The 72089-nt window shown below is 38.0% G+C and overlaps 1 protein-coding gene across 7 annotated transcripts; it reads right to left on the reverse strand.

Moving 5' to 3' along the window:
- Positions 1–8700: 8700 nt before the first annotated feature.
- On the reverse strand, positions 8701–38888 carry LOC107784267 (structural maintenance of chromosomes flexible hinge domain-containing protein GMI1). Of its 7 annotated transcripts, none has more exons than XR_012707058.1 (39): positions 38310–38614; positions 37586–37891; positions 36733–37123; positions 36254–36283; positions 36085–36171; positions 35948–36003; positions 35038–35121; positions 34027–34099; positions 32870–32925; positions 32684–32789; positions 32500–32568; positions 31876–31962; positions 31102–31152; positions 29390–29525; positions 29229–29290; positions 28947–29075; positions 28581–28671; positions 28449–28483; positions 26951–27026; positions 26677–26859; positions 26369–26527; positions 26147–26168; positions 25925–26039; positions 25700–25819; positions 24973–25290; positions 24775–24878; positions 17928–18108; positions 17725–17833; positions 17548–17642; positions 15481–15579; positions 14415–14481; positions 13882–13967; positions 13263–13544; positions 12980–13195; positions 12541–12655; positions 10291–10488; positions 10009–10200; positions 9517–9831; positions 8701–9307 (listed from the first exon to the last, which is right to left on the reverse strand). XR_012707058.1 is itself a non-coding variant. In XM_016605366.2 (39 exons), exons 2-39 carry the CDS (start codon positions 37828–37830, stop codon positions 9043–9045), a joined length of 5115 nt encoding a protein of 1704 aa, XP_016460852.1. In that variant the 5' UTR covers positions 37831–37891; positions 38751–38888; the 3' UTR covers positions 8701–9042. The 7 variants fall into 7 exon arrangements, 5 of the variants coding, with proteins under 5 accessions (XP_016460852.1, XP_016460853.1, XP_075104706.1 ...); XM_016605366.2 differs by lacking the exon at positions 38310–38614 and adding an exon at positions 38751–38888 and having other exon boundaries at positions 10291–10498; XM_016605367.2 differs by lacking the exon at positions 38310–38614 and adding an exon at positions 38751–38888 and having other exon boundaries at positions 10291–10498; positions 37586–37894.
- Between the last annotated feature and the right edge of the window lie 33201 nt (positions 38889–72089).

A 72089-nucleotide genomic window follows, 5' to 3' on the forward strand; every position in this document is an offset into this window, starting at 1 on the left:
TGATTTTGGGAACTTTATCAGTTCGGAGATTCTCGAGGTAGCTACTTTGGTATCTGCAGACCTTGACTCTCCTCCTTTATCTTTTAGTATTTCAGACCATGTTTTTATATAGATGCTCATGTACTCAGTGAAAACCGGATTTTTGGGAATGTTGCATTTAGTCACGGTATTTTGTATCAGTCATTATGGGATTTTTCTTTTAAAACTTATTTTATTATGTTTTCAAATTTAAAGAATTGCGTGATTTATTGTGGTTGTCGGCTTGCCTAGTATTGAGATAGGCGCCATCACGACATGTGAAATTTTGGGTTGTGACAGTTTTTTGCTGAGATGTTATCTTTCTTATTATTGAAAATGTTGTGGTTTCTTGCTAGCTAGATGTGCTAGAAGCAAAAAGGAAGGATGTTTTCCCAGGGGATAATATTGTTAAAGGATATCTTCCTTAGCTTGTTCCAGGTTGTTGGCCAAAGCTGTGCTGAGAAGATGGGATCAATTGCTGGATTTAAGTAGTTCCCGTGGCTAATATTTCATGCCAGAATTGAGTTGCATTGGGGCGTTCAAAGAAGATGTGGTCACTTGTTTTCAGGCATTGTTGAGCAAAAAAAATATTGAAGGTTGCAATTAACCCCAATTTTGTGCAAGAAAGCTCTAGTGGGCAGCCTATCTTGAGCAAGCAGCCAGATGAAGTTTTTTATTTTGTTAGGAACTTTTAACTTCCAAATCCAATTGAAGTTACCTTCCTCCTCTTTCAACAGATTCTCATTATTGTTGCTAAGGAAGGTATATGATGATTTGGTGGTGAAAGACCCGTTTGGAGTCAACCCCCATATTAGCCCGTCTTCCTTGGCAGAGTTAGTGGGGATGAAGGTTGATTTGATCAAGTTAGTAATGTTCTCAGGGATGTCTATGAAGATGGATGAGGTATCCAGTTCCCAAAATTGTAGATAGTGTCCACTTTGGTAGCCATATCATTTGGGGTTAATGGACCCCATGTCCCTAATTGATGGCTGGTTTGGAATCCAGGCATCATTGATGCAGCTCGCCATGTTTCTCTTGTGGACAACCCATCTACTGGCCTTGTTACATGTATCCTAACCTTTGAGAATACATTGCCAGGTTGGAGATTTGAGCTTCCTGGGGGTATGGTTCCAGTTACAGTTCTGAGAGATTAGGACTCTAGCCCATAAATTGGAAGTGTTATGGAAAATACTCCAGGCCAGCCCAGCATGGGAGGTTTTATTCTTGTACTCAACTTTCTGAAAACCCAGCCCCCCATGTGACTCATGCCTAGTGTCTTTGTCCTAGCTAACTAGGTGCGCTTTTTTCTTGCTTGGAGTGGTGCCCCAGATAAAATTCCTCTGAATTCTATAAATTTGGTTTGTAGTCTTAGTGGGCAATTTAATGTATTACATAACATGACTTGGGATACTGCTGAGGGAGGCTTTGACAAGGATGATTCTTCTAGTCATATTTAGATAATTTATTTTTCAGCCAGCTAGTTTGGATTGCATATTGTCTAGTATGAATCGGAAGTCACTACTGGTGGGTCTCCTATGAAACATGGGGAATCCTAGGTACTTCCCAAAGGATGTAGTAGCTTAGATTGAAAGGGTATTTGTGAGGCATTCCATTGTGTCAAGCTTTGTGTTAGAGGAGAAGAGAACCCTGAACTTGGTGAGATTGATTTTTTTACCAGAATTCTTATTGAAAGACTGCATGATAGAGTAGATTGTGTTGCAGTTTCTAATGTTTGCTTTTGCAAACAATGTAAAGTCATCTGCAAAGAAGAAATGAGAAATTTTTGGGCCAGACCTATTGATACTTATAGGGAGCCATTGTTTTTCCTGGACAACTTTATCAATTGACTTGGAGAGCCTCTCCATGCACAGAATGTACAGGTAATGGGAGATTGGGCCCCCCTGCCTGATACCCCTAGAAGGCTTGAAGGTGTCAGTTTTGCCACCATTCACTAGGATGAAGATGTTTGATGAGCTAATGCATGATAAGATTAACTTAGTTAGCCCAGGAGGTAAGTTAAAGGCATGCAGTGTGTCCCTAATGAAGGACCATTCCAGCCTGTCAAAAGGCTTTCTCTAAGTCAATTTTGAGAATCATATGAGCCTGGTTCCCTTTTATTTTCCCAAAATGGGTGATGTATCCTTGGATAATTATGGCATTGTCTGAGGCCATTCTATTAGATGGAAAATAGCCTGGCTAGGGCCAATTATAGCAGGGAGAAGGGGCTTGATCCTATTGACAATGATCTTAGTGATGGTCTTGTAGATAGTGTCACAAAGCCCTGTAGGTCTAAAATTTTTGAGCATAGTGGCTTGGGGACACTTGGGGATGAGACAAAGGAGAGTTTGGTTCATAGTCTCATCCATAAAGTGTGTGTCAAAACATAACTTGCAGAAGTCAACTACTGAATTCCCCACAATGCTCCAGTACCTTTGGTAAAATAATGAGTGAAGCCCATCAAGGCCAGGAGCCTTAAAATGTTTAAAGGAGAAGATGACTATTTTGATTTCTCTATCCTCTAGGGGCATATCCACGTTGTTTCTTTGATAGTATAAGAGCATATGGGTCATATCCAGATGACTGGTAGTGAAAATGGGTGCTTGGGTGTGGGAGGAAGTGTAGAGGCTCCTAAAGAAGTGAATTATAGAGGCCTTAATGTCCCCTTAGTCATAGAGCCAGTTTTCACTATCCTCTTTGAGGGACATGATCATGTTCCTTATTCTTCTATTGAGGGTGGAGGTGTGGAAAAATCTAGTGTTGCTATCACCGTCAGTTAACCAACTGACCCTTGACTTGAGTTTTCCAAAGTATTCCTCAATCTTGAGAATAGAGTCAAGTTCTCTGGTCAGGTCACTTTCCAGATTCAGCAGGTAATTATTGAACTGGTAATTAGGTGATTTTTGGATCCCAGTAATCCTGGCCAGGATCCTTCTCATTTTGTGGAAGATGTTACCAAATGTATGTCTGTTCCACTAGGTCACAAGGTTTTGAAGGTGTTTGTTGATTGGATTAAGGGGAGTTATTGGTGAAGGCCTCATTGATGATACTAGGGAAGGAGGGGTGGCTAGTCCACATTGATTCAAACTTGAAGGGCCAGTAAGAATTATTGAAAGAATTCCCCTTTTAGCATTATTTGAATAGGGCAGTGATCTGAGTGGGTCCTAGGGAGATGGTTATCACTAGCCTCAAGGTACTAAGAAATCCATCAGTCGCTAGAAAAGCACCTATCTATCCTTTCTAAGATTAGACTACTCCTATTTTTGTATCTTTTATTAGTCCAGGTGTACTTACTGCCTCTGTAGCCTAAGTCAACTAGTTTGCATTCATTGAGGCAGTTCCAAAAGAGGTTGCTACGACTTGAGTTAATAGGGTTACCCCCAAACTTATCCCTAGATGTTAAGGCTTCATTGAAGTCTCCACCTACAAACCAATTCCTAATATTGCTTTTAGAGATAGTAACATGACTATTTCATAGCAATTTCCTATCAGCTAATATGTTGTTAGCATAAATGGATAAAAATAACCAATGAGTATGGATGTGAGTACCTTCACCATGGCATGGATGCCATGGGGGGGGGGGGGTTAGTAGATACCTCATCAATAGTGACACAATCCTCTTTCCACATCGTAGCAATTCTACCAGACAACCATACTTCCAGAGACTGGATAAGCAATCGAAGTGCAGCTCCTCCATCAGTTTCTTATGGTCAGCCATCTTAGTTTCTAACAGGACCAGCAGTGCTGGCTTGTGAAGCTGCACCATGTCAAGGAAGTATCTCCTGAACTCTGCATTGTTTCCACTCCTATCGTTCCATATGATGTAGTTCATCAGGGGTGGTTGACGGTTGGGGGACTGATTTCTGTGAGACTTCTCTATCCCCTGAGGAGACCTCACTGATTTCTTTTGGTTAATTTCCTTCATGCTTAGTACTGGGGTCAGATTGAGGAGTGGTTTGGTCATACCTTGGCTGTGGTGAGAGACCAAGCTCAGACCACACTTGGTCAAAGCCCTGGGACACAACAGCACAAGCACCTCACTGCTCTCCACACTGAACTCGATTTCTCTGACTGAGTCTAGTATGAGAGAGTTTGTGCATAGAGGGCCATAGGTTGTTCCCTCCATTTCTGGCGGGCTTTTCCTTTTTAGAATCTCTAGGGCTTTGTTGATCTCCCTTGTAATGTTTTCCAGTGGTGGCAACTGGTTCTTCTCTATTGGAGCAGAAGGTGATGGAGTTTGATGGGATTGGGGCTCGATAGTCACAAACACTGGAGACATTGATGGGTCCTCCGTTCCCGAGTCTGGGAAGAAGGGGATTAATTGGAATGATTGGGAGATGAGGATGTTGATCATTGGTGAAAGTAGATTGGATTGCATGTTGTCGTTTCTTGTCATTGCCTGCCACATGTTTGGGCCAAAGGCTGCCAAGGCCCTGTTTAGGGCCTCCGCCGTTACCCTTTCCAGATGCGTAGGGTTTTGAACAATCAAAGTTACTGGTTGATTTCCCAGGGTGAAATTGTAGGCTAGTCCTTGTCCTTGAAGCGCCACTTCTAGCCACGATGCTGGTGAGTGGTCCGGTGACAGTGGAAGAGACGTCACAATGGTGGGTGGCTAATGGTTTTTTTTTTTGTTTTTCCTCTTTGGGTAAGGGTGTGGGTTATGTTAACGGCCGGCACATAATGGCGTCGTTTGGTGTCAAATCTTGATCAGTGAAAAGGTCATCGGTTATTACATCTAGAAAATTGGATTTGGAATTAATGTGGTATGTGTTGGAGTGGACGGAAGATGTCATGTCACCTGAGGTTGGGTGGATTCTCAGGTGAGGCACTTGAGTGTTCATGGAGTGTGGTGAGTTTTCCCCATTATAGTACTCTGCTAGGAGGGGAGTAAGGGGCACATAAGTATTTGGGCAGGGATAATTATTTGGGTTGGGTGGTTCCAATTGGGTTTGGACCCCATTGGTTGATTGGGTAGTATCGTGGTGGCCCAAGGCCACATCCCTAGCTGGGTATAGGTTTGTGGTTGGGCTATTGATAGGGGCCTCTTGATAGGCATCATTAATGGACCCAACTGATTTTTCGATATCAGCTCCATCACGCCCCGTTCCCGCCTTACGTTTGGCATTATGCTTGGACTAGGGCCTCGTGTGTTGGGTTACTAGGGAGTGGGGGTGTGTGAGTTTGTTTATTCATAGGGGAAATGGCGTGTTGTAATTTTTGGACTGCATATTACTGGACTTTGAATTATATTGAAAAGCTTTGGTTTCCAGAAACTTACTAGAGTTTGCATCGAACATCTTTACCTGGATCTTTTATGTTTATTGTGCATGATGTTGATCACTTTCATTTCCGTTATTCCTTCCCTTCATAGGTTGTTGGCTTGATTTCTTTCGTCTAGGGAAAGTGAATGTCTTCCATCCATCGTCCTCGCCCTCTTTGGTGTGTATTCCCGAATTTTCAGGGGCTTCTTGTGATAGTGAATGTTGAAATTTTTTGAATTTATAATTTTTTATTGTGTGGCTAATTCTTCCACACGTTGTACATAACGTACCTTCACGTTCATAAATCACTACTTGCTTGTGATCACCTATGATTACTGATATTTCCACTGGAGTTTCAAGCGGTACTTGGATACACATTCGTGCATACCTTCCTCTCAATAAGGAAGATGTGCATGAGTTGATTTTGAGTAGTTTACCAAGTTTTCTATCAACTATTCCCAGTATTTTTTTATCATAGAATTTTGTTGGTAGTTGGGTTAGGCGAATCCATATGGATGTGGAAGATAGTGTAGCTTCTTGTGGGACGAATTTTGGTTCCCATTTGCGTACTGATAGAAAATTCTTAGAGACGAACCATGGCCCTAGGTGTTGTGTAAGCCATATTTTCCTCTAGACCAAATTTGACAATGAAGAAGTCCCATCTTAATTCAATCAAGATTAACTGTTCAGATAATTTTCATAGGTCAATCAGTTTAGATCGAAGGTAATGGTAATGCATTCTACGACCAAAGACCTTTATGATTACTGATAAGCACCATGGTTGATATAGGCGTTTCTTGTCTTCTTACGAGAGGGCGATTGAGCCTTCAATACTTTTTTCTTTACCATTTTTGATGATTTGGGGGGAATCCTCATCGTAATACTCTGTTAGGATTACTGCCTGCTTGTGGAGTAACGTTTCCTTGTAGGAATGTGTTATTATTTCTTCCACATCCATTTGGTTATTCTTGTCCGGTGGTATAATTGGCGGGGTAGTGATTGTGTCCATGTAAGTATTCTTAGAGAGAGGGGAGAGTTTCTGTTTCTAAAAGTAGGTATCCTACTTTAAAGCGACGGGTTACACGTGTACATTTTCAAATACATGCTTATATATATAGAGAAAAAATATTGAATTTTTTAGGAGTAGCGCTCTAAAGTAAGATATAGTGTTGGCTCACAATAATTTAAGGTAAAAATTTACTCACAATCACAAATAAGTATTACTAAATTGAGTTGAAAAATATGATATAGCGGTGGTGATATATTGTGCATTCATTTGATTGATGTAAACATTGAATTTAGATAAAAATAAAAAAATTATATTAATTATTATTAGTGAGTAACGTTACAAATTATATATTTAGGTAATGAAGATTATTTCAGGGGTAAATCTAAATTATGGCGTAATTTTCATAAATTATAATATTGCATATTAATTCATTAAATTGATCATGCATTAATCATTGATTCAAATTCATATTTCTACATATTCAACTTTCAATGTTGCCCCCTTCCCCCAACACCCCAACACACACACTAGAACGAGATGTAACTTTACAATCCTAATAAGCGTAAAACAAATGTAGTAACTATTAATCATATGGGCATCCAAATAAGGATAGAAATAATAGTGGAATAAATTAAATATTGCTAGACACTCTCTTCTGTAATAACTTAGTTATAATAACTCTAGAAGGTCTTATTTGTCCGTAAACTATGCAAAATAGTTCAAAAGCAAGATATATGTGAGAGGTTAGGAAGACAATTGAATCGTCTCAAGATGACATCACGAGCAAGAAATGTAATTGAAAAATTAAAGATAGAAAAGAATATCATCAATCGTCACACAGCCATGATAAGATGATTGTGTAACAAAGCCCTTCCTCTATTAAGGCTCGCGAGCGAGTTAAGTGATACATCTGGCGAGCGCCGATAAAGGACGCAAGCAATGCTGGAGCTAGGGTATTGATATATATTCCATCAAGTGAAAAGGAGGCAGAGGCAGACTAGTAAGAAGGGTAAGAACCTTCCGTTGGTTACGTCCTTATTGTGTCAGTTCTTCCATAGTTAGATATGGAGATAAATGTATATAAAGATCTAGTATATCTTTCTATCGATAAATAGATCTATTGAGAAATGGATATTGATCTGGTTTCAAAATGTATGAACAAAGATCCCTAGATATCCATTTGTAAAAATAGATGAATAGATAGGGCGAAACAAGCTGAAGGAAGATCGCATTAGCGTCTCTTATTTCACTAAAGCAAGAAGAGAGAAAGTACTTTGAAGACCAGCATTAAGGTTTCAACAAAAACCGGACAAAAAAAAATTATTATGCTCACGCAGCCATGACTCTTTATTAGGTTTGAGTTGTAAGGATGTTTATTAGGTGGGTTTTGAGAAAGAAAAGGAAGAGGCTTTATAGGAAAGGAAAGTTGTGGAGAATTTTTTTTTTTTTTTCAAAACAAGGGGTACCATTGTTTGACCATTGAAATAAGGGTGGGGGAGACTAAGGTGTAAAAAAATTAAAAAGGAGGTAAGTTTAATTTTCAATTTAACACATTGTTATTACTAGTGCTAAACAGTAAGACTAGAGACTAACCATTTATCGTATATAAGGGCAAATATAAATATATCTTAGATCATTTCACATAATTTAGGACAAATTTGATAATTTTAGTAATACGTTTTACCATTGTTTTGATAATAGATAATAGTAGTACATAAATAACAAATACTCCCTATTTTCCTAAAAACATTAATTTTTCATCGACCATCATATTCTAACATTATATCTATTGAATGTACAATATTAGCACTAAACAAGGATTTATGGTGAAATGTAAGTACTCTTTCATCATTAATCAGAGGTCTCGTGTTTGAGCTTTGGGTATGTATTCGCCTCCGACATCGAATTCGAATTTAATCAGACCCCAATGTAAAAACCAAACGCCGCAAGGAAAACAAAAGAAAATGTACCATCCGGTGGAAAACCAGAAAAGAAAAAAAGATAAAGTACAATACTTGCCAAACCTTGCAAAATTCACCAGTTAAGTTGACTAAAAACTGCACAAGAACGATCAAAGAAAAACATCTTGACAAAGTTGGGCTAACAATTCATCCCAGATTATATCATCTGGCCAATTTCCTTTATTTATTCATCCCTCTTTCTCAAGTGTCTCGAAAACTTCTTTGGTAAAGAAAAATAAGCAACATAGGCCTTAATCAGTCCGCTAAACCAAAAAAATATGCACATTTTAAATATTTCCATTCTCTTTAGCTCTAGAGCTTTCACCAACCCTTTGGAACAAGTTCAGTAAGAAAGCTCTTTTCACACGAAAGAAAAACCACACTAGAGCGTTGAGAGGCTTAATACCTGAATGTCAATACTTTTCTCAACACTCATGATTGACAAGGTACGATATTTTATCTTTTTCCCGAATTAGTAATATATAACTGTATATTAAATGTTTTACAAGGCTAAAAGGGTAAACAGTTATTCGTACATAAAAGCAAATCCGAAAAAGGAACCAGAACTATACTGGGGCTATACAATAAGAGATGCTGCATTGCACACTGCTGTAATTCACTTGTGAAATTCCTATGTACAATAAACTACCCTGTATTTCTCACTAAAAGATGCCATGGAAGCAAACCAAAAATATTATCCAGAAAGGGAAGTCTCCAACATAAATAAACATAAGAGGCTGTGTTTCAAGTAATTACATCTATAGGCCTCAGAACTCGGAAGAAGCAAAACCCAGCATCAAGGAGTAGCACTGCTGATAAACATGTCAGAGCTGTACATTCCAGGTGGAGATCCCAACACTTCTATCTGCTTTTTATACTCGAGCTTTTTGGCCAACTTCCTCGTGTACTTTTCTCTACGCCTATTCTCTTCCTTTATCTGATCTTGCATTTGACTTAGCTCCAGCTTCTTTTCTTCAAGTTGCTTCAATATCTCCACTCTGTCAGAAGAGAGGGGCAACTGGTTTTCCGGAAAGATGACTGGAAATAGAATGTATGGTTCCCTGAACAAAATAAAGGCAGACATTAATCAATAAGGCCAATGATGTCATAATCAACATGGCCCATGATGTCATGCAGATTCACTTCACCATTACAAGAAACAAATAAATGACAGAGAAGTAGGAAAAGGCAAGTCATTGGTTATAAAGAGAAAAATAGCATGACTAGAATGAAGCAACTATTCAAACACTGATAGAATAGTCTAACATACCCGAATCCAACAGATACAACTCCATTCCCTCTCATCATTCCACCATCCAAGGAAACCGCACCATCTTCTATGCAGGAGCTTGCCATGTAAAGGTGCTCCCTAGACTCGTATACCTGAAGCTCACCAAGCAGGCGATAAAATAATGTCTCACGAAGACCATGACCTGAAGCAGTTCTCAACTGCAAATGCTCTGCAGGAGGGAATATCATATTAACCGCATACCCCAAAAAGCCTGGGGGAGTTTCTCCGTTGGATAAAGTAGGGAGCGGAAGAGCAAGTTCTCCTAGGAGATCACTGCTGACTCGTGTATATGGTCTGAAAAGAATCAAGAAATTTACACATTCTATGTTCAGATAGAATTTTTTACTGAAGCGAGAAACCTACAACCAGAACTATCAAAAACAGATGAGTATAAGGTAAACCAGAGAAAGAAAGGTTTTTACCTTATATCCTCAAGGCATATAACCAAATATCGACAAGAAAAGTTTTTACCTTATATCCTCAAGGCATATAACCAAATATCGACCGTTGATGGAAATTCCAAGCTTAGCTGCTAATATGTCAAGAGGACTGGCGCAATTCACATTTCCATCCATTTGATACTTTTCAAGAGCTCTGGCAGCTGCACGGGATTTGCATACTACAGCAAGCATTTGATCTTCTCCTAGATATGCTGAAAACATACTAAGACAAGAAAACGCACTCAGTTACATCCACACGTCCAAGAATGTTTTATACTGCAATCATATAAAAGAAAAGCACGCCAATACCAACCTGCTAAGCTTATGGGTCTGAACCTCTCCAATCAGTGCAACCACACCAAGTATGTCATTAGCATATTGAAGATATAGCTGTTCCGATATTGGTGATCTGAGGAGCTTGTGGACAACAGCAGCTGCAGTGTCAGCCTTTCCTTCAATCCTCTCAACAACCATGTTTCTATTGTAGCCCAAGTCGTGAAAAGAATCAGGACTGATGTTTGCTGCATCCATAAGCATTTCATGTCACAATTTCTAAGATGCATTTAATATGTCTAAAAAGAAGGCAAGGCACTCCGTTTCTAATTAGGTGATCACTCTACTACAAATAAGCACCAATCTTTTCCTATTTAACAGACTGTTAAATGTAGGATTATTTATGGCACCACGACCTAAGTTGCTCGGACACGGGTGCGGATCTAAGGTCGGATCCTTTGAAATGTAAATTCTAAGATTCGGGGATACGGATCCTAGTACGGATCCGGGTGCGGGGATTCGGCTAAAACTAATTCAAAATAAAAAAAATTAAAAAAAATATCTCTAAATTATGAAAAATTTTATGGGATACTTACGTATAGCAGTGTGGATTTCTCTTTTATTCTCAAGTTGTAAACAAGTAAAGGATTGATTTCCTAAATAAGTTATGTTATTTTTTTCAAATTTACGCTTGTTTTGGTTCTGATTTCGAGAATCAAATTGTATTTTGTCTCGAATTTTTCTGTCCGTCGTGGTCAAAGTACCCAAAATTGTTTGACCAGATCCGGTACGGATCCCATACCCACACCCATACTAGTGTCGTGTCGACACGGGTGCGGCACCTAAACTGCCGTGTCGGAGCAACTTAGACCACAACAAGAAAGATGAGGAGAAGTTCTGGGAGAAAGCACAGGACTAGGAACAGAAAAAGAATTACAGGGACCAACTTTTAACCGTCCAACACGCACACTGAAGTAGTAAAAACTTCTAAGAGTTTCTCTTTTACCAATTTGTCTTTGTTCTTTCTATGATCTTCCTAAAACAACTAGCTTTTCTCCTTTAATCATAGAGTTGAAACTGAGACGGCAACATGGACGTGGTACCACGACTCTATATTCCTACTCTTTGGTTCACTTCCTCCACACGCTCAATATTGTCTAGTCTTACCATCTTTAAGCACATAAGACATTCACACTATGGAATTTTATAGCCAGAGAATTGAGTAGGCACACCAGCCTCCCCATTTGACCACCTCAAGATTTACCTCATAATGTTTTACATTTCCTTTCAGGTATTTATAGTCCCCTAACAATTATGGAGAGTCAGTGTTTAGTCCAGAAGATAGTTTAAAAACAAAATGCATTCTCCGTAAAATCGAAAAAGTATGTACTAGGAATTCACATGTTGCTCTTCTATTTAATAGCAAAAACGTACACAGGATCACAGAGAGAGCCTACAAATGACAATCAAACCAGGAGGATTCAGCAATCTCGTCTATCATATTATCCTTTTGCCGCAGTCGGCTTGTAAAAAATTTCTATGAAATTATTTCACAATGTTGCATAATCATAAATTAATTTGTAGAGACAGTGAGATCAAGAAAATATAGTAGAATATATATCGCATATGGAATCAAAACACTACAAATATTAGTCTTTAGACTTGAACCCACTAGGTTCAGAATCAGGATTTATCATTAACCAAAAGTATGAAATAATTCAAAGAAGATGTTACCGTTGCCTATTGCATGTGTCCTGTTACTTGCAAAATATTAAACAGAAAAGCATACATAACAAGTTAAGAGATAGTTATATGTTACAAGATATCCCTAATGTAACATGATTTGGTTCCATGGCGTGGAAAGCGGAATATACATGGTTAATGATGCACACATAACATAATATTGCCTTTGATTTCTTGTTCCAGTTTACAATTTTCTAGACTACATGGAGCCAAAGCATATGCAACACACTAGCATGAAAGAAACATGATAACATTTTGCCTACTTATATTGAAAACCACGAGATTCCTTTTTGATTTTGCACCGGGTGTCCGAGTCTCTTTGAGCCCCGACTAATCCCGGAGGTGCACAGGCCCTCGGCAAGGAGTTTCCCGCAAGTGCACCACGGTTAATTCAGGTTTTACCCAGTCCGATGGCCCTCAGAAATTGTTTGCACCCAGTGGGTTTCGAACTTGAGACCTTGAAAGGGAGCAAACCCCAAGGCTCAAGTCAATTGCCACCAGGCCAACCCCTAGGACAGTAGTATATAAGCATCAGTGGAATTTATACCTCCCAAGTTGGACATCTCAAGCACAATATTTGATTCCTTACTGTGAAGTATTTCCAGATTTGCGTCACACTTGTTGATGCTTAGACCACACTTGCAAATATCATCCACAAGTTTCTGTCGAGAAACACAGCTCAAGTTTAGTGACAGTCATGCAACAATAAAGTGAATATACCAAAAGAAAAAGATGGTAAACATTTCATCGGTCATTCACGCAGAACCTGCTGCTGCTTCTAACCCTTCTATGACTACTACTACTACTGCGTGGAAGAATACTCAAGACAATTATAGCACTTGGAGACATACATTAAATGAGAAGAGAACCACATCCTCTAAAAGATGTGGTTCAAACTTCAAAAAGGTCATCCTCCATCACCAAAGGAAAGAATAATTTGACTGATTCATGAGACTATCATTCGTAATTGTGAAACACATACTCACCTTTTCAAGTTGGTTTTGTAGTCTGCCTTCCAGTTCTGCGGAAGCACATGGATCCTTCAAGAGCAATATACTTCCATCAGAAAAATCATCGTAGGTGTGATCATACACAATTTCTGGGGCTTTTGAATAATATGAATCCTCAAGCATAAGCTTTTTCTTCGGATTTCTAGGTTGGGGAATTTCATGCTCACTGTTTACCGCCTTCTCAACATGCACCTGCACATAAAAGTATGAGGCTGCGGTACTGGCAAGATAGAAATTAGTAAATCACCTAGGATAAAACCTCTATGCTTGTCTGCAGCTCGTGGAAACGAGAGTGACTGGCTACAAAACAGAAAAGCCCTTCATTCTTTGAAAGAGGAATGGAGTGGACAATGCAGCGTCCATGATTGAAGCTGTATTTCACATTGTCTTCTCCCCTCAATGAGTCCTGCCTTATCAGAAGGGTATGAGAGTGACCATTTTCCTCTTCATCATGGATATCTTCATCCACTTCACCAGTAGAATTTATGACCTCAAAGACAATATCTTCCAAATGAGAACCAGCAGCACAAACTTTAGGTACCTGATGTAAAGGAAACACCAGAAGAACCTTTTCAGGTGCACTTTAATATTCAAATCATCTTTTCATTTACATAACAAACAAATATTTCTCTATCCCATCATTTTGCCCATCTTTAAGAGGATGTCAAGAAATTGAAAACCAAGTAATTTCCAATTTTAAAGATCTGTGAATCAAAATAATATTGGCCACACTCTTCTATGTCAAGGCCAATGTTAGAAACTAAAAAGCACAAAAAAAGAAGAAGCCATGCATTCATTATTTAATATGGACAATGGTTTGTGACACGGAAATATTGAACTATTGGCAACAATTAAAGGATTGAGGAGCGTTGACAAACCTTGGATGCAACTCGCAACCATCTCTCTTCAGTTTGGAACTCTTTCTTGAGAACTACATCATCGCCAGAAAAAATAGAAAGGAAAACTGTGGGCAGAATAAATAACTGGTTAAAGGACTGGGGACCACTGATCTTGTAATTCTTCAAACACCTTTATCCCACACATTCATTGCCACCAAATAAATGGAGTCTTAATGCAACTATGAAAAAGATATTTACGCAAAAACATCATATTGGATCTGCAAATTACTTAATCCAAGAGGATGAAAAAGTTTTCCTTTTTACTACTAAAGCCCAAACCACATTGGTGAGACTCTTTCATAAGGACATCTCGATCGATGAAGTCAAATGAGTTACCGTGGAAGCAAGATTACCAGCATTCAGCACACTGCTAAGCAATAATACTGGTAGTCTGACATCACTCCCAGAAAAGACGTTTACGCAGGTTATGAATTTTGGATCATGACGTTAGATCAAAAAATACAAAAATCTTCATTACTGCAACAACTTTGATGATGTGTTAAAGCACATACCAGGTTTACCATATCCTGATGTAACCTTCAAGGTTCCATTAAGGTTTACACACCCATGAACGTCAACCTATATCACGAGATACGAAGCTTAGAATATCCAATTGACTGTGGATCAAAAAGCGTAAAAAGAAACAAGAAACTTGATGAACTTACACCATTTGAACTAGAAAAAAGCAAAGGAAATTGGAAACAAGCAAGTTTAAAAGAACAAGACATAAAACACCAAGAGGCACGCACCAAGCCATCATTGCAGATAGAGATGCTTTAGCTAATTTATCTGTCTGAAAGTGTAATGTATAAAACCACTTATGCGTCTATGCATATATGAACATGTATACAAGTTACAGAGCATACAAGTGCTAAAACTAAGACAACTCCTGACTGGCTCACATGACCTTGAAAACACCTACTATCTTAATATAACTAAGCCCAAATATAAATGGATCAAGGAACCATACCAACAAGTAATAGAAGAAACATGATTGATCTAAACCAGTTATTGAGATAGGTTAAACAGAATAAGGTAATTTGAGATTTTTGGGCTGTTTCAAGACAAAAATTCAATACATTGGTCATCTGCAGACCTTAGACAATTTCTCCCAGAGTCAGAACCATATAAAGAATCCCTGCTATCTGTAGCATTTGACCATTGATAACGTACTAAATGACATAAGTTCCCAGATACACGGTCACCAACAGGATTTGACTTGCATAGGAACTAAATAGTTAGCTAAACTTGCATATTGCAGTCGTGGCAAAGACTAAATTAATTAAAAATTGTGCAAGATAGGAGGTTCATGTTTGCGTCTGCATCTGATTCCTTGAAGCTTCTTGTCAGCTGAGAAGTATGTGACACTTTGAGACATCCCTAAATACAAATCTTGTCGTAAATAATCTGATAGAGCAAGTTAAAAAGGAAAGGAAATAATTCTCACACTTCAAATTGCTATAAAGCTAATAAATCAAGAAAAAACTACAAACTATCTTCTTCAATGTGCTTTCCCCTCTTACCAACTGGACTATTAGATGTACAAAAAACAGAAAGAGAAAAAAGGAAAGCAACCACCTTCAGAAAGCAATCTCCTTTTTCTAGTAAACATAATCCTTCCAGCATCAGCTTGATGTGCTCATCTTTTCTCATATGATTACGATACTTGTCAAATGTCTGTATCAATGACAAAGTAAAAAAAAATATATACAACCACACGAACTGCAGGTAACAAAAGGACAACAAGGAAAAACAACTGGAGCTACATGCACTAAGAAACCATAAAACAAGAATAGACAAGTGAGACACGAAAGTAAGTTTTTTCTCTACATCAACAAAGTGAAGAAGATTTCGTTATCTATCAAGCAGTTTCTAAGTTTGCGATTTTCAGAAACAACAGGCATATGCTCTTCCTCATGTCGTAAACGTAGTACAAAATTGATTCTTCTGATGCATGGTTACAATTGCTTTTCACCAACATTGATGAATTGTAAGTAAAAATAGAGTCGTGGTATGACAAAGAAAAATTATTATAAATGGTTGATTGTACAGATTTGATATCGGAAACAACTTTGAAAACTCTGTCAAGGAGGGTAAAGAGGCAAGTAATACAGCAAGATAAACAAGACAGCCACCATGATTCCTGAGAGCTGAAGACTAAGTTGGAAGCTGAGCAATCATAGGTTTCAGTTTTTATCAATCATGTAGTATTATTGAAAGCAGATATAAAGAATGCTCATTGACAAGCATACAGGGACCATATATCATGTAAAATAAACGCAAGGACTACTGCATTTACCTTTTCAGAAAATAGAAAAAAATCCAAGAATGACTGTGTTTACATTTAAGAAAAAGACAAAGGATGTAGATACCACACTATCTTGCAATACTCTACCAATCGCAAAAGGATTTATGTCAAACTGGTCATATACTGGGAAGCAAAAAGCAGACTCATTAGAGCTTGCTTTGGAACTATGGCTCTCCTGTGGTTGCTTTTGTTGTAAAGAAGAAGCAACATATCTCACATCCTTCAAAGCAGGATATAGGAATTTGAACACTTCCACTTAAACTCAACACACACGCAAAAGTTGCCGGTCATAATTTATTTTTTCTCATCAATACCTAGACCAGGTACCCAGAAGCTAAAAGTAGCTGAGATGAGGATGTTGAGGTGGAAGTGTGGGCATACCCGGATTTGATAAGATTAGGAATTAAGTTATTCGGGAAAAGGTGGGAGTGGCCCCTGCGGAGGATAAGATGCGGGAGGCGAGGTTGAGATGGTTTGGGCATGTTAAGAGGAGAAGTATAGAAGCGCCAGTTAGAAGGTGCGAGCGGTTAGCCTCGGTGGGCAGCAGGAGGGGTAGAGGTAGGCATAAGAAGTCTTCAGGAGAGGTTATTAGGCGAGACATGGTGCAGTTGGAGCTGACTGAGGACATGGCCCTAGACAAGAAGGTGTGGAGGTCAAAGATTAGTGTAGAAGGTTCGTAGGTAGTCGAGCGTTTCTCTGTGTCTTACTCAGTTCACTAACATTAGTGTTAGTATGATATCTTTTATTCATAGATGGCTATTACTACCTAGAGTTTGACTGCATTCTTGGATTCGATCTTATTTCATCTTGTTATTATTCCTACTTGTTGCAATTACTTTTTCTTTTTCAGTCGCTCTCTAGCCGAGGATCTATGTGAAACAGCCTCTCTGCCCTCCCAGGGGTAGGGGTAAGGCTGCGTACATCTTACCCACCCCAGACCCCACTTGTGGGAAACTACTGAATTTGTTGTTGTTGTTGTAATACCTAGAACAGGCACTTGCTTTATTCCACATAAGCTTTTTTGCAATTTCCAACACTCTCCAAGATGAATGAACCATCTAAGATGTCAGATGATCCCATCTGCTAGTACTAGTAGTGCCTTCTCTTGCTTCCTGAAATAAGGAGCCTATATACACCTATATTTTTCTAATAAATTGCACATTGGACACCTTTTTTCTAATAAATTGCCTATTGTACATATTTATTTCTTTTTTATATTAATTTCCTATTGTACATGTCTTAAAAGAAATGCTGAATTTTACTTCTACATGACACTCAATACATCTTATGGTGATAGTAGGGTGTTGAACTAAAATTCCATTACACGTACGGCGTACCTCCAAAGCAAGCTCCTCAATGATCATTCCTGGAACCAATTTCTTGCCAAAATCTACAGGATGCAGACGGACGTGTTGCAAAGGTCCAGGAATAACTATGAACAGAGGAAAACAACTAAGGAACAACATATATCATATATTCTCAGTCAACGGAAAACAAAATAATATAACAGTTACCTGTACAAGGAATTGCTGCTGAAACTGGATCATCCTTTGAACATATATGTAATGTAGCTTCATAACTTGGTCGAATCTTATCCAAGTCACTAGTTTTAATAATTACATTCTGAAGAGTGGAAAATTTTGATATAGTTCCTTATTTAAAGAAGATTTGACAAGTGTATTGTAAAGGACTTGAAGCTGGGATCATATAATGTCACCTTAAACTTCATCGTATATCTGTCACGTGAAATGAATTGATCATAACTGCACTTGGACTCAACAGCATTGCAACTAGAACTTAACTTCATCTTTATCTTTGTGTGCAACTTGAATGGAATACGATTGGAAAATCTATCATAACATGCAACGCTCAAAACCTCTGGAAAAAAAGAACCAACCCTGCCAAAGAACATTTAGACGCCATCAAACTTTGTCACGAAGTGAAAGAGTTGCTTATAAGCAGGTGAAACAAATAGTCAACAACAACAGCATACCCAGTATTATCCCACACTGTGGGGTCTGGGGAGGGTAGTGTGTACGGCGCAGACCTTACCCCTACCTTGTGAGGATAGAGAGGCTGTTTCCAATAGACCCTCGGCTCAGGAAAGCATAAGGACCACATTAATAAAAATATAGACAAGAACGGACAGTACCAAAAAGCCATATAAAAGCAGAATAAAAACAACAAGATATTAAGGTGATCAACAATGAAAGAAAACAACGGTTAGTCATAAAAACCTACCACCAACAGAAAGCAAGATTGCGTGCCAATACTACTGTAATGAACACTCTAGACTACCTACTCTACTACCCTAATCCTCGACCTCCATACCTTCCTATCAAGGGTCATGTCCTCGATTAGCTGAAGCTGCGCCATGTCTTGCCTAATCACCTCTTCCCACCTCTTCTTTGGCCTACCTCTAGATAGGAAAATAGACTGTAAAGTAAAATATGCTACGATGCAACAACTGTAAGGTTTTACTATGAAGTTTACTACCACGTGCATCTTAGACTAGATGCTGATTCTTAATCGCTGATAAGTGAGATACTTAAGGCAAATGGAGAAAGAAATAAAATGTTGCATGACGCTCTTAATTGAAGGGAAAATAATTGCTCCATAGGTTTAATAATAACTCACCTGAGAAATATTGAAAACAAGGCATTATTAAGGAAACAACTCAAGCATTATACTGCTGAATATGAAACTCATTCGACTATTATAAGAAAAAGATTATTTTCTATTTCCTATCCATGCATAATTTGATAAGGTCCTCAACAGATTAAATCAAACTCCATTCATTCATAGACTGCAAAAGCAAAAGAATTAAGAGAAAATGGGCATTTAAATTTGTTGAAGACCCAAATAAAGATAAGTGTCTTTCTCTAATAATTAAAACATTAGATGAGGCGATTCACACAATCAGTGTAGGCAGAGTCTAGAGTTTGAGTGTCACCACCACCCTCCAAGAAAAATATTTCAACGTGCTTGGCAAATGGCTAAGAATCAGCCAGAAGCATGTTGAAGAGCTAAAATATAAATGAATAGAAGTGTCCCCTCATTAATAGTTCAAGCTTTAAGACAAGGAAGTTCACATAAATTTATATCTAATCTTGTAATGGCTCTTACCTTTATTACCACTCATATTAAAATGCATACAGTGTAAGTGGCTAATGGGGAGTTTCAGAAAATGGACCAATAAAAAAGAACATATTTTCTTTATCGAATCATACATGAGGATCATATTCTTATCCTAATTCTCCTCTATATCATATGTTTATTGATACAATGCGGTAATTAATTATTTTCTCCGTTCTTTTGACTGTATGAATGATGTAAGTGTATTTCACTTCATACATAAAATGATAGATTACATCGAGAATATATACACAAAAGCTAGACACATAAGTCAACAATGCATCCCTGAGATCACGCCTACTACCTACAATCTTTGACTATCTATCCGACATACAATCTTAATATTTGAAATCCTCTTTGACAATATCTAACACTCCCCCTCAAGCTGGAGCGTACATGATATAAGCTCCAAGCTTGCTACAAATGCGTTCAATCCGAGATCCTCTAAGGGACTTAGTAAGCACATCTGCCAAATGGTCATTTGAACTGACAAAGCTGTTGGCAATGCATATCTGAGATCATGCCTTCTAACTACAATCTTTGACTATCTATCCGACATACAATCTTAATATTTGAAATACTCTCTGACAATATCTAGCACTCCCCCTCAAGCTGGAGCGTACATGTTATAAGCTCCAAGCTTGCTACAAATGTGTTCAATCCGAGCTCCTCTAAGGGACTTAGTACGCATATCTGCCAATTGGTCATTTGAACCGACGAAGCTGGTAGCAATGCATCCAGACTCTATCTTTTGCCGAATAAAATGACAATCCACCTCTATATGTTTCGTTCTTTCATGAAAAACGGGATTAGAGGCAATATGAAGGGCAGCCTGATTGTCACATATAAGCTTCATCTGTTTGAATTCGACACATTTTTAACTCTCGGAGGAGTTGTTTCAACCAAATAAGCTCACATGTGGCCATAGCTCGGTATTGTACTTCTGCACTAGATCTAGCAACGTCTTGCTTTTTACTTTTCCAAGAGATTAGATTCCCTCCAATCATGACACAGTACCCAGAAGTAGAACGTCGATCTGACGGAGAACCTGCCCAATCTGCATCAGAATATCCAACAATGTTTTTGTGACCTTTGTCTTCATATATCAGTCCTTGTCCTGGAGCTCTTTTTATGTATCTGAGAATACGAATTACTTCACCCAATGATCTCTGCAAGGAGCTTGGAGAAACTAACCACTCTTACTGCAAATGAAATATATGGTCGTGTGATAGTGAGATAATTTAATTTACCAACCAGTCTTCGGTATCTGCAAGGGTCTTCCAATGGCTCCCCGTCCAGGAACGAGTTTCAAATTTGGATCCATAGGAATATCAGCATGTTTAGAGATTAACATGCATGTCTCTTCAAGTATGTCCAAGCGTATTCTCTTTGAGATAGCAATGCCTGTCTTAGATTGTGCTACCTCGATTCCCAAAAAATACTTTAACTTCCCCAAGTCTTTGGTCTGAAAATATTTGAATAGATGTTGTTTTAACTGAGATATTCCTTCTTGATCATTTCCAGTTATGACAATGTCATCAACATAAACGACATTGACATCCCAAATTGTTGGACAAAAACATGATCTTTTCTGGACCATTATGTCGATAGAAAACAGAGTGATCTACTTCACTCCGTGACATCCCAAATTGTTGGACAACAAATCTAAATCTACCAAACCATGCTTTCGGAGATTGCTTGAGGCCATATAACGAACGATTTAGACGACATACTAAGTCTGACTCACCCTGAGCAACAAACCCAGGAGGTTGCTCTGTATAAACCTCCTCAGCGAACTCGCCATGCAAAAAAGCATTTTTAATATCCAGTTGATGAAGTGGCCATTGATGCATTGCTGCTAAGGAGATAAGCAGTCGAACAGATGCAATCTTGGCAACTGGAGAGAATGTATCATCGTAGTCAAGGCCATAGATTTGGGTGTATCCTTTGGCAACAAGGCAAGCCTTCAATCGATCGATTTTTCCATCTGATCCCATTTTTACCGTATAGACCCATCCAGTAGATTTTTCCTCTGGTAACTTGACCAAATCCCAAGTGTTACTGGTCTCTAGAGTAGTCATTTCTTTGATCATAGCATCTCTATATCCTGGATATTCCAATACTTCACTAATAGTCTTTGGTATAGGTACATTAGATAGGGTAGATACAAAGGTATAGTATAATGGGGATAACCAACGATAACTTAAACAATTATATCTTTCTGGTTGTCGAGTAGTACGCATACCTTTGCGTATGGCAATTGGTGGAGTCGATGCATCTGATGAAGGAATGACTGGAGTACGTGACGGAGGAGCAATATATGAGTCATGGAGTATACTTGAAGAGGATGGGGAACAACTTGAGGGGTGTCTGGAAGACTAACCTGTGGCATAAGAAATATAGGCACTGGCAAAACTTGAGGAGCCAAATTCTTGTCTGTAGTGTCTACTGGAAAATAGGGAGATGTTTCAAAAAAGGTTACATCCGCAGTGATAAAGATATTTATGTGCTTTCAGATCATAGCACTTGTAACTTTTCTGGTAACGAGAGTATCCAAGAAAGACACACTTAATAAATTTTGGTTGGAGTTTGTCATTACCAGGACCGTGATCATGAACAAAACAGGTACATCCAAATACTCTCAAAGGTAGATGATAGGGATTGACCAAGAAAGAGAATTGAGTGAGGACTTTGATACTGCAACACGGTAGAGAGCATTCTATTGATCAGATAATAAGCAGTGAGAACAACATTTGCCCAAAAGTGAAGAGGAACATGATGGTGTATAAGTAAGGTACGAGCAGTTTCAATAAGATGCCGATTTTTACGTTCAGCGACTTCATTCTGTTGAGTAGTATACGCACAAGAAGTCTGATGAGTGATCTCTTGAGATGACATGACTCATGGTAAATACTCCTTGGCATTATCACTACGTAATACCTTTATTGAAAGTGCAAAATTTTTGAAAGATAGAGAATAATTCAGAGCGATTTTTCATTAAAAATACCTATGTGCAGCGAGAAAAATCATCAATTAAGGTAACAAAATATTGAAATCCTAAACTTGAAACAACACGACTAGGACCTCATACATCTGAGTGAACAATGTCAAACATAGACAAGACCCTATTATTGACTCTTTTGGCAAACGAAGTGCGAGCGTGTTTCCTAAGTTGACAAGACTCACATTCAAAAGAAAATAACGTGGACAGACTAGGAATTATTTTCTGAAGCTTTGCAAGACTTGGGTGGCAGCAATTCCAATGCTACGCCTTAAACCACTTGGCCATCTCTTCTACATAATGATTATGACCCAAAAACTGAGTGAATAGCGAGTCAGTCGTAAACAATTATTGATTGGATAGGTACGACCAATCCATTCTAACGAGAAAAATAGAAAATTTTTCATTCCCTTGCCTTGAGTGAAATGGTGGAAATCCTTGTTTGATTTTTTTGAATATCTTCCTTCCTTGGATTAGTACTGGGACATGCATATCAAAAGCTCAGCGTGAAATTTGAATGAGATATATCTTTCTTTTTTAAACGGCTGTGGAGAAGATCAACTGAGGCAGCGGAAGTGAAGGCAACTAGGGGTTGTGACAATATCTATAAACTAACAGTTGCAATAGTTGCAGTAGGGTCTAGAGCTTTTACCGTTCCCCTTGTGTGATTTTGTTCCTGTGAGTTTTCATTTTGCACAACTAACATAGATGTCTCGAGTTTAGTAGTATCAAGTGTTTCTGAACCAACACGCAATAATCGGGCAAACACTTCAACTAAGGAAGGAACTGTAGAACTTGCCAAGATTTGATCCCTTAAATGACTAAGATCAGATCGAAGTCCTTTCAGTGCCAAAACCATAAAGAACTTATCCCTTTGTTGCTATTGCGTGGTGACACTTGCAGATAGTGGCATGAGAGAGAAATTGATCTTTTAAGGTATCTGTTTGTCCTATATAACTCGCCATATCTTGATTATTTTGCTGTAGTTGGACTAAATCTGATACAACTTTGTATATACGTTGTATATCATTCCTATACAAAGTCTTAGCTTTAGTCCAAACTTTATAGCAAGTTTTACAAGAATGAAATAGGTTGAGTAATTTAGGATCTAAAGAATTCCATAAAAGACTGCACAATTGTGCATCAATTCTATTCCACTTAGTCCTTTCAGTAGCAACAATATCACTAGCATTTTTGATTAAATGTTCTTCATATCCCTGACCCATAAACCACATTTTAACTGAAGAAGATTATGATATGTAACTATTACTGCCTTGTAATCTAACAGTTGTAATAGTGGGAGAATTCGAAATTGAAGAAAAGAATGGTTTGATGTCACCTATATGTGAAGAACCATCTTGCTCCGACATTTTGAGATTCTAATTCCGAAAAGGTCAAATATGTAAAAACCTGTTGCAAATAACTTCCACTAGAATCCAGAATAAGCCAAAATAATAGCTTGATGTAGAGGAAAAAGAGATATCAATAGTTAACTCTTTGAAAAAACAATAAAAAGGTACTTGGGGACAAAATAACCCAATACGTGTAAAAGAAAGGCAAATAAAGTGGGACTTGAAATAGCTTCAAGGAAAAGCTTATCAGAAACCCAATTACTCTGTTCTCTCTCTAAATACAAGACCCAACAACTCTTCTTCCTTTCACCAAAGCCACAACTTAACGGAAAGTTTCAAGAGAGATTGATTTTTTTTTCTTCTTTTTTCTTGAGAGATGAAATTTTGGTGGCAGATAAATGTGATTACAGTGCCTATTCTTTCTGAACTCAAGTGTTTTCTTGTGGAAACAAGATCTGGCCGGGAAAGGAGACTACTAATGGAGTCTGGTCAGAGGGTAACGAGATCTGACTGGAAACTTCGTCGGAGATTTTAGAGAATGTGATGGGTAAGACTAGAATAAATGGTCGACCCTCACGTATCTCAAATGAAAGTAGAGATGGCCAGAAAAATCCTCTGGAGAAGTGGATGCCAGAAAAAGCAATCGGAAAAGGTGGTCGGAAAAAATTGGCCAGAGCAGTGACTGCCGGAAAAAGCAACCGGAAAAAGTATTTGAGTCTCTACCGAGATCGTAGAGGTTATGATACCATGTGAATGATGTAAGTGTATTTCATTTCATACTTAAAATGATAAATTACATCGAGAATATATACACAAAAGCTAGACACATAAGTCAACAATGCATCCATAAGATCACGCCTTCTACCTACAATCTTTGACTATCTATCCGACATACAATCTAATATTTGAAATATTCTCAGACAATATCTAACAGACTTAAAAATGCCACGAGAATTAAGAACATCAATGATATCAGATTTGTATGGCAATCTTAAGACTCGGTGCTGGAACAATTCTCTTTTTGCATAACTGTATGTAAGAAGTTAAGAAGTCAGTTTAGAATAGAGATGCCCCACCTTACACTGAGTGTAGTCTTCCCATCACTTATAAGTTTCCAACTAGCAGCCGCAGACAATGCTTTAACATGCACTTCCTTTTCAAATTTTGTACAACTGTCTTCCTGAAAAAAGATATCAATAGCAAGGAAAATCAAGGATAATAAACACGTTATTCAGTATATCATAAAATGGAGATATAAAGAACATATCACTTACAAGAGAAAATCGAAATAGGTAAATGCCTGCTTTCTGAAATATATCTGGTAACCTCTCCTTCAGGGGGAATATATATAGACCAGTAAACCCTTTATGCGACGAAGGATTCATTCGGCCAGAGTAAATATGACCAAGTTCTTTCCCGTCCGCTTCAGCTTCAAATTTGACCTCTAGAGTCATCTGAAAATTTTCTTTCATGATGTATTTCTGATCCAAACTTACAGATGCAGTACTAGAGCTAAAAGAAGCTGGACGAACAACTGCAACAATCTCCTCAGGAGGCTCATGTCCAGCATCAACAACATCCTGAGGTAGTGCCTGCATTTGCAACCAAATTCAGCAATTCAATGAACAAGTATAAATGTGACGTACCATCAAGATCAAGCACAGCTGAAATCTGATCAATTCCAAAGATATTCAAAGGAATAGATGCTCAATAAGCCTTGCAGGAAATTCTGAAGAAAATACAGAAACATGTTCCACTAGACACAAGTGCAGTAACTTATTTACCATGCTGAATAAGTTAAGAACCCTACACAGCTGTTCAGCTTCATCTTCGTTAACAAAAAGACTGTCATCTGACTTGGACCCCAAGTAGATGAAGTAGATGAATTTAGGGAATACTAGATAAAAAAATGCAAAAAACGAGCAAAATACTGGAGAAAATCATGGTAAACGCAAAAATAAATCAGTAATTAAAAGAAGCAAGCTGCTTCTATAAACTAACCCCCTCAATGCCCAAGTCTTCACATTGCTTGGCATCTAATATGTCAATTGACGATGGAGTTTTTTTCTCTTGGTGTTTCAAGATTTGGTTCTCCCATTCCGTAATATCAACAGATAAGCACTGCAAAACATGACACTAATTATATAGAAAAGATAGATATGTAGAGAACGCAAAAAACAAAAACAACTTAATTAAGCTGCAATAACATGGAGCCAAAACCAGAACCTTTCCGGTGTCGATCACACTAATCGGCAAAGATTTTGAGTCACGGATTTCTATGCTAGCACACCCTTTATCAACTATAAGGCGAGAACCGTTCTCAACAGGGACGTTTAATGGCCTGTAAGTAATCATAGTAAAGACAGCAAAGATTCAGATAATAGTGTTGGAGGGGAACTAAAGACCCGGACAAGCAATGACATGAAATATAAGAAGTGAATCACTAACCTGCAGATAATCCGAGCCTCACCTAAAATATAGATAAAAATGTTACAACATCATAACAACGTCAATGGATAGGTTACAGCTGAATTTTTAACACATAATGCAGCAGAGATATATGTAATTACTTAAGCAGTAGCTAGCCATAAGATACCAAAATAATAAGCTACTCGGAATTAAACAGGTAGAATAGTATACTCTAAGAAACACGAAATTTTGAAAACTTACGACCTGATTCCCCCTGACATCCTTCAAGAATAATATATTCTAGTGTGGCGAAAACATTGTTCTTGTGGAAACCCCTACAAGCTCCCTTCAAAATTTTAATCTTCTGCCCTGATTTCCAAGTTATTCCTTTCCTCCGTAAAACTTTATGAATTCTCATAACTGAAATTACAAATTACAATGATATGAGTTAACATTAATGGGAAACTACAAATTGCACCAATTCAAAAACAGGCTGCAAGATGACAATAAAATGGTGCAGCTATAAGAATTTATCATAAGGTTTACTAGATTTGTGTTTCAATCAATACCATCTGAAGAAACACCAAGCTCCTTCTTGTGCGAAGGGCTGAGTACAAAAGTAGGTTGATCCTCTCCACAGTCAACCTCCTCATCATTGCGATCATGCATCTGAATTATCCAGTCCTGATATAGCTTCTCCACTTGCAAGAGAGTCACCTTTTTTCCATCTTTGGATATCTCAACATGAATATCTAAAAGGGTTTGAAACATAAGGTGAAGAGATCTCATTGCATAGTAGTGAGTAATCATTTCAACAGTGCACAGCAAACCAAAAGTTATTACCTTTCTCTTTCTCAGAAGGCTTGTTGCCAAAGTTCCTTAATGCAATGGTGTAAGGATGGTGATGGGCTAAGTCAGTCTGTGCAAATACATACAGCAGATCTCAGCAGAGAAAAGAGGAAAATGCATATATAACCAAATCATTCTTGGAACTTGGAACAACACTTAAGAAATACAAATCGGAGGCATGGAGTTGGGAAAGGCTTCACTCCTGCTTAGTTGATTTACACTGTGTAATAGTAGGGTAGCCGTACAATTTCCAAAGGGTTGGTAGAGTACCACAATGTTTCCTAGTAGCATACCTTATACATCTATCATTTCACTTTCACTAGGAAATCTCCCGTATGACTCCCTAAAGCCCTAAAATCTCATCCCATAGGCATATCTTGATTATAAAAAACGGAGAGATGATCATGCCTAAAAACTCCCACTTCTGTTAAATACAACATCCCAATTGAATGGATCCTCATAAGGACTTGCTAACTTAAATCAGTCAACTAGACTTCAATCCCAAAGTCATTGGGGTCGGCAATACACATCTTCTACATCCATATAACTCTAATTGGCCTCCTCCATTCCAATAATGCTACTTTTGACATTACGATTGACAATCATATGGGGTCTACTGGGAAGAGATCTGGAGAGAAGATGGGCCTAAATCCATTATACTGGTAACTAAATTTCGACAAGTATAAAATAACTTCTGTCTTGGTGCCGATTCCTTTGAGTAATATATCTGGAGTACCTCTAGTGCCCAGAACCTGCAGCTATCGAATACATCACTCATGGTTAACGTTTAGGTCAGAAATCAGTGGAGCTCACGACCTTCTACTTCAACATCAAGGATTTGACTTCCTCCACCAATGTGAACCCCAATTAGATTAAGGCAGCTAATGAGACGATGGGTTGCATCTATTTTATCTCTCCCGCATTTTTATTTGTAAAATTATTTCACATTTACAATGAAATTAATGAGAATTGACCTACCACTTTTTATTCTGGACAAAGGAATCCTATCAAATTCACTAATTCGGGGGGAAAATACTGAATTTTTGTATTTGAAAAGGATAAGATTACTAGCGGGACAAAAATAGAGGGAAGGTTCAAATTCAAAAATGTGTTAGTGATTGTTCCATAATACATGAAAAAATCTGGTACAAAATAAATAATTTCTCCAGAAGATATAGAAAAAATGGAACAAACAAACAACAACAACCCAATCCCACTAGTGGTGTATAAAGAATGATACAAAATGAAAATAGTGTATGAAGTTTATGTTGTCCAGTGGTGTAAAAAGAATCAGGCTGAATATGTTTGGAATAGAAAGATTCCAACTGTCCAAGTAAAGAATTATTAGTTGCATTTAGATTATCCCCTAGTCTATTCAACAAGTTGAGTATTCTCTTGTTTTTCACAAGGTTAGTTCCTCATTTTGCATGCCAGGAAATGAATATATGTCTTGACAAGTTGTCAGAATGCATATAAGAAAGTTGTCTTGTACCTTTGATGGTGTTGGGTTGAAACCAGCATCGGTCTCTGCAAGCAGAATATTGCTCTATGATGCTTGGAACAATGACAAAACAAAATGCTTATTCATTAATTGGGAGTACTTGTTTGGTACAAATGGTTTTACCTACAAAACATTTTACTCTACAGCAGCATCTCTTCAAGACTTCAGCCCTATCACCCTTTCTTAGCTTAGGTTCCATGAAGGGAAGCCAAGCCTGCAAGAAACAAAAAAATGGTTGACACTGTTCAAGATTGAGAATATTTAAAAAAGGAAAAGAAACTAAAGGCAGAAAGACAAAAAGCAAATAGTTCATATAGAATAACACAAGCATAAAATAACATATAAATACGCACACATGCTCTTTCTTTCAAAGTCTGGAGAAATTTTATTATGAAAGTAATTTTTGGCAGATTATGGATAGTGACTGAATACAAGATTGGCGAAAATATAATTTGTAAATGAATAAAAGAAATATTCTGATCGACTAACCCATCGAGAATCCGGAAGTAGACGACCCAACCGCCTGACAGAGACATGACTAAAACTTTCAAAATTCTCTGTAATTCCATACCCATCCGCCTCTAGCTTTTCCAATATCACCTCAATACTCTCTTTACCCTGCAATTAAAAGCATTCACACATCCTTAAGAAGGGTTTTAAGTGCAAGATCTTTCTTTTTTCTTAGACAAGGAGGTGCATGATCTGTATGCACACCAAAATAAATTCCAAGATACATTGCAAAATACAGAACTAGAGACAGTATAGTGTCACCTGCACCACTGGAAGATAAACACACTTCAGCCGAGCATTTGCTTCTAGGGGTGATCTCTTTCCTGAGAAATTTGATCTCAGACTATAAAATGCTCTGTGATAACAGGATTTAATGAAAATACTTGCTAGGTGTTTGTCGTGACAAATGACGTATATGTTACCTGAACCAACTTTTACATTGGTGCTATCATTTACATGAAATCTAAGCTGTAATACAAACTCAGGACCATTGCAGGACTGTAAGTTTGTCGTTGCCACCTCTCCACCTTCAATTTCTGCTAAATTAGTGCCATTGACCTGCAAATTTGCATCAACTGAAAGATCTGCAGAAAAAGAAATAGAGGTCTACTAGAACTTGCTTTGAATATAATTGGCAAAAGGTGCTCAGATTGAGAGTTCCCAAAAAAAACTAGAACTTGCTTTAACAAAAATGGAAGGTGCTCTCATTGAGATTGTTCAAAATTTTGACCAATTAGCCACTTATTTTGTGGTGATAAGGCAACCTACAGCTGACGAATTGTGTCAGAAACTTTCATAGTAGCTGAAAATTCTCACTCAAATGATGGTTTTCCTGTTTTTTTATGGTCAGTAAAGCTTATCTCTCTAACTGCATGACAAAAAGACCAGGATAGTCATCAAAAAACAAATGGCATGGGCAACTGTCAATGAAACTGCACAAAATAGAAGATTAAAAGAGAGAACAACTACCAGCACCAGTTTGAAAGAAAACAAATAGGAAATGCTAGAGATGAGGAAAAGAAACAAAGCACCATCTACGAAAAGATAATAGGAAAACAAGCTTTTCTTTAACTCCTATAACATAGAGAAATAGGAAAACAAGTAGAAAACATGAGCGCTAGATAAAGGATGGTATCCAAGCAAAAAACGAACATGCAGAAAGAACCTTCCTTCAATGCAAAACAGTTTTTTTCCAGTGAAATAAGAGCATTTGTGCCTCATCTGTCTTAGATAACTAATTTAGGTAACAAGCTGAATTGAATTTCTTACCAGAAAAAGCTTTTCAGAGAAGTTGGACAAGAAAACATAATATCCACTATGTGAACTTACCACATGCAAAAGACTGTGAATGCTTTCTCCACTGATGTTTTACAAAGGCAACAAAAGGCAAAAAAAAAAAAAAGATAAAAGAGGGACGAACAATTAAAGCACATACTCATTTCTCAAAATTTTGAATTAAGTGCCACACAGATAATCAAAGAGGACCTCTAAGATGAACTACAGAAGTACTATTTAGTAAGGGAATGGAAAAATGGAATGACATCAGAAGAATGAAGCAGTAAGAAAAGACTTCAAAATTCAGAAATGGAGAGAACAACGTGCCGAGGAAGAGGATAAACTAAGTAAACGTAGTTCACAAGTAACCAGAAGTGTTTGAGACAAGCAAGATCACGCAAGGTAAAATACTAAATGATACTGTGGCATGCAGACATAAGAGGTCATGGTGAAGAACAAATTCCACATTGGATAACATTTATAGTTACAGCTCATTTGGCAAACTTCAGAAAAGACGCTAAGAGGAATCCTCAACAACAAATAGATGAGCATTGCCAGAAAAATGGTGATCTTTAAGATCAAGAGCATGAGAACCCATCCAGAAAGAGAGGAACTCCATGTGGAGAATCACAGAAAAACAAACAAAAAAAACATGAAGGGAAAAGACCTTTAAGAGGTTCTCAACAAAGAGTGACCAATCATCTGATACTAATTGGTATCTCATGATTTTCTGAAAATAATACCAAAAAATAAAAATGTTTACCTAAGCTGTACAAAAGTATCTTTCCACCGTTTATGAAGACATCAAGTGCATGGTATAGGAAAATTATCACTGAGTTCTAATATATAGATACTATACCTGAAACTCAATAGGCATTATGGTTCTTCCTGTATTTGATACTTCATCACACTGCCCAATGAAATAATAATGAATAAGATATCGAAGGCCAGAGTGCATAGGACAAATCTTATAAGGCAGAGAGTATCATCACATCACCACACACCAGACTAGATAGCATCTTCAGCAACAATGGTTGTAGCTCCACATAAACCTTTTAAGTTGACTTTCGAACTCTCTAATGTTAGTTATCCAACTGAAACACTAGTTATCACAATGCCTATAGGACATAAATTTTGGAAAGAGCTCTAAAAGTTTGAGCAACAACAACACAGCAACTACGCCTCAACCCAAGCAGGTTGAGGAACTATAAAGTTTGAACAGGTATACAAAATTCCACACCTGCAGAAATTAATATACTACAGTAGGAACTTATTATCTGTAACATACACTGAGAAAAATGCAAATCACAGAAAAGAAGTGTGAAGCGTGTAAACCCAGCAAGGCCAGTTTGAAGGGATACTACAAAAGTTGGAATATAAATGGAATATGCATTAAGCAAAAGAAATGAAAAGGGAAGCTTAAAGCAACAAGTAATAATTCAAAATCACAATAACAAGACTCCCATGTGCACATTGTCTTCAGTCTCTATCAGAGTAACAAAGTTCCTAGTTGCCATATATAACAATGCCATTAATCAAATTTGAAAGTAATGAACAGAAAACAATGATCAGAAAGCGCTACTACATAAACCTCTAAAACCAACTTATCAAATAAACTCCATAAGCCACTAACCTGAATATAAGGGAAGTATATATCCTTCAGTTTGTATTGTAATTGCGGTATGCTTTCGCTTCTCATCTTTGGATGAAAAATTTCAACCTGTCAATAAGGTAAGCAACAATGGCGTTCAAAAGCTGATCATATACTTTCACCAACAATTCCATAACATGTTTGAGACTTATTTCATGGAACCTTTTATTGCCACAATTAAATGGAAATTATTGATGTTCAGTGTGTTAACATATACCAAAACAACTAAGCATCAAAATGCTATGAGCAGCCTACACCCAAAACCTAAACAATTAAAGACATTTTTTATTCGTAAAAATAATTTGGGAAACACCACAGTAATAAGCCATTTCAAAAACAATTTAGTAAAATGGGATTATTTTTCGAGACATTGAAAAAGGTCTCAGTCCATGGAGGATACAACCAATCATAACACTATGAAGAACCACAAAGATTGCACCGAAAGGATCAATCAAGATATCACTCATATCATGTATATTAGGGTGGGAAATGGACTCGAAATTGACTTCATAGGAGGTCAATGCAAAATTCTATTTCGAAGGAAGATGGTACTAAAGATGATTCTATTAATCAAAAGGTCAGCAAGAGTCCGGAAGAATATTTTACTTTAGTGAAGCTACCACCAGTTGATTCTCGAATCTCATCTTTCAAGGGGTCTCTAACACTTCCATCGGTCTAAATGAAAGGAAAAAGACATAAACTTAAGAGGATAAGATAACGACAAAGAACTGCATATAAATATGAGGGGCAAAATGATAAGAAGATAGCAATATTAAACAATGATGAGCACCCTCCAAGTTTGTTGAGAAGAAGAACAGCTGAGCAGAGATTCTCTCTCAAGATGTAACACAAATACTTTCTTAGAATCCTTTGTCTTTGAAGAAACTGAGGTTCGTCTACAAAAAGGCAGCAAGATGAAAAGTAAGTCCTTCATTTTGTCCAAAATGAAGCCATAATAAACTTTAGCAAGACATACCTTCCCAAATGCATAGATGCAATAGGTCCTCCATAACCAAACATACCAAAGAAAGGCTGTAAAGGTAATCACCATGTCAGATAACCTATAAACAAAAGTCAGCCAAGAGGATGGAGACACTGCTAGATATAGAAACAAAATGTAGTTTGATTCCTTGCTTGCTAGTTGGATGAATTAAAAATCAAATTACATAAGGCAAAAATAGCCCAAGCTTTTATTAAGAGATAAGGAGCATTTGAAGAAAAGGGAATAAAAAAGGAAGATAAAAAGTTATTAAGTACAAGTTGGTAAGAAAATTATATTTTCCATTTTAATACTAGTAATGCTCTTTTTGCTTGTTTTTTCCGGACAAAATAGTATAAAAATAGGTCTTTCCTATTATCGATAGCTGACTATGAATTTCAGCTTCTGCCTCCAATGGATTATCAACCATCAACAAAATTATGCAAAGACTAGTGTGTACCATGGGGCTAAACCTTCAAATCGACAGGTAAATAAATGTCAAAAAGAATAACTCCCAACTGTTCCCAATATAGAGCCTTACAAGGAAAAAATTTGCAAAGTAAACTAATATCAAGTTGAGGTGGGCTAAAGGTATCTCTTGAAATCTCGTTATCAGATGACTCTGAATCACAACAAGAACTTTACGTAGAGGCTGCTCTTCACTGGAATAAGTACAAACTTTAGGCAGCAATTGTCATTTCATGATTTGTTGCCAAAACGGATGCAAAAAGAATTTTTATGCCCATCTCACTGATCACGGGAAAGCCAGTCTTGGAGAACCAATAATTTGAAGACACTATGAAATGGTAGAAATGAATATGTCATTGATGATTCAAGATTTTTCAGAATCCAGTTCAAAATTGAGATTATCTTGTGTTACTGAGTTCATTTATGTTCAAAACATTTAAGAGACAACATACAGGATACTTGACAGTGCCAAGTTGCAGGGAAATGATAAGACCGAAATCAGGCATGAGTTCATTACAATGTGTAACTACCGGTCTCTAAGTTCAAGCTGGACCTGTTACTAGCCTGGAGATTCAAAACTCAACAAATGCACAGTAAATAGATATTTCTGTGTATTGGAAATTCATTTCTAATAGAAGTCTTTTGGATACGGTTAAGCAAACTGTATGTTGGAGTTAAAAAACAACCATTAAGTATGGAGGTTTTCCTCCTATGCCTCTGTATCTCGATGATCTATGTAGAGAAGCTCCCATCTTTCCCCTGAAAACATACGACACATAATAAAAATAATAAAAAAATAAAATAACAATGAAAGTGCATTAAATAACAGTAAAGATGAAAAAACTGATGACGTAATTCAAGAAAACAGTATCAAGTTCCTAAGCTGGCTTTGAGATAGAAATCACAAAAGAATTGAATGAAGATAATTGTCGTTTAGGTGCAGATTAGTAAAATACATGCAGCTTTCTCACTGCATCAACTCTTCAGTTCTATTTATCTGATTGCAGTCTAGACAAACTATGGGCACTGCATTGATCACTTTCTGGAGACCCTGAGTGTTACAGAAGCGTTTTACTCTTTGTATTCATCTTTCATCACAATGCATCAAGCCATCAAAGAAGTGTATGAGTTTCTTTGACATCCTTTATTTAAAAGAAGACATTAAGTCGTTGTTTCCATATCTGCTACAAGTGGTTTTCCCTCAATTAAAGATAAATTCTTTCAAAACCAAATGATAGTCATTGTAACAAATAGACCTAGCATAAACTTTTTTTTTGGTAAGTGCAAATAGACCTAACATAAATTCAAATAGCAGATACAAAAACAGACCTCTGATTTTTCTGGAAGTTATTTTCAAAAGAACAAGACACGGAAGAAAAATAATCTATCTATATGTGAGAGAGATCTTCATGCATCAAAAGGAATGATCTAGAACAGTCAAAAGAAAAGAGAAATTGAGGCGTTTCTGAGGAACAGTTGTTGATCCATATAACTTAAATCTTGAACCATCTAAGACACCAACTTCCATTTTTAAGGACTGATTCAAGTGTCTTGGTGCCAACCTCAAGAAGAACCGCTTTATGCAACACATAAGAAAGTATTTATTAATTTAGAACTCAAAGTTAACTTACAGCCTGAGTACACGTCATTCTGATAACTCACAAGTTCCCAGGTAAATCTGTGAAAGAACAACTTACCACTTCACTACAGAGTTTTCAGCACTTCCATCCATACCAGGGCCTGTGTCAAATATTGTGATCCTCTTCTCAGTTAACTTTAGACTGCAAAATAAGAGAATTGGTAAACGGTTTCAGGGAGTATGAGATACGAGCTATTAATCAAGATAATGAAACATCTTATGCAGAGCTATTGATCAAGACAATGAAACAGCCGTAGGCGCTATTTAACATAATAGATTTACATAAGTTAAGTGAAAGCCAGTGAAAAGAAAAAGTAGGAGCCAACAGGAAATAAGACAATATCAAATCTTAGTAAGATATGGTCACGATTAATCACAAGGGCAGAGCTACACATCTACTGCCAAACAGCAGGTCAAACAAATAAGTGTGAGCACATGCAGAACACGATAAGAATAAATTATAAATCCTTGGAATTCATTGTTAGGCGGCAATATCAAAAGGATCATTTAGTTAAGAAGTTAGTTGAAGCATGAACTGAATTGAATAGGAAAATTGAAACCATCCTGTATAATATCCGAAGAGAAAAAGGATACAGTTGACAATGGCACACTTGCAAGATGTTAAAATGATTAGAAAACTGAGTTAGAAGTTTCTTGGGGAATTAAATTATCCAGTTTCAGGCAAGATTCATGTGTATTCTAGTATGCAATTTTAACTGAACAGGACAAAAACAAGATTACATGTTACAGAGGAGGATTTTTCGGGATCACCATTTTAGGAAAACACTTGACACTCGTTCCCAGGATGAACAATATATTGGTATACTCTCAAGTATATATTAACATCTTTAAAAAAAAATTAGTCTTTAGTAACTATCACACTATATCCAGTCATTAAGAATTTTATAATTTAAGAGTTTGAGTTGAGTACATGCTTTATTGAGCTATCCAGCTTCAAAATTCCATACCTTATTAATCTCCTCTGGTTAGCTTGATTAGACCATACAGCCTGCAATGAATTATCCTGATATACAGTTGACATGAAGTTAATGCTTAAAATGATCAACATAAATAGAGAAAGTTATGTGCAATATTAGATTCTTACAATCAAATCTGCAAGCGCAGTTTCAAAAGTATATTCTTCGGGTAGCTCCTTCAATAAATCAGTATCCGGTGTAAGATCCCACATATTCTGTCAAATGCAACCATACACTCAGTTAACGTATATACCATATATTCTTGAATAGCAAGCAGCCAGAGACTGAAGTACTAACCTCATATTTATCTGCTTCAGCTGAACCATCCTGTATGGAAAATAGAAATAACAAAAGAGTTTAAGTTCTATGCACTAATAGCGTAAAAATATTTACATATTTAAGTTTTGCATTAGGTAATTCCAGGTTTAACAAAATATTTACACTTTCAATGCACAAGGCACCATTTGTCCAAAAATAAATGTCTGTTTAAAATTCTCAAATAAGTGTTTGCTTATCAAATTGGCCAACTTAAAACTTCAAATATGGAATTTGAAGTTTGAAACATAGGTTTTAGGTTTTCAAAGTTTTTTCACTCAGAATCTTCAACTCTATTTTTATGTCCAAATACAACTTCAACTTCCGAATTTGTTTTTTTCAACTTAACTTCAAATACTACTTTTTTTAAATAAATAAAAAAATCAACCAATAACAAAACAAATGGGACCAAAATAAACGAGAAATTTCAAATAATGAAAGCCAAAATAAAACAGACATACACAAAGCCTTAATATATGAGACTTGTAATTAGGCTTAAGATTCCTGAAATCCAACGTCTTTGTTATCTTGTTCTCAAAAGCATCTACAAAATGCAAATCCTTGCTCGTCCAATAAATCTGTCGTTTGGACTTCAGGCCGCACTCTGTTCTTCCCCCAACATTAAGGCATTCTCGCTTCACTACAATAACAAAGTCCTGAACCGGCATTTCAGTTGGCGGTTCACGTACTTGCAACTCTAAAGTTATCCCATTTGGCAACAGAACCCGAAAATAATAAACTTTTTCTTCAATGCCAACTTCCTCATCTGAATCAACTTGGACTCTTAGAGCCCTAGTTGGTTTCTTCCTTGGCGTTTCGGCTGAAAAATCTTCACTCTGCCTTTTGCTCGACCTACCACATGCCAAAAACAAATGGCAGTTACATAAATAATAAATAAATAAATTATACGTATATAATTTACTTTGGTGCACCCCCCTTAAAATCAACCTTAGCAAAAGCCTAGGTTTAAAGCAAAAACAATATGCTAAACACTCGAAACATAAAATGATATACTAATACAAATCAGTAAACACACTTGCTATACTGATACATATGTCATTAATGTTAAAAGGGGAAGTTAGAACCAGTGGCGAAGCTAGAAAAATTTTCAAGGGTGTTCAAACTTGAACAAGAAAAAAATTCCCCAACAAATAGGTGCATCGATGAATACTTTCGCCCTTAAATAAATAACAAGGTAAACAATATGCAGCATCGGTATTTACACTATACTCCAACTATTTAAATTCATCAAACCATTTAGGATTAAAACGACGCTTAAATCCAGAAAAGTCAGATTGAGGGAAGTCATGATACCGAGGTTGGCAAGGACCACTTTGAATGTATGTCCTCTTTATTTCATCGTGATGGTTTGGATGATACTCCAATATTGGAGTTGTTCTTTCAGCTGGATCGGACTTTGGACCATTTGTATCAATTTCTTGTCTTAGAGAAGAATGTGAGGGGAAATCTGATTGATCGGCATTTTCTTCTCGGTTAGATTGATTTTGAGACGCCGAACTTATTTTTGGTACTTTGTTGTAAAATTTCAACAAGTTCATTGCAACTTCAATCTGCTGATACTTTGTTGTAAAATTTCAACAAGTTCATTGCAACTTCAATCTGCTGAATGTATAAAGTAGTTAAAACATATTATTCCTCAACAATTAAATAAACAAAAGGAACAAAAAGATACCAATACTAGTACTGTAGCTCCAGAAAGTGGTGACAGACTCCTATACAAATTAGCAAGAAATTCAAGAATTCCAACGAGTCAACAGTTGGAATGCTAAGTTATCATATTTCATCTCCCAGAAGCCACACTAAGTTCACTAACATTTTAAAATGAGTTTTTTTCCACTTTGATACTAGATTACAGTTTCATTTTAGCTCAAAATTTTGATAAAAGCTAACTAATTATTCCCAGTGTACTGTCCCAAGAATATTTACCATACCAAAAATCAGAGAAATTTAACACCACAACTGAAACTTTGAAGCAAAAAAAAAGGAAAAGAAAATATAAGTGATTCGAAGTTCGAACCAGTTCAATGGCGGAGTGGAATTGTCGGACTGTCGGAGTAACGAGTAGCGCCGGCGGAGACGGAGAGCAGCGAGAACTTCCAAACGCAGAAGTTCGCTGGTCACTGGCAGAGAAATCGGAGAAGATGGAGACCAAAATTGACCTGGGTTTTTTCCTTTTTGTTTGCGTGAGGAATGAGGAATTGGGGATGGATCGATTTTGATTTTTTAGGGATTAGAAAATATAGGAACAAACAGGGCACACGATATCAAGAAAACAGAAAATATACCAAATAAAGTGAAAGGAAGAGATTTTGACTGATCCTTGACTTGAGTCAATCGATGTTTACTCTTTATAGTAATAGTACTATACACGTATGCATGGAAGAATAATACTTAGAATGAAGAATTTTTATATTTGTGTATACACATATGAGAAAGAAAACTTGATTAAGTGACTTACGTTTTGTTTTCTTGCATCTTCAAATGGCGATTTGCAGAAAATGGATTTGCAAGGGTTTCAGAAAGAAGAAATACTAACAGAGAAGGTTTTGGGAGAAAATGATGAGAAAGAATTGGAAAAGACTGCGATGTATACGGGTAGTATAAATAGGGAGTAGTACTAGAATGCAACAGAGGCTTGAACACTATAGTAGCCAGCTTGCGCAGTACGCACCCTTTTTGTCTGCATGTTACCCTGTAGAGTGTTTTTTGTCTTTTTCTGGGTTTACTATTACGCGTAAGTTAGCATTTTTATGCTTGAAATAGAGACAGAGAATATGGGTCCAACTATATTGCGCCCAATGTTCATTGAGCACCGCAAATAGTCTGAGGCCACGTGTCTTATACCGTTTGAAATACCTGGCGTTAAAAGTGTGATATAGGAACTATCTGTTTCCTACTATTGTAACAAATTTTGGTTATTAAATATTTTCTTATCTGAATCATTTAAAATGTCCTAATATATTTAGAACTTTTGAAGTTTACTATAAATATACAACTTTGACTTTTTCTACACCTTTTTACCCAAAAAAAAAATGTATCTTAGCTAAACCAATAGTTAGGAATTTGTATTTAATTTTAATTCCTTCAAAATTGCGTAAGAAGGAATAGGTATCTGTTATTGTTATGAAAAAATATTTCTTGAAAAATTTGCTACTTATCAAGCAGTAAAAGGAAAAAGAGCCTTTGAAAACTCTCTTCCTTTATGATAACCAAAAGATAGCAAAACAGCATTCTATTGTTAAATTGACTTTGAAATACGTTCATTAATCCTATTTCTTTTATGTCAAAGTATCAAAATAATTTTTTTACGAAAAACAAAAAATATCCTAAATGTAAATAAAATATATATCTTTTCAAGAAGGGACAAAATTATCCTCAAAGGGTTTAGCAATTCCTAATTTAAATAAAAAAAAGACATATATTGAGTATGATTAAAATTTTATCTAATATGAAATGTACTTATGAAAAGTAAATAAAACCCATCTACAAGTTAAAAGAAAAAATAAAACATTCCTAAATTTCTAACGTAAATAAAAGAAGAGTAAAAAATTGCATTCCTAAAATTCATACATAAATAAATGAGAAAAATATGTTTTCAACTAGGAATAAGATTTTTTTCAATTCCTAAAATCAAAGCTAAGTAAAGAGAAAAATATATTTTCAACAAGTAATCAAATTGTAACTAAAGAGAAAAATACTTTATTAAAAAAGAAATTCTAATTACTTTTGTTAAGGGATTTTTTTCCTGGAACATTGATCCTTATCAAATAAAAACTTAGGAGTCTTTTCTTAACCCATTATGTTTTGAATTTTAGAGATGTTATATTTTTAATTTGAATACAATCTAATTTCTTCTTAAAAGGTGTCAAATTCATTCTAATTTGATGTAAGAAACGAACCATCCTTACCTTTCTATAAAATTATGGCCCTTATCGAAATGTTATTCGCCTTTTTGTCCTTTAAAAACAGATTCCATACTAGATAAAACAGTCATTTAATTATTTTCTAATATTGAGAAGTTCAAAATCAAATAATCTTTTTATATAAAAATTTCTTATTTAAACTATATAGAATGTCCTAATATTTAGGATTTAAATTCAATTATAATTTACCTTGCTTCAATTCTTTCTTTAAACCAACATTTATATGCTTGTAGACATGTTTTTAGAATTTAATGCGTATTCTTAGCCTCCGATGTATATAATTGCTAGTCACTTTTTCTTTTACAAATACTTTCAATAATTAATTACCTAAAATACATCACCAATGCATGTTAACTTTTTTCCTTTTTTTTTTTTTAACTTTTAAAGAGTTTTGATTTAACTTTAGGTATAAAATTCTAGAAGCCAGAATTTTCAGTGGTAATGTTAATTTAAAAAATAAATTAATTTACATCCATAATATGTAAAATTCTAACTATAGATGATATTTAAACTTTAAATAAAACTAATATACTTGAAACTTTGAAATAAATTTAAATTTGAAAAATTGTCCTCAGCGAACTTGATTTTGGAACTTCAAAATCGTTAATGGCAAAGTTTATCCGGAATGAGTTTAAGGTATTATTAACTTTTATTTGGTCTTGAATGTATATGTTAGAAAGAATTTACACTTAGACCAATAAGAATCTAGCAAATATATTTACATAAGAAGAGGTTCCACTTATCGTATTTATAATTTTGATGAACTTTAAATGAGCAAATTTCACATGCTAAAAATAGACATCTAATATTTAAATTAAAAAGAATTTAATATTAGACTTAACCCAAGAAAAGAAAAAATGAATAGAGCAGAACACGTTCTTAAACTTTTAATATCTTTTGTTATAAAAATAGCTTCACCTAATTTTTCTACATAAAATATTAATTTTAGAATCTTGATAAATTAAATTATATTTTATTTTTGTATTGTCTAGAAAAATTGAAAATTGATTTATTCCTTATACGATGATTAGCATAAAGTTTTTATACTTCATTTATACCAACTCAAAGACTGTGCTCTTAATTGCGTTAAAAAAAAAAGTTTGTCCCAAATTGACAATTAATTAAGTAATAGGAGTAACTATTTTATTATTTTCTTGTACTATGTTATAATTAATATAATATTAATAAAAGAGATGTTGAGTGAGATATAACAACATAACATATTTTTTATATCTTATATAATAATGATAATAAAATCTCTAAACTCTCCAAATACCATATAACTAATTCAACCAAATATCATCTTATATTGAATTCAGGTATTGTATAAATGTAATAACATTCATTTTAATCATTTGAACAAATATCACATTTAGTATAACATCTATTGCTAATTTTTAATAATTTATTCTTCTTACACGTTTTATATTAATTGACGTGATGTACACATATAACGCATGTACACTAAAACTAGGTCCCTGAAAAGCCTACTCTCCTATTTATTTTCTCCCTCGGTAGGCCCTCTCTAATATTTTTGGAACCATCACCACAACCACCTTAGTCTTTGTTTAAATCCCTCCATTCTTTCCATTATACCCATCTTAATTCTTCTTTCTTTCTCTTTTTTTTTTAAAATTTTTTTAATTCAGAAACGCATTGAGAAAAGGCTAACTATATATGTATTCAAGAGGGTTTTTGAAAGTACAGGGAGGGGGGAATTGTAACTAAATTAAAAACTTAGTCGACTCAGAAGAGAATTAGTCGACTTTACTTTATGAGCAGGTTTGATTGACGATGAAAATAAATTGTAAGGAATTTAAAAGCTGAGAATACAAGAGTTTTATACTGGTTAGATCAAGTGCAACAAGGATAATGCTAAATCAAAGGATGTCAATACCATAAAAAAGGAAACAAGATCAAGTGCAGTCGCTATATGAAGATAGTCCTTACGTCAAGGATCGATTTGGAATCTGGAGATTATGAAGATTGATCGAACAAGTCAAACCACAAATCACTCCCTTGATTATAAATGAGAAAATGAAGGAAGATAATGAATCCAACCCATCTCTTGAGCAGGCACTCCTTGGGTCAAATCTCTTAGAATATTTTGTGCCTCAATCAAGGGTTCAATCTGCAAAGGCTACTCAAGACTCTCGTATAAGAAAATTGGCAGACTCAAGAATTCAAAGACGTAACTTACCACTATTTTTTATACCTTTCTAGTTCTTAGCACAAACACTGTATTCCTGAGTTTACTAGTGTCTCAAAAGATAGGAAGTGTTAGGAAACAAAATAAGAGTTGTGTCAAGTTTGTAAAACTCGCTGCTGAAAATCGTTAATGGTAAATGATCCAAAAACTACTACTACCATAACAAACTATTGAAGATCTAAGAGAGCCCTTGTGACCCAAGGGAACTGGATGTAGGTACCACACCGATACTGATGTTTCCTTTCTGATATCCTTGATATGTTTGACTTCCTTTGATTGAGCATTGTCCTCCTAATTTTCTGCAATTAAACATATACAATTATATTTGCACTATTGTCATCATTGAAACTTAAGTGTAACAATCTCCCCCTTTTTGATGATGACAATCAAAAAGAGTAAACAAAGTACACTTCCCTTTCATGTCCTAAAATGCTGCTCCCCCTGAGTTGTTGCTCTGCTTTACTCTCACATTTCTCCATCCTTGACATCAATCAAAAATAAAGAAGCAAGTGTAGATATTACAGACATACAAGAGTAAATAATGAACATCGTAGTTAGGGTAGCAGATAATATGCCTTCAACATAGGCACATGGTGATGGTTCTTACAGACCAAAGCAAAAGTAATAACAAAACAAAATAAACAAAGAGCAAAAAGATTGTTTTAAAAATACACACACACATACATAATTGCCTTAGTTCCTCCCCAAAAAGTATTTCAGAGTATTGATCACTTTGGTGCAGAAAGAGTCATAGGAGGTTTCAACTTCTTTGGTGATTTTGTCCATCTTCTCTATCATGGAGTTGAATGCGCTGATTCCTTACCTCCTTGTGGCTCCCATGTCCATCCTGAGTTCAGCCACGTCTGTACCTATTTCTTTGGTGACTTCCCTGATCTTGTCTACATGTTCTTTCATTACAGTGAGCATGGTTTTTACCCCATCTAGTCCTTGCTAAATCTGTTGTAGGTAGGTAGTAGCAGTCGACTGAGGCTCAGTTGATTCAGTGGTTGACTCAACCTATACTGGAATGCTTTCAACCTTGGCACGTCTGACCCATCCATCGTCACTTAAGGTATAACCCATCATAGCAAAAACTGTCTTATCATAGGTGCTAGAAATGTACTTGGGGAAAAAAGGTGCCAAATCAACCTTCATGACCTCAAGAATGTGTGAGACGAGCAAGCCATAGGGCAAACAAGCAGCAGAAGAAGATATGTCCCTGATACTTTCAAGCATATACTAACAAATCCACACAAACCAGTCAAGCCTTTTATTGTTCACAAGGCAGTAAAGAACAAAGATATCCCTAATAGTCAAAGTGCTGAAAGACCCAGTCCTAGGAAGGAGAGTAGTAGCAATCATGTGGGCTAACACATGGTGTTCAAATTTAAGACTTTTTGGACCAATGTCAGCAGGGTTTTCAGACAAAAAAGTTTTTGCCTCTTCTAAAGTGACTTCAAAGTCTTTTGGCCAATAGTTTTGCACAAAAATATTAAATCCATGAAACTTAGCAGAAAAAATCTTCTCAAATTGATAAGAATCTAGAACAATACGAGTACGTAGAACCATTGACTCCAAATAATCTTTATCATTAATGAACAAATTTGCATAAAACATCCTCACATGTTCTTAATACACAGAATTTCCAACAGTATCAAATAGATGAGAGAGAGACGTTGAACATCAAAGATAGAAATCACATCACAATGCAAATTTTTCATAAGAGGGATACTTACAGAGTGTCCATAAGCCATAGATTTAGACTTATAAGACTCAAACCTCGATTTCTCACTTGGTCCATAGAAGTTCAGTTTATCCTCTGGCCCAAAATCAGTGCTTTCCACTTTCCCTTTCTTGTATGCAAGCCGTTTGGGGGTTTCCTCCATGGGTCTTTTTTCTACCTTCTTCTAGATAATAGGAAGACCCTCCGATGAGTCACTGCTTTCATTATTGGTCTTGAGAAGGTCTGAGTCAAGGGATGATTCAAGGCCAAGGCCAATTTTTTGAGGTGAGGGTACCTCGTCTCGGCGTCGACTAATGTTTTGCTAATGTAATATATGGGAGATTGCGTACCTTTATTTTCTCGAACCAGGACTTCGCTCACAGCTACTTTGGATATAGCGAGGTAAATGAGGAGACGTTCCTCTGGCTCCAACTTAGAAAGCAGTGGTGGTGATGACAGGTACGCTTTCAACTTCTTTAGGGCATGTACGTACTCAGAAGTCCATTGGAGGCTGTTATCCTTCTTGAGTACGTCGAAGAATCTGTGACACCTATCTGATGATCGTGAGATGAATCTTGAAAGGATGACGATAAGGCCTGTCAACCTCTGAACCTATTTTTTGGTGGTCAAGTATTCTGGTATCCCCTCGATGGCTTTGATTTGATCAGGATTGACCTCGATTCCTCGTTGTGATACCAGGAAACCAAGAAATTTTCCTGAGGCCACGCCGAACGCATATTTTTTGAGGTTCAGTTTCATTCTATTTCGTCTGAGTATGTCGAAGGTCTCTCTCAGATGGTCGAGGTGATCTTTCTTCCTTTTGGATTTGACTAGCATATCGTCTATATAGACTTCCATCATTTTGTCGAGCTGGTCTTTGAACATCCTCGTCACCACCCTTTGGTAAGTTGCCCAAGCATTTTTCAGCCCGAAGGGTATGACCCTGTAATAGTATGTCTCTTGATGGGTGATGAATATGGTTTTCTCCTGATCTTCTTCTTCCACGAGGATTTGATTGTAGCATGAATAGGCGTCCAAGAAGATCAGTAATTCATGCCCGGACGTTGAGTCGATGAGTTGGTCGATATGGGGTAATGGAAATGAATCCTTGGGGCATGCTTTGTTCAGATCTGTGAAATCTACGCACATCCGCCGTTTCCTATTCTTCTTTTTCACCATCACCACGTTGGCGACCCACTGGGGATACTTAGACTCCCTGATGGAGCCATTTTCCAATAGTTTTTCCACCTCTTCTTGTACCGCGTCATTAATTATGAAGTTGAACTTACACCTGACCTGCCTTACCGGGGGTGGAATGTGTCGACATTCAGTTTGAGCGTGGTGACTTCCTTTGGGATACCCGGCATATCTGCATGGCTGAAAGCAAACAAATCCGCGTTAGTAGTTAAGAAGTGATGGAATTTACTTAGTTCCTGAAGTTTACAACCGGTGTAAGCTTTCTTGCTGTGATCGTTGGCGTCTAATCGAGAGGTCTTCTATGGTCGATTTCGCAGCTTCGACCACATCGGGGTCTCTAATGACGTCTTCGCTATCAACACATATCGACCTCGACCCTGTTGATTGCTGTGCCTCTTTTTCTTTGTCCTTCACTTGTTGAGTAGCCGTGCAGTCTAGGGTGATGCGGTAGCATTCTTGGGATATGCGTTGTTCCTCTCATATGCTAAATATCCCCCAGGGAGTCGGGAATTTGATGACCTGGTATAAGCTGGATGGGATGGCCCTCATAGTGTGTATCCATGGTCGCCCTATTATAGCGTTGTACATTGGTCCATGATGTGGAACGTGGTCTCCAAAGTGATGCCACCGGCCAGAATGGGGAGCGTGATTTCGCCTGATGTCTGCTCAACTGCATTGTTAAAATTAGTTAGCATGATGCAACGCGACACTATCTTATCTTCGAGTTTTAATTGTGCAAGTACTCGAGGGAGGATAATGCACGCGTCACTCCCATCATCTACCATAATGTGTCTCACATCTATATCTAAAATTCGCAAAGTAATAACAAGGGCATCATAGTGAGGGAAAATCAAATGGTTAGTATCCGACTTATCGAAGATGAAACTTTCTTCGAGTTCATCGTATCGTTCATGGGTGATTGACCATTTGAGCTTGTGGGTAGTAGTGAATTTTATGTTGTTGATGGAAGCATCTTCGCTGCCACCGATGATCATGTGGATGGTGCGGGTCGGTGAGGGCGGTTTCGACGGTCCTTGATGCTGTTCGCGTCCTCTGGCAAAGTTGGTCCTTCCCCGGTCGCTCAACAACTCTTTGAGGTATCCCTGTCATAATATGTTTACGACCTCCTGCCTTAAGGCGATGCAATCTTTGGTTTTGCGCCCTCGTTCTTGATGGAACTTGCAAAGGGCATCCAATTTTCTGGTACTCAGGTCCGACCTCATCTTTTGTAGGCCACTTCACCTTTAGTCCGAGCTTCTCCAAGGCATAGACTATATCTGTAGGTGATACACAAAAGTTGTGAATGGATAATAAAGGAGGCATACCTCTTTCATTCCGGTGAGTCCCTGTCCTTGATCTGGGTGGGCCTTCTTCATGGCGGGAGAAGGGCGCAATGGCCGCTCTGACATATGGTTGATGCCCTTTCATGTTAGGTCGTGAAGCAGCAAGGTCCTTTATGGTATCATTTCTTTGATCTTTTCTGGATTAGGCCAGTACTGAGGTCAGCCGATGAGTTGGTCCATTGAGGTCGTCCTCGTCTGCTCGGACCATGGCACAATATGCGTTGTGTATTTCATCCCAAGTAGTTGGGGGATACTTCATCAGTCGACTCAATATAGATGCCTCTCTCGATTACATGAACATGTGAATATAGATGCAACTATTAAAACATCCAAAATGATTCAATACGTAAAAACTAGAGTTATAATCCGCCAACAATTATCAATCCATCAAATCCTAAAGAGAACTACTCCATAGTTATGGAATAATTCATCACAAATATGTTTAAAGTAAAAGAAAACATAAAACGATCCAAATTCGTGTCTTGAGTGAGGATTGAATGATGAACTCCTTCTACTTTTGCTTCTCCACCTTCTCCTTAGCCTCCTTAGGTCTTAGATGTGTCAAAAGTCCAGAAAATAACGTTTTTCCATGTATATATACCAAGTAGGGTCGGGCCCAAATGAAAACACCTTTTCCTACACGAAATAGGACAATTGCTCTGTAAAATTTGTACAGGCGCGCCACATGGGGCGACGCGCCACGCGGGGCATTAGTGGGGAAATCCAGAGAGCTAGTTCTGACAGGTAGCAGGGATTTTGTATAGGCGCGGCATGCCACACACCGCGGTTGTGTTGTTTTCTCAGAGTGCGGATTTTTTATTTGACATTTTGATATTCAGATGTGGTTTTCGACCCCCAAACGCAATCTCGGCTTAATCATTTGGGATTTTACTCAGACTTCAAAGCTTCAAATCATTTGAATTCATTCCGTAACATCTACATAGCTTGGAATCCTCCTACAAGATATAAAACACATGATTAGTGCAAAACACTTGCAATTAAAGCTCAACTCAATTAAAGTGCAGTAAATTTGAGTGCAATAAGCGACTAAAACACGAGATTATAGCCTACCATCAACACCCCACACTTAAACAATTGCTCGTCCTCGAGCAATCAAAATACACTTTATAAAGACACAACCGTGTTAAACAACTCTACTAACTCATCATACCAAGAATAATTAACATAGATTAAGCACAATAGTGTAACATCCTAGCCTCAAGATTTGACTCACACGTATCATGCATTATTTATAACCCGCTCACTTACTTCAATATAGAGGTCAAGCATTACCTTTCCTTCATGAATCAAGTGCTCTCACACAACAATAGAGAATAGTTCCGAACACAATGAAATTAAGGACAATTAGGAACTCAAGATAGAAAGAATTCACTCACTCTTAAAAATAACATTCATATGCCACAAAAGATGCACCATAGGCTTGCCCGTAATGTACTACTCTACTAATTGAGCTCATTCAGTCAAGGATCAAGTAGGACTTTCACTGGTTGTAATGTAGGTTGTGGGATGGGTAGGATACATTTAGATATAAGAGTGATTACACCTCCCTAAGAACTTTAATACATATACAATTAACCGTTCAAAATACCACACTTATGTCAAACCAAAACTTCAACTTCACATCAATATACATTAATTCCCTACTTCTTTAAGCACAATTACATCAAGAGTCCACTATTAAGGAATATTTTGCACAATTATACACTTTTTTTTTCTTTTTTTCTTTTTTTCAATTCAAGTGGCTCATACTTTTCCTCAAAACAGTGCACCTCCTATCTTATTTCAATAGTTTCACTCAAAATCCAAACCAACCACCCCACACTTCAACTTTTACAAAGTTCATAACAATTTCAAGTGCTTACGAGAGGTAAACGGTTCAAATAGATGGCCGATTCAAACAAATGGTTAAGCCTTGTAATGTGGTTGCCAAAGAAACAGGATTACAAGCTCAAATGGGTTAACTACGATACCTAACATTTGGTGGGTAAACACATATATCTGGCTCAACAAAGAAATGCCTATATCACTTCCAAGACTGAATAAACTACTATTTCACTTTGCAAACACACGGGGCAAGTTCTAGACATCAAATGCAATGCACAGAATAACTCAAAACCTCATACCCATATGGCACATAACTCATTCAGGATCGGACTATCAAGACACTCCAGTCAAAGCAGTTAAGCAAAAGTTAAGATCATACAATTTAAGGTACTTACACTAAAGTCAAAAACTAAGCCTAAGCGTCACAACTAAAGCACTAATTATTCTCAAGGTATATTAGAGTCAAGAGATATTGTTTTCAATTCAAAACACAACACAAGGTTTCCTACTACTAACAAAATTTAAAAACTAACTATACCCGGTTCAAACAAAACCCTTGTAAAAGAACTGCGGCACAAAGAAAAATCAAGGGGGAATTATTACACTACCTAACAAAAGAAAATCTTTTTTGTCTTTTTCTTTCGATTTTAATCCCTCAAGAAACCTGTCGACTGATATCCATCGTCCAATAAAATCGAAAATTTAATTTTTTTCAATTTTTATGTTTTTTATTTTTTTTATTTTTTTCTAACTACTACAACTAACAAAACTAACACATATACATACAACATACAATTATCTCCCACCCCACACTTTAAGTTCTGGCATGTCCCCATGACACACAATTAAAAAGCATAAGGTAAAGGAAACTTCCCTGAGTATCTAGTCGGGGTCTGAATCAAAGTCGGGCTCCATTCCTCTCGCACGAACCAGTGCACACATCCATGTAGATAGCTTCTTCTCAACCTTCTTGGGGTACACCCCCGACTTATCTTTTTCAATCACGGAGCCTTCTCTTTCTAACTCTTCACTTTCCACTCAACACTTGCAGCTGGCTTATCCTTTTAACCCCCATTTTTACATTCATCTCAAAAGTTACAGTCTCTTCATCCACTCTAAGCATGAGTCTTCTCTCATATATATCTAAGATTGCTCTACCCGTTGCTATGAATGGTCTTCCTAATATTATAGGGACCTCTTGTTCTCCTCTATATTCACCACTATAAAGTCTACAGGAAATACAAACTTATCTACCCGAACTAAAATATCTTCCAATATCCCTTCGGGTATCAGAGTCGTTTGGTTTGCCAGCTGCAAAGATATTGGCACCGACCTTATCTCTCCAATATCCAGCTCCAGTTTCCTGTAAATAGATAAATGCATTAAATTATTTGAGGCACCAGAATCACATAAAGACTTGTCAAAATTAATAGTGCCTAAAGAGCAAGGTATAGTAAAACTCCCTGGATCTCCACACACTTTTGTGGGAGTTTGTTTTGCAAGATTGCACTGCAATGATCTATGAGCTTGACTACTGAGGTCTCTTCTATCTTCCTCTTCTTTGTCAGGATATCCTTCAAGAATTTGGCATAAGCTGGCATTTGGGAGAGCACTTCTGTGAATGGAAAATTTACATTAACCTGTTTTAGCATATCCAGAAATCTCTCAAATTGTTTGTCCAGCTTTTCTCAAAATAGCTTTTGGGGAAAAGGTAAAGCAGGCATGTGCTTGCTCTCTTCATTTGATTCCTCCCTCCTTGAAGTTTCCTCCTTCTTCTTTTTCTCAGCTCCCTTCCTACCTTTTTTCTTCTTATCAACTTCATTTTTCAGCTGCTCCTAACTTTCTTTTTCAGGTATCACATCTTTTTGGACTAAAGTGGGATCTTTCAACACTTGCCCGCTTCTCAAGGTCCCATCATTCACTATTTCTTTGGGGTTTCTTTCAGTATCAACAGGGAGAGTTCCAAGAATTCTCTCAGACAATATAGTTACAATTTGTCCCACTTGCTTCTCTAGATTTCGAATTGCTGCCCCATGAGCATCTAACCTCTCATTTGTCTTTGACAATGAAGGCTTTCATCATATCTTCTTGATCGGGTTGATTGGATTGTTAAGGCTGAAACTGCTGCCTTTGCTGATTTTGGAAGCCTGAAGCTCCTTGTCCCTGAAATCTGGGGTTGTTTTGTTGCCATGCATTTGCAGTACCCCCAGATGAACTCCATAAAAAATCGGGGTGCTTCTGACCCATTGCATTGAAATTATAATTCCCCACAGCATTCATTTCCTCAGTTGAGGCTTGACACTCATGAGTAGGGTGTCCTTTTCCACAAATATCATATGCTACATGAGGCTCACTTTGTATCGAAGCTAAGGTCAACTTCCGTATTTCTTTTGCCATTGCATTAAGCTGTACCTGCACAGATGTGTTAGCATCAACTTGGTGAACACTAGTTGATCTTCTTCTTTCACCACTCTCAGGAGGCCACTGGTTTGCATCTTCAGACAACTCATCTAGAATTGTGACTATCTCCTCTATAGTCTTCTTCATCAATGGGCCTCCAACTGCATTACTCAATGTTCTACGTGAGGCTAGTGTCAATCCATCCCAAAAATCCCGGAGTTGCATCCAAAGTTCAATTCCGCTATGTTGACACTTTTGAACTAATTGCTTAAACCTCTACCAAGCTTCAAACATAGTTTTAGTATCTTTCTGGCAGAAGTTATGGATTTCTCTTCTAAACTTTCCCGTCTTAGCTGAAGAGAAATATTTATAAAGAAATTTTTTGGTCATCTCTTCCCATGTTCTAATTGATCCCATTGGCAAGCTTCGAAGCCACTGCTTAGCATCATCTTTTAGTGTGAAGAGGAATGCCTTTAAGTACACTACATCTTGTGACACACCATTATATTGAAAGGTGTTCATAATCTCCTCGAAGTCCATCAGATGTGTGTTTGGATCTTCGTTCATCTTCCCTCTGGAGACACTACAATTTTGAAGGGTTTGGAGTAACCCTTGCTTTAACTCGAAATTGTTAGTTGCAACTGGAGGTGGTCTAATACTTGATAATCCTTGGTTGTAGACCGGTCTAGCATAATCGTCGAGTGGTTTCCCATCCCCGGGAGATATAATTCCGAACTGGTCTGCACCCAAGGGTTGTTTCTGAGCAATTCTCCGAGCCCTCTCCTCTTCATAGACAAGTTGTGCATTTTGAAAAGCTGCTTCCTCAGCATCTCGTACAACTTTTTCTCGTTGTAGGGCTGCCTCTCTTGCAGCCAAATCCACATTATCATCATCTCCAGCCATAATTTCTTTGATTGAGGATTGCCCAACCTTCTCTAGATTCTCGGGGAGATTTTTTTCCTTCCTCAGTTGTCGCAGTTATTTCTCGATTTCTGGTTCGTATGGTAGCACTTCCTTCCCAGAAGATCGAGTCATGCACCAATCTAACCTGTAGCCTGCGCAAGGTCAAGGAATACCAAACGTTAAAAGAGAAATATAAAATAAATAGATTAATTCCTGAATTAGCACTACAAACTATTTCCAACACTATTGATTGCCAATCCCCGGCAACGACGCCAAAATTTGACGAGCGCAAAACACACACTTAAATATGCTCGCTAGATGAATATAGTATAATATAATATCGTATCCACATGGATTGAAGTTAAATAATATTATCGCAGTTTGTAGCTAGATTGCTATCCAAGATAATCAACAGTTGAGAATTATGTAATTAAAAACTAAAATTACTTAAGAATCTAAAGCTAATTGATGAATGACAATCGAAACAAAAGTAAGCAAGGAAGATATCAATGGGAGAAAATAGGGATTAAGTGAATAGGTTCAAGATAAATGTCTGGGATTTAACTCTAGTAATTCACTTCTAATGTTCAAGTGAGTCTCTCGAATTCACTCAATTATTAGTTCAAACATCTAGTAGAAACCCCTCTCTCGATTAATCTCAACCTCACAATATGAACTAATTTAAGCTCGGTGAAGATATGCACGACTTCGTAATGGATTGGTCTTTAGGAGAATCTCCTTCGATTATTCTCCTAACTAGGTTTAATCAACAATTCAACTAGCCTCTTTATATTACTAAGAGGAATTAATGAATTCAACCAATAAGATAATGCAAAGATATCAAAAGTTATGCCTTTCTCGATTACATGAACATGAAAATATAGATGCAACTATTAAAACATCCAAAACGATTCAATACATAAAAACTAGAGTTATAATCCGCCAATAAATATCAATACACCAAACCCATCAAAACCTAAAGAGAAATACTCCATAGTTATGGAGTAATTCATCACAAATATGTTTAAAGTAAAGGAAAACATAAAACGATCCAAACTCGTGTCTTGAGTGAGGATTGAATGATGAACTCCTTCTGCTTTTGCTTCTCCAGCTTCTCCTTAGCCTCCTTAGGTCTTAGATGTGTCAAAAGTCCAGAAAATAATGTTTTTCCATGTGTATATACCAAGTAAGGGTTGGGCCCAAACGAAAATACCTTTTCCTACGCGAAATAGGACAATTGCTTTGTAAAATTTGTACAGGCGCGCCGCATGGGGTAACGCGCCACATGGGGCATTAGTGGGGAAATCCAGAGAGCTAGTTCTGACAGGTAGTATGAATTTTGTACAGGCGCGGTGCGCCACCCCCCACGCATTGCGGTTGTGTTGTTTTCTTAGAGTACGAATTTTTCTTGACTTTTTGATATCTAGATGTGGTTTTCGACCCCCGAACGTGACCCCAGCTTAATCCCTTGGGCTTTTACTAAGATTTCAAAGCTCCAAATCACTTGAATTCATTCTGTAATATCTACGTAGCTAGGAATCCTCCTACAAGGCATAAAACATACGATTAGTGCAAAACACTTGCGATTAATGCTCAATTCAATTAAAGTGCAATAAATGACTAAAATACGAGATTATAGCCTACCATTAATATTACATACTCTATATCACTGTCTCTTTTCCTATATATATGAGACATACCCTTAACACACCCCAATAGTACAAGTGCAGAGAATATCTACTAGAATATTCTCTTTAGTATCCCATTTCGAAAACTAGCCGTTACAGCTCTGCTAATGGTGCTCGGTATTATCTGTTGTTGACTCATGGAGTTCATCTGGGGGTACTGCGAATGCATGGCAACAAAATAACCCCAGATTTCAAGGACAAGGAGCTTCAGGCTTCCAAAATCAGCAAAGGCAGCAGTTTCAGCCTCAACAATCCAATCAACCCGATCTAGAAGATATGATGAAAGCCTTCATTGTCAAGACAAATGAGAGGTTAGATGCTCATGGGGCAGCAATTCAAAATCTAGAGAAGCAAGTGGGACAAATTGTAACTATATTGTCTGAGAGAATTCTTGGAACTCTCCCTGCTGATACTGAAAGAAACCCCAAAGAAATAGTGAATGACGAGACCTTGAGAAGCGGGAAAGTGTTGAAAGATCCCACTCTAGTCCAAAAAGATGTGATACCTGAAAAAGAAAGTTGGGAGCAGCTGAAAAATGAAGTTGATAAGAAGAAGAAAGGCAGGAAGGGAGCTGAGAAAAAGAAGAAGGAGGAAACTTCAAGAAGGGAGGAATCAAATGAAGAGAGCAAGCACATGCCTGCTTTATCTTTTTCCCAAAAGCTATATAGAGAAAAGCTGGACAAACAATTTGAGAAATTTCTGGATATGCTGAAACAGGTTAATGTAAATTTTCCATTCACAGAAGTGCTCTTCCAAATGCCAGCTTATGCCAAATTCTTGAAAGAGATCCTGACAAAGAAGAGGAAGATAGAAGAGACCTCAGTAGTCAAGCTCACAGAGCATTGCAGTGCAATCTTGCAAAACAGACTCCCACAAAAGTGTGTGGAGATCTAGGGAGTTTTACTATACCTTGCTCTTTAGGCACTATTAATTTTGACAAGTCTTTATGTGATTATGGTGCCTCAATTAATTTAATGCCTTTATCTATTTACAAGAAACTGGAGCAGGATATTGGAGAGATAAGGTCGGTGCCAATATCTTTGCAGCTGGCAAACCAAACGACTTTGATACCCGAAGGGATATTGGAAGATATTTTAGTTCGGGTAGATAAGTTTGTATTTCCTGTAGACTTTATAGTGGTGAATATAGAGGAGAACAAGGAGGTCCCTATCATATTAGGAAGACCATTCTTAGCAACGGATAGAGCAATCTTAGATATACATGAGAGAAGACTCATGCTTAGAGTGGGTGAAGAGACTATAACTTTTGAGATGAATGTAGAAATGGGGGTTAAAAGGAGAAGCCAGCTGCAAGTGTTGAGTGGAAAGTGAAGAGTTCGAAAGAGAAGGCTCCAATGATTGAAAAAGATAAGTTTGGGGGGGAGGGGGGGGGTGTACCCCAAGAAGGCTGAGAAGAAGTTGTCTACATGGATGTGTGCACTGGTTCGGGCGAGAGGAACGGAGCCCGACTTTGATTCAGACCCCGACTAGATACTCAGGGAAGTTTCCTTTACCTTATGCTTTTTAATTGTATGTCATGGGGACATGCCAGAACTTAAAGTGTGGGGTGGGGGATAATTGTATGTTGTATGTATATGTGTTAGTTTTGTTAGTTGTAGTCGTTAGAAAAAAATTAAAAAAATAAAAAACATAAAAATTGAAAAAATTTAAATTTTCGATTTTATTGGACGATGGATATCAGTCGACAGGTTTCTTGAGGGATTAAAATCGAAAGAAAAAGACAAAAAAGATTTTCTTTTGTTAGGTAGTATAATAATTCCCCCTTGATTTTTCTTTGTGCCGCAGTTCTTTTACAAGGGTTTTGTTTGAACCAGGTGTAGTTAGTTTTTAAATTTTGTTAGTAGTAGGAAACCTTGTGTTGTGTTTTGAATTGAAAACAATATCTCTTGACTCTAATATACCTTGAGAATAATTAGTGCTTTAGTTGTGACGCATAGGCTTAGTTTTTGACTCTAGTGTAAGTACCTTAAATTGTATGATCTTAACTTTTGCTTAACTGCTTTGACTGGAGTGTCTTGATAGTCCGATCCTGAATGAGTTATGTGCCATGTGGGTGTGAGGTTTTGAGTTATTCTGTGCATTGCATTTGATGTCTAGAACTTGTCCCGTGTGTTTGCAAAGTGAAATAGTAGTTTATTCAGTCTTGGAAGTGATATAGGCATTTCTTTGTTGAGCCAGATATATGTGTTTACCCACCAAATGTTAGGTATCTTAGTTAACCTCTTTGATCCTGTGATCCTGTTTCTTTGGCAACCACATTACAAGCCTTAACCATTTACTTGAATCAACCATCTATTTGAACCGTTTACCTCTCGTAAGCACTTGAAATTGTTATGAACTTTGTAAAAGTTGAAATGTGGGGTGGTTGGTTTGGATTTTGAGTGAAACTATTGAAATAAGATAGGAGGTGCACTATTTTGAGGAAAAGTATGAGCCACTTGAATTGAAAAAAAAGAAAGAAAAAAAAAGTGTATAATTGTGCAAAATATTCCTTAATAGTGGACTCTTGATGTAATTGTGCTTAAAGAAGTAGGGAGTTAATGTATATTGATGTGAAGGTGAAGTTTTGGTTTGACATAAGTGTGGGATTTTGAACGGTTAATTGTATATGTATTAAAGTCCTTAGGGAGGTGTAATCACTCTTATATCTAAATGTATCCTACCCATCCCACAACCTACATTACAACCAGTGAAAGTCCTACTTGATCCTTGACTGAATGAGCTCAATTAGTAGAGTAGTACACTACGGGCAAACCTATGGTGCATCTTTTATGGCATATGAATGTTATTTTTAAGAGTGAGTGAATTCTTTCTATCTTGAGTTCCTAATTTTCCTTAATTTCATTGTGTTCGGAACTATTCTCTATTGTTGTGTGAGGGCACTTGATTCATGAAGGAAAGGTAATGCTTGACCTCTATGTTGAAGTAAGTGAGCGGGTTATAAATAATGCATGGTACGTGTGAGTCAAATCTTGAGTCTAGGATGTTACACTATTGTGCTTAATCTATGTTAATTATTCTTGGTATGATGAGTTAGTAGAGTTGTTTAACACGGTTGTGTCTTTATAAAGTGTATTTTGATTGCTCGAGGACGAGCAATGGTTTAAGTGTGAGGTATTGATGGTAGGCTATAATCTCATGTTTTAGTCGCTTATTGCACTCAAATTTACTACACTTTAATTGAGTTGAGCTTTAATCGCAAGTGTTTTGCACTAATCATGTGTTTTATATCTTGTAGGAGGATTCCGAGCTATGTAGATGTTACGCAATGAATTCAAATGACTTGGAGCTTTGAAGTCTGAGTAAAATCCCAAGGGATTAAGCCGAGATCGCGTTTGGGGATCGAAAACCACATCTGAATATCAAAAAGTCAAAGAAAAAATCTGCACTCTGAGAAAACAACACAACCGCGGTGCGTGGCATGCCGCGCCTGTACAAAATCCCTGCTACCTGTCAGAACTAGCTCTCTGGATTTCCCCACTAATGCCACACATGACGCGTCGCCCTATGTGGCACGCCTGTACAAATTTTACAGAGCAATTGTCCTATTTCGTGTAGGAAAAGGTGTTTTCGTTTGGGCCCGACCCTACTTGGTATATATACATGGAAAAATGTTATTTTCTAGACTTTTGACATATCTAAGACCTAAGGAGGATAAGGAGAAGGTGGAGAAGCAAAAGCAGAAGGAGTTCATCATTCAATCCTCACTCAAGACACGAGTTTGGATCGTTTTATGTTTTCCTTTACTTTAAACATATTTGTGATGAATTACTCCATAACTATGGAGTAGTTCTCTTTAGGATTTGATGGATTTGGTGTATTGATATTTATTGGAGGATTATAACTCTAGTTTTTACGTATTGAATCATTTTGGATGTTTTAATAGTTGCATCTATATTCACATGTTCATGTAATCGAGAGAGGCATCTATATTGAGTCGACTGATGAAGTATCCCCCAACTACTTGGGATGAAATACACAATGCATATTGTGCCATGGTCCGAGCAGACGAGGACGACCTCAATGGACCAACTCATCGGCTGACCTCAGTACAAGCCTAATCCAGAAAAGATCAAAGAAATGATACCAGAAAGGACCTCGCTGCTTCACGACCCAACATGGAACAGCATCAACTATATGTTAGAGCGGCCGTTGCGCCCTCCTCCCTCCACGAAGAAGGCCCACCCAGATTAAGGACAGGGACTCACCGGAATGAAAGAGGTATGCCTCCTTTATTATCCATTCACAACTTTTGTGTGTCACCTACAGATATAGTCTATGACTTGGAGAAGCTCGGACTAAAGGTGAAGTGGCCACAAAAGATGAGGTCGGACCTGAGTACCAGAAAATCGGATGCCCTTTGCAAGTTCCATCAAGAACGAGGGCATAAAACCGAAGATTGCATCGCCCTAAGGTAGGAGGTCGTAAACATGTTACGACAGGGATACCTCAAAGAGTTGTTGAGCGACCGGGGAAGGACCAACTTTGCCAGAGGACGCGAACAACATCAAGGACCGTCGAAACCGCCCTCACCGACCCGCACCATACACATGATCATCGGTGGCAGCGAAGATGCTTCCATCAACAACGTAAAATTCACCACTACCCACAAGCTCAAATGGTCAATCACCCATGAACGATACGATGAACTCGAAGAAAGTTTCATCTTCGATAAGTCGGATGCTAACCATTTGATTTTCCATTACTATGATGCCCTTGTTATTACTTTGCGAATTTTAGATATCGATGTGAGACACATTATGCTAGATGATGGGAGAGATGCGTGCATTATCCTCCCTCGAGTACTTGCACAATTGAAACTCGAAGATAAGATAGTGTCACGTTGCATTATGCTAACTGGTTTTAACAATGCAGTTGAGCGGACATCAGGCGAAATCACGCTCCCCGTTCTGGCCGGTGGCATCACTTTGGAGACCACATTCCACATCATGGACCAAGATACAACGCCATAATAGGGCGACCATAGATACACACCATGAGGGCCATCCCATCCAGCTTATATCAGGTCATCAAATTCCCGACTCCCTGGGGATATTTAGCATACGAGAGGAACGACGCATATCCCAAGAATGCTACCGCATCACCCTAGACTGCATGGCTACTCAACAAGTGAAGGACAAAGAAAAAGAGGCATAGCAATCAACAGGGTCGAGGTCGATATGTGTTGATAGCAAAGACATCATTAGAGACCCCGATGTGGTCGAAGCTGCGAAATCAACCATAGAAGACCTCTCAATTAGACGCCAACAATCACAGCAAGAAAGCTTACATCGATTGTACTGATACTACACTCTGCACGTCTTGTGTAGATTTCGAAGTTGGTCCCAGCGGCATACCATAGACTTGCTCGGATTTCAGGTACCAGAGGAGACTTGAGGTATAACTGCATGGCGTCTGCAGTTCTGAAGTCCCCGTCTATTTTACTTTAGCTGTGTGTTTATTTCCAGACAACCTTATTTTATTCAGACCTTTATTTGTATTTATTCTAGAAGCTCGTGCACTTGTAACACCAAATTCTGGGATAGTATTTAAACACCGTTGCATTTATGGATTGTTTCACTATATTTCAATCTTTGCTTCCGCTTTTGTTTCCTTGATTATAATAATGTAAAGATTGTTTAAAAATTGGTTAATATTATTCTAACATTGGATTTCCTAGCAAGTGAAATGTTAGGCGTCATCACGGCCCGAAGGTGGGAATTTCGGGTCGTGACATTAGTCGAGGTCGACCAGGAAGCAGCAAGGTTCGTGGTCAAACTCATCTAGAATTGTGACTATCTCCTCTATAGTCTTCTTCATCAATGGGCCTCCAACTGCATTACTCAATGTTCTACGTGAGGCCAGTGTCAATCCATCCCAAAAATCCTGGAGTTGCATCCAAAGTTCAATTCCGCTATGTTGACACTTTTGAACTAATTGCTTAAACCTCTCCCAAGCTTCGAACACAGTTTCAGTATCTTTCTGGCAGAAGTTATGGATTTATCTTCTAAACTTTCCCGTCTTAGCTGAAGAGAAATATTTATAAAGAAATTTTCTGTTCATCTCCTCCCATGTTCTAATTGATCCCATTGGCAAGCTTCGAAGCCACTGCTTAGCATTATCTTTTAGTGTGAAGAGGAATGCCTTTAAGTACACTACATCTTGTGACACACCATTATATTGAAAGGTGTTCATAATCTCCTCGAAGTCCATCAGATATGTGTTTGGATCTTCGTTCATCTTCCCTCTGGAGACACTACAATTTTGAAGGGTTTGGATTACCCCTTGCTTTAACTCGAAATTGTTAGTTGCAACTGGAGGTGGTCTAATACTTGATAATCCTTGGTTGTAGACCGGTCTAGCATAATCGTTGAGTGGTCTCCCATCCCCGGGGAGGTATAATTCCGAACTGGTCTGCACCAAAGGGTTGATTCTGAGCTTTTCTCCGAGCCCTCTCCTCTTCATAGACAAGTTGTGCATTTCGAAAAGCTGCTTCCTCAACATCTCGTACAACTTTTTCTCGTTGTAGGGCTACCTCTCTTACAGCCAAATCCACATTATCATCATCTCCAGCCATAATTTCTTTGATTGAGGATTGCCCAACCTTCTCTAGATTCTCGGGGAGATTTTTTTTCTTCCTCGGCTGTCGCAGTTATTTCTCGAGTTCTGGTTCGTATGGTAGCACTTCCTTCCTAGAAGATCGAGTCATGCACCAATTTAACCTGTAGCCTGCGCAAGGTCAAGGAATACCAAACGTTAAAAGAGAAAAATAAAATAAATAGATTAATTCCTGAATTAGTACTACAAACTATTTCCAACACTATTGATTGCCAATCCCTGGCAACGATGCCAAAATTTGACGAGCGCAAAACACACACTTAAATATGCTCGCTAGACGAATATAGTATAATATAATATCGTATCCACATGGATTGAAGTTAAATAATATTATCGTAGTTTGTAGCTAGATTACTATCCAAGATAATCAACAGTTGAGAATTATGTGATTAAAAACTAAAATTACTTAAGAATCTAAAGCTAATTGACGAATGAAAATCGAAACAAAATTAAGCAAGGAAGATATCAATGGGAGAAAATAGGGATTGAGTGAATAGGTTCAAGATAAATGTCTGGGATTTAACTCTAGTAATTCACTTCTAATGTTCAAGTGAGTCTCTCGAATTCACTCAATTATTAGTTCAAACATCTAGTAGAAACCCCTCTCTCGATTAAGTCTCAACCTCACAATATGAACCAATTTAAGCTCGGTGAAGATATGCACGACTTCGTAGTGGATTGGTCTTTAGGAGAATCTCTTTCGATTATCCTCCTAACTAGGTTTAATCAACAATTCAACTGGCCTCTTTATATTACTAAGAGGAATTAATGAATTCAACCAATAAGATAATGCAAAGATATCACAAGTTATGCCTCTCTCGATTACATGAACATGAAAATATAGATGCAACTATTAAAACATCCAAAATGATTCAATACATAAAAACTAGAGTTATAATCCTCCAATAAATATCAATACACCAAACCCATCAAAACCTAAAGAGAAATACTCCATAGTTATGGAGTAATTCATCACAAATATGTTTAAAGTAAAGGAAAACATAAAACGATCCAAACTCGTGTCTTGAGTGAGGATTGAATGATGAACTCCTTCTGCTTTTGCTTCTCCACCTTCTCCTTAGCCTCCTTAGGTCTTAGATGTGTCAAAAGTCCAGAAAATAATGTTTTTCCATGTGTATATACCAAGTAAGGGTTGGGTCCAAACGAAAACACCTTTTCCTACGCGAAATAGGACAATTGCTTTGTAAAATTTATACAGGCGTGCCGCATGGGGTGACGCGCCACACGGGGCATTAGTGGGGAAATCCAGAGAGCTAGTTCTGACAGGTAGCAGGAATTTTGTACAGGCGCGGCGCTCCACCCCCCCTCCCCACGCGTCGCGGTTGTGTTGTTTTCTTAGAGTACAAATATTTCTTGACTTTTTGATATCTAGATGTGGTTTTTTTCCCCCGAACGTGATCCCGGTTTAATTCCTTGGGCTTTTACTGAGATTTCAAATCTCCAAATCACTCGAATTCATTATGTAATATCTACATAGCTCGGAATCCTCCTACAAGGCATAAAATACACGATTAGGGCAAAATACTTGCGATTAAAGCTCAACTCAATTAAAGTGCAGTAAATTTGAGTGCAATAAATGACTAAAACACGAGATTATAGCCTACTATTAATATTACATGCTCTACTTCAGTGTCTCTTTTCCTATATATATGAGACATACCCTTAACACACCTTAATAGTACAAGTGCAGAGAATATCTACAAGAATATTCTCTTTAGTATCCCATTTTGAAAACTAGCCGTAACAGCTCTGCTAGTGGTGCTCGGTCTCGTCCGTTGTTGACATCTCGACCACGAACCTCGCTGCTTCCTGGTCGACCTCGACTAATGTCACGACCCGAAATTCCCATCTTCGGGCCGTGATGACGCCTAACATTTCACTTGCTAGGCAAGCCAACGTTAGAATAATATTAACCAATTTTTAAACAATATTTACATTATTAATAATCAAGGAAACAAAAGCGGAAGCAAAGTTTGAAATATAGTGAAACAATCCATAAATGCAACAGTGTCTAAATAAGATCCCAGAATTTGGTGTCACAAGTGCACGAGCTTCTAGAATAAATACAAATAAAGGTCTGAATAAAATAAGGCTATCTGGAAATAAACACACAGCTAAAGTAAAATAGACGAGGACTTCAGAACTGCGGACGCCAGGTAGTTATACCTCAAGTCTCCTCTGGTAGCTGAAATTCGAGCAAGTCTATGGTATGCCGTTGGGACCAACTCCGAAATCTGCACAAGAAGTGCAGAGTGTAGTATCAGTACAATCGATGTAAGCTTTCTTGCTGTGATTGTTGGCGTCCAATCGAGAGGTCTTCTATGGTCGATTTCGCAGCTTCGACCACATCGGGGTCTCTAAAAATGTCTTTGCTATCAACACATATCGACCTCGACCCTGTTGATTGCTATGCCTCTTTTTCTTTATCCTTCACTTGTTGAGTGGCCGTGCAGTCTAGGGTGATGCTGTAGAATTCTTGGGATGTGCGTTATTCCCCTCGTATGCTGAATGTCCCCCAAGGAGTCAGGAATTTGGTGACCTGGTATAAGCTGGATGGGTGGCCCTCATGGTGTGTATCCATGGTCGCCCTATTATAGTGTTGTACATTGTGTCTTGGTCCATGATGTGGAATGTGGTCTCCAAAGTGACGACACCGGCCAGAACAGGGAGCGTGATTTCGCCTGATGTCCGCTCAACTGCATTGTTAAAATTAGTTAGCATGATGCAACGCAACACTATCTTATCTTCGAGTTTCAATTGTGCAAGTACTTGAGGGAGGATAATGCATGCGTCACTCCCATCATCTACCATAATGTGTCTCACATCGATATCTAAAATTCACAAAGTAATAACAAGGGCATCATAGTGAGGGAAAACCAAACCGTTAGTATCCGACTTATCGAAGATGAAACATTCTTCGAGTTCATTGTACCATTCATGGGTGATTGACCGTTTGAGCTTGTGGGTAGTGGTGAATTTTACGTTGTTGATGGAAGCATCTTCGCTGCCACCGATGATCATGTGGATGGTGCGGGTCGGTGAGGGCAGTTTCGGCGGTCCTTGATGCTGTTCGCGTCCTCTAGCAAAGTTGGTCCTTCCCCGGTCGCTCAACAACTCTTTGAGGTGTCCCTGTCATAACATGTTTACGACCTCCTGCTTTAGGGCGATGCAATCTTCGGTTTTGTGCCCTCGTTCTTGATGGAACTTGCAAAGGGCATCCGATTTTCTGGTACTCAGGTCTGACCTCATCTTTTGTGGACACTTCACCTTTAGTCCGAGCTTCTCCAAGGAATAGACTATATCTGAAGGTGACACACAAAAGTTGTGAATTGATAATAAAGGAGGCATACCTCTTTCATTTCGGTGAGTCCCTGTCCTTGATCTGGGTGGGCCTTCTTCGTGGCGGGAGGAGGGCGCAACGGCCACTCTGACATATGGTTGATGCCGTTTCAAGTTGGGTCGTGAAGCAGCGAGGTCCTTTCTGGTATCATTTCTTTGATCTTTTCTGGATTAGGCCTGTACTGAGGTTAGCCGATGAGTTGGTCCATTGAGGTCGTCCTCGTCTGCTCGGACCATGGCACAATATGCGTTGTGTATTTCATCCCAAGTAGTTGGGGGATACTTCATCAGTCGACTCAATATAGATGCCTCTCTCGATTACATGAACATGTGAATATAGATGCAACTATTAAAACATCCAAAATGATTCGATACGTAAAAACTAGAGTTATAATCCGCCAACAAATATCAATACACCAAATCCATCAAATCCTAAAGAGAACTACTCCATAGTTATGGAGTAATTCATCACAAATATGTTTAAAGTAAAGGAAAACATAAAACGATCCAAACTCGTGTCTTGAGTGAGGATTGAATGATGAACTCCTTCTGCTTTTGCTTCTCCACCTTCTCCTTAGCCTCCTTAGGTCTTAGATGTGTCAAAAGTCCAGAAAATTACGTTTTTCCATGTATATATACCAAGTAGGGTCGGGCCCAAACGAAAACACCTTTTCCTACACGAAATAGGACAATTGCTCTGTAAAATTTGTACAGGCGCGCCACGTGGGGCGACGTGCCACGCGGGGCATTAGTGGGGAAATCCAGAGAGCTAGTTATGATAGGTAGCAGGAATTTTGTACAGGCACGACGTGCCACCCCCCCACGCATCGCTGTTGTGTTATTTTTTATAGTATGAATGTTTCTTGACTTTTTGATATCTAGATGTGGTTTTCGACCCCCGAACGTGATCCCGGCTTAATCCCTTGGGATTGTACTGAGATTTCAAAGCTCTAAATCACTCGAATTCATTCTGTAATATCTACATAGCTCAGAATCCTCCTACAAGGCATAAAACACACGATTAGTGCAAAACACTTGCGATTAAAGCTCAACTCAATTAAAGTGCAGTAAATTTGAGTGCAATAAACGACTAAAACACGAGATTATAGCCTACCATTAATATTATATGCTCTACATCACTGTATCTTTTCCTATATATATGAGACATACCCTTAACACACCATAATAGTATAAGTGCAGAGAATATCTACTAGAATATTCTCTTTAGTATCCCATTTTGAAAACTAGTCGTTACAGCTCTGCTAATGGTGCTCTGTCTCGTCTGTTGTTGACATCTCGACCACGAACCTCGCTGCTTCCTGGTCGACCTCGACTAATGTCACGACCCAAAATTCCCACCTTCGGGCCGTGATGGCGCCTTATATTTCACTTGTTAGGCAAGCCAACGTTAGAATAATATTAACCAATTTTTAAACAATCTTTACATTATTAATAATCAAGGAAACAAAAGCGGAAGCAAAGTTTGAATTATAGTGAAATAATTCATAAATGCAACGGTGTCTAAATACCATCCCAGAATTTGGTGTCACAAGTGCACGAGCTTCTAGAATAAATACAAATAAAGGTTTGAATAAAATAAGGCTGTCTGGAAATAAACACACAGCTAAAGTAAAATAGACGGGGACTTCAGAACTACGGACGCCATGCAGTTATACCTCAAGTCTCCTCTGGTAGCTGAAATCCGAGCAAGTCTATGGTATGCCGCTGGGACCAACTCCGAAATCTGCATAAGAAGTGCAGAGTGCAGTATCAGTACAACTGACCCCATGTACTGGTAAGTGCTGAGCCTAACCTCGATGAAGTAGTGACGAGGCTAAGGCGGGTCACTTACATTACCTGTACGTAATATTAGTAACAACAACAAATCGTAGAAATAAATCAGGTAAATCATTTATAATAATTTAAGCCAACTCAGCAGTCATAACCAATTATCATTTTCATGAATTCTATTGCGGCATGCAACCCGCTCTCACAATATATTCACATTCAATTCTGTTGTAGCGTGCAACCCGCTCTCACAATATATTCACATTCAGTTCTGTTGCAGCGTGCAACCCGTTCTCACAATATATTTACATTCAGTTCTGTTGCGGCGTGCAACCCGCTCCTCCAATATATTCATTTTAATCAAGTCTGTTGTGGCGTGCAACCCGATCCCCTAATATATAAATATGTACGTCGACTTTTAAATAAGTCTGTTGCGGCGTGCAACCCGATCCTCCAATATGGACTTTTAATAAGTCTGTTGCGGCGTGCAACCCGATCCTCCAATATGGACTTTTTAATAAGTCTGTTGTGGCGTGCAACCCGATCCTCCAATATGGACTTTTTAATAAGTCTGTTGCGGCGTGCAACCCGATCTTCCAATATATTCATTATAATTAATTCTGTTGCGGCGTGCAACCCGCTCCTCCAACATTTTCATTTACCAATTCTTATAGAAGAAATTTCCCCAATAAATGCAACAATTAATATAAAATTATAAGACAACAAGCATACAATAATTATGATTTAATTATGAAATAAACAAAGGCAAATAGCAAATTATTATGGAAATTAGAGAGAAAATATGCAGTTTAATATTTAATATGCTAAATGTCAAATAACAATTAAGGCACATAATTCAAATAGCATGTAACAATTAATGCAGGAATTCAAGAATTAATATTTGACAAAGAATAGAAGAGAAATAATTATTATAATAATTAATTCATGATTTAAACAATTTATAATTTTTCAAGTAAGCAGGCAAACAATTAATTTGACAACGTGTAGACACTCGTTACCTCGCCTATACGTCGTTCACATGCATTTCACATAACAAATAATTTAAGGGTTCTATTTCCTCAAGTTTGAGTTAACCATGACACTTACCTCGCTTTGTAAATTCCAATCAATTACTCGACCACAACTTTTCCTTTTAAATTTGTCTCCAAAAGCTTCAAATCTATTCACAAACAATTCGATATACTCAATACGAATCATAGGAATTAATTCCATATGAATTTACAAATTTTCTGGATAAAAATCCGAAATTCATTAAAATATTTGGCAGTGGGACTCACGTCTCAAATCCCGAAAAAACTTATGAAATCCGAACACCCATTCCAAGACGAGTCCAACCATACAAAAATTATCCAATTCCGATGTCAAATGGACCTTCAAATCTTAAATTTTTATTTTTGGATTCATGATATAAATGAGTATAAAATCATGAAATATAATCAATATAGGATAAAGAACACTTACCCCAATATTTTCCCGTGAAAAATCGCCCAAATATCGCCTTACTTGAGCTCAAAAATGGAAAAGGGTTGAAAATGGGACGAATCCCATTTTCCAAAACTTAAGTTCTGTTTCTGGGGCTTTTACCCTTCACGAACGCGGTCAGTGCCTTGCGTTCGCGAAGCACAAATTCCTACTGCCCAATTTTACTTTTTGAGAACGTGAGGGCTACTTCGCAAACGCGAAGCTTGCCTGGCTTGGCCTTCGCGAACGCGAGATGCCCTTCACGAACGCGAAGGCAAATGTCCTGGCCAACCCCTTTCCCTTCGCGAACGTGAGGCTTCGGTCGCGAACGCGAAGCTTCGCACCTCAAGTCTTTGTGAATGTGTTCACTCTGTTCCGAACGTGTAGCACAAAATGTGCCAGCCCCAATTTGCTCTTTGCAAACATGAGACTCCCCTCGCGAACGCGAAGAAGGAAACCAGAAGCAGGTTTGTGCAGTTTCTTCAAGTCCAAAAATGATCCGTTAACCACCCGAAACCAACCCGAGCCCTCGGGGATCCAAACCAAACATGCACCCAAGTCCTAAAACATCAACGAACTTGCTCGTGATCAAAGCCCAAAAAAACACCAAGAACTACGAATCGGACACCAAATCAAAGGAAATTTCCAAGAAAATTTTAAAACTTATATTTTTACAATCGGACGTCCGAATCACGTCAAATCAACTCCGATTCTCACCAAATTTGGCTTGGGAGCCACTGGTCCGCAGAAGCAGATGTTTGCGTGCAGATGCGCACCCACAGAAATGGGATTTCAACTGCAGAAGCGGTGCCGCAAAAGCAGCTAAGTGTCCGCATAAGCGAAAATCCTGGACAGAATGTTAAAAATAGATGAGTCCGAGATTTTTGTCATTTCTAACATTTCCAACACGGTTTGAGGCGATTTTTGAGCAAGAAATCACGGAAAATCTTGAGGTAAGTCAGTTGTGGTCATTTCTACTCCATACTATTGAATTATCATCAAATAATCTGACTAGATTACATATTTTGAGGTGTAAATTAGGGATTTGAACCTAGGGATTTGATAATAAGATTTGAGGATTTGGAGGTCGAGTTCATGTCAAAATTTAGTAAAATTGGTATGGTTGGACTCGTGGTTGAATGGGCTTTCGGATTTTGTAACTTTTGTCGGGTTACGAGAGGCGATTTTTGAGTTAAATTTTAGATTTTATTGGAAAATTAGTATTTTTCTTATGGAATTTATTCCAATAATTTGTATTGACTGAATCGAATTAATTGTGGCTAGATACGAGGCTTTCGGAGACCAATTCATGAGGCAAGGGCATATCAGAATAAGAAATTACACGGTTTGAGGTAAGTAACATTTCAAAACTTGGTTCTGAGGGTATGAATCCCCGAATTGGTGTTATATAAATTGTTTGGAAGTGATGCACACGATAGTTGACGAGTGGACGTGCACCATTGAAATTGTGACTTGAATAAATTCTTTGGAGTTTCAAAAATTAAAGAATCATGTTATTATCTGAACATTTACCACGTGTTAGAGAAATTGAGATGGGGCTCTTATTAAAGATCATGTTTACGATACGTGCCGATATTTTGGGACCCATGGGGTCGTGTTGCTGTTGAATTAATTATTTTAAAAATGTACATTTCATATTCAGTCATATTCATCCCTTGTGAAGATATTATTATTATGGGATCGGGTTGCACGCCGCAACATGCCTTATAAGCTTTATTGTTCTGGATCGGGGCTGCCCGCCTGCAACAAGCTTTATAGGCTTTATTATTATATGGATCGAGGCTGCCCGCCTGCATTAGGCCTTATAGGCTTATTTATTATACGGATCGGGACTGCCCGCCTGCAGTAGGCCATATCGGCTTTATATTACGCTTGGGCTGAAGGAGCCCCTCCGGAGTCTGTACACACCCCCAGTGAGCGTAGATGATTATGTATATTCGGGATGGATTTTCCCAGGGCATGGACTTGCCTTACTTATTTATATTGTAATGAATTTCCCTGGACATGAATCTTGTCCGTATCATTTACATTTGGGGATAAATTACCCCAGGGCTGGATTAGCCTTATACGGTACTGAGTGACCGACTGTCAATCGATGTGTACATATATACGGGATGGAATATTCTTGGGCCGGATTGGTCATAAACAGTACCGAGTGATCGAATGATTTGTGACCAGTATTACATGAGGTCTTTCCACTAAGATGTCATATTCCTCATATCTTGAAGTATTGATCTATTTCACTTATACTGAGTTTAACTGTTGAACTTGAAAGCATGCCTATATTTCTGTACCATTATTTATACTGGACTGTACCTGTGAAGATCGTCACTACTTTCAGACTAGAGGTTAGTCTTGTTACTTATTGAAACTCACACTACACTCTACACCTCGTGTGCAGATCCAGGTACTTTCGGACACGGCGACTGTTAGATCTCAAAGTGCTATCAGTTGGAGAATCAAGGTAGCTGCTTGGAGTCCGCTGACCTTGACTCTCTTTCTTTCAGTTATTGTATTGTTCTATACTTTCAGACAATGTTTTATCAATCAGACTTTGTATTCATATTAGATGCTCATACACTCAATGACACTGAGTTTTGGGAGTGTTTATATCTGTATTTGTGAAATTTCTTCTGTTGAATTTAAATATTATATTTTCAAACTTAAACGATATGTTAGTTTATTGAGATTGTCGGCTTGCCTAGTATTGAGAGAGGCGCCATCATGACAAGTGAGATTTTGGGTCGTGACAAGTTGGTATCAGAGACTAGGTTACATAGGTCTCACGAGTCATGAGCAGGTTTAGTAGAGTCTTGCGGATCGGTACAGAGACATCTGTACTTATCTTCGAGAGGTTTCCGAACCCTTAGGAAAAATTTCACTTTCTTGTATTCAGTCGTGCAAACTTGTTGATTCCGAAAAACTAAAATTCTGTTATTCTATTCTCTCATAGATGGTGAGAACACGTACTATCGGATTGGACGGTTAGCCACCAAAGCCACCAGTCAGGGCCGCAAGAGGCCGGGGTCGTGGTAGAGGCCCGGGCCGAGGTAGAGGTCGAGGTATAGCTCGTACAACAGTTGGAGCAACACCTATAGCACCACCAGTTGCTCCAGCTCAGGAACAAATTGCAGATATAGTTGAGCCGGCAGGACCAGCTCAGGCACCAGTTGTGCCTATTGTAATTCCAGGCCTTTAGGAGGCTTTGGCCCGGATATTGACAGTTTGCACTGGCCTGCTCAGGTGGTTTCGGCTCAGGCCGCACCAGCCACTTCTCAGGACGGGGGAGGTACGCATACCCCTATTGCCCATACTCCAGAGTAGGTAGTGCAGGGACTTCAGATACCAGGGGCACTACCAGCCCGACCGGTTGCAGATGCTCAGGCCCCGGTAGTCCCCATTATTACAGATGATGAGCAGAGGAAACTTGAGAGATTTGGGAGGCTTCGACCTCCATCACTTAGCGGTGCAGAGTCAGAGGATGCTCAGGTTTTTCTTGATAAGTTCCAGCGAATGCTTCGGACAACGGGTGTTCTGGAGACCAGTGGGGTCTCGTTCACTACTTTTCAGTTTTCTGGGGCTGCCTTTAGATGGTGGGAGGCTTATGAGAGTCGAATGCCGGTCGGTGCAGTACCACTTACATGGCAGGAGTTCTCTGTTCTCTTTTTGGAGAAGTTTGTGCCACATTCTCGTAGAGAGGAGCTGCGCAAGCCGTTTGAGCAGTTACGTCAGGATGGTATATCTGTGACACAGTATGAGATGAGATTTTCTGAGTTGGCTCGCCACGTAGTTTGGTTGGTTCCCATTAATAGGGAGAGGATTAAGAGGTTCATCGATGGCCTCACATATCAGATGCGGTTACTTATGACTAGGGAGAGGGTATCTGGTGCTACTTTTGATGAGGTAGTTGACATTGCTCGGCAGATAGAGATGGTCCGTATCCAGGAGCATGGTGAGAAGGAGGCCAAGAGGCCTCGAGGTTCGGGCGGTTCTGGTGGAGTACCTTCTGGAGGGCAGTCCTACCATAGTAAGGGTCGTCCTTACAGACACGCTCAAACGGGTCGTCCAGTTCACCGTTGTGCATCATCCAGCCATGGTTCATATAGTTTTCATCAGGGTCAGTCATCTCTGAGTGCACTTCCAACCCAGAGTATGCCCCGTGCTCTTTCAATTCAGGGATCATATGTACTAGGTTATTCTAGTTCTCGAGGTCCGCCTTAGAACTCGCCACCATTCTTCGAGTGGGAGTTCTATGAGTGTGGAGAGCTGAGTCATGTGAGGAAATATTGTCCCCGCCTTACGCGAGGTCCAATTCAGCAGAGGAGTCAGGCTACTACTTCTACACCAGTTGCTCCACCACCCACCCATCTAGCTTGGGGTGGGGCTCAGTCAGCTAGGGGTCGCCCAAGAGGGGGAGGCCGATCAGGTTGCGGTCAGGCCCGATTCTATGCTTTTCCTGCTAGACCAGATATTGTTGCTTCAGATGCAGTGATCACTAGTATTGTCTCAGTGTGCCACAGGGAGGGTTCTATATTATTTGACCCCGGTTCCACTTATTCATATGTATCATCGTATTTTACTAATTATCTGGATATGACCCGTAAGTCCTGAGTTTCACATGTTCATGTATCTACGCTGATGGGCAATACTATAATTGTGGATCGTGTGTATCAGTCGTGTGTGGTAATTATTAGGGGACTAGAGACCATAATTGATCTTTTATTGGTTAGTATAGTCGATTTCGATGTTAATTTGGGTATGGTGAGTTATCAGATATTTTGTTATTTGGCTTTGAGCCAAGTGGGAGAGTCTGATATCTACGGTTTGATTGCACGATTATGTGCGGTATTGGTTTTGGTGCGAGGCATACTTGTTGATTAGTTATGACTTGCCGAGGTTGAGATCGGGGATGACTTGAGTAAGAAACTTTCTTGAATGCAGGTTATGTTGCATTTTATGAAAAATTATGAAATGATTAAATTGTTATTTTGAAGGATCGTAGTGTTCTGACAAGGAAAAGTGTTAACTTGAGGGTAATTTAGAAGAAACTCGAAGTAAATAGGACAACTAGGTAGTAGGCTAGACCAACATGGTAATAGTATGCTCGGTTCTTTTGGGTAATTATGATGTGGTGAGACTGTACAGATGTTTTGGTGGCAATATTCTTGGGTTGGTGACCTACGTGGCTTGGTCGAGTTAGAGTGTCACGACCCAAAATCTAACTAGTCGTGATGACACCTAACCCATCCCGTTAGGTAAGCCAATTTTCAACTAACC

This window comes from Nicotiana tabacum, unplaced genomic scaffold, assembly GCF_000715075.1.
Source record: "Nicotiana tabacum cultivar K326 unplaced genomic scaffold, ASM71507v2 Un00002, whole genome shotgun sequence".
Classification (NCBI taxonomy): Eukaryota; Viridiplantae; Streptophyta; class Magnoliopsida; order Solanales; family Solanaceae; genus Nicotiana; species Nicotiana tabacum.

What these genes read in the sequence shown, in the direction of transcription:
- LOC107784267 (XM_016605366.2), bottom strand. Translation starts at nt 37,830, where the DNA reads ATGAACTTGTTGAAATTTTACAACAAAGTACCAAAAATAAGTTCGGCG. An exon ending in TAGAGTAAAATGTTTTGTAG is followed by an intron (nt 28,484 to 28,580) that starts GTAAAACCATTT and finishes TTCTGCTTGCAG; the next exon opens with AGACCGATGCTGGTTTCAAC. An exon ending in AAGACTTGGGCATTGAGGGG is followed by an intron (nt 25,291 to 25,699) that starts GTTAGTTTATAG and finishes TTGCAAATGCAG; the next exon opens with GCACTACCTCAGGATGTTGT.